This window comes from Cucumis melo, chromosome 1 (assembly GCF_025177605.1).
Source record: "Cucumis melo cultivar AY chromosome 1, USDA_Cmelo_AY_1.0, whole genome shotgun sequence".
NCBI classification, from domain to species: domain Eukaryota; kingdom Viridiplantae; phylum Streptophyta; class Magnoliopsida; order Cucurbitales; family Cucurbitaceae; genus Cucumis; species Cucumis melo.
The window spans coordinates 23,569,245-23,641,333 of NC_066857.1; the positions used below are offsets into that span (position 1 = coordinate 23,569,245).

Genomic DNA, 72,089 nt, shown 5'->3' on the forward strand with positions numbered 1-72,089 from the left:
CCTTAAATAGAGATTTTGTTGATGCGGCGGCGGGAGGTGCACTTAGTGATAAAACCCCAACTGAGGCTAGAGCATTAATTGCTAAAATAGCAAAAAATACTCAAACCTTTGAGAGTAGGATCGGGAGCTCAAATTCTTCCTCTGGTGAGATATGTGAGCTTAAAAATCAAATGATACTTTAATGATCAATGCCCACAAGTAAAAGTTGTCAACCTAACTAATGAGAGATATGAACCACCAAGTTCCAACTTTTACAATCCTTCATGGAAGGATCACCAAAACTTTAAGTGGAGATTTCAAGAACCTAGACAAACATATCCATCACATCCTTCTTCCTCAACTAGCATGAACTTAGAGGACATTTTAACCAAAATGGTTAACAACAATTTGACATTTCAACAAACAATGCAAGATTTTCAAAAAGATACCTTAGCTTTTCAACAAGAAAAAATGGCTAGAACTTCTAGTTCAACTAGCCAAATGTCTCAACTTGCTTCAACGGTGAGTAAACTTGAGTCTAAGGGTAAGCTTCCTTCACAATCCGAAGTTGCAAATGTAAGTGCCTTTACTCCTTGTACTGGTAAAGTTGTAGACACTCCTAGTTCAAACACTACTTTGCATAAGTTTAGCAACCCCTTTCTTGTTAAAAAGGATAAGGTAGATCTACACTTGGTTGCCATAAAGGTCTTGAAGTGCTTCATTCAGACTTTTTTAACTTTTCGGTAAGTCGTGAGTTGCGAACTTACACTGAAGTTTTGTCAAGTTGCTTTCAGATTTAAAGTGATACTTACACACGTTTTCAACACTATTTAAGTTGGTGTGAGACTAAGTTTGTTGAACTTACACACTCGATTACCATTTTGAGTTTTAAAGTGCTTTTTTCACACTTTTTTGAACTTTTCGTAGTTAGGAGTTACGAATTTACGCTTAAGCATTGTTAGGTCGTTTTGAAAGTTCAAGTGATATTTAAAGAGGTTTTCAACACTTCTTAGGTTTGTTTGAAACAAAGTTAATTGCCTTTACACACTTGGTTGCCATTTTGGATCTTAAAGTGCCTTTTTTCTCCATTTTTGTACTTTTTGGTAGGTTATGAGTTATGAACTTATACTTAAGCATTGTTAGATCATTTTGATAGTTTAGACACCTTTTGAAATGCTTTTATGTTTTTTTGAAACTATGTTTGTTGCACATACACACTTGGGGTCCATTTTAGGTCCTTTTGAAATCCTTAGATAATGCTTGCACCTCGTTGTAGGTGTATTCTTGGTGTGCTTGTTCGTGGCCACACAAGAGATCTTGCGATTGCTTCTTACTTGGTAGAAGGTTTTAGTTGGAATTGACGATATGTCGGGCCCCTGCGTCGAATGAAGAGTGAGAGTAGGACGTCGAGTTGATTTACTCGGATGGGCTTGCTTGGATAATACTTGTACCTCGTTGTGGGCGTAATCTGGGCGTGCTTGTCCTTGGCGATACGAGATGTCTTACGATTGCTTCTTGCTTAGTAGAAGGGTTTGGTCAGTACCCCTCCGACCCCTACATCGGGCACGGATAGAGAGCAGGATGTGCAGTCGAGGTAAGGGATGGGCTTGTTTGGATAATGCTTGCACCTCATTGCAGGCTTGTTCCCAGTGCGCTTGCCTCTGTCAAGACTGGACGTGCTGCGATTGATCCCCATTTGGTGGAAGGGCTCGCCCCATTAACAATAAAGGTGTTTCAATTGATATGTTCACGTGGGTTACATAATGCTCAGATCGAGCGTGCACAACACTCTTTACTTTGCCTCACGCGGCGACTCTGCAGCCCTGCTTGCCTTGATGCAGCGTAGGGGCACAAACAGCCAAGCATTGCACGAGCTTGATGCATAAGGCACATGAGAGGTGATTCGGTAATTTGGATTGGTAGGCTCATTGCTCGGGAATCGAACTGTCACCTCGGTTCCTCCACATTGATGTGTCCCGAACGAAGTTTGAGTTTGAGTGGTCGCAATTGATCGATTCTTGCATCGGTACCTCATGCGATGGAAGCGCTGCGTCTCGTTGGCCCCTTTCTATCAGCATCCATCTTCGGGTGGACGACGAACCCCATAGCCCGCGTTGCTTTCCACCTCAACATCTTCGGTTGTTGTTGCAACCCACGTCGTCGGCGCCCACTCTCTCAGATGCAATGCATTCGGTGGCATGATATGCTCGAGAAGTCCCTCGAAATTTGTTGCCTAATTTGCTCATTGCTTGAATGAATGACGCTTGCTTCATGCATTGCTCCAATGTCATAAGGTGTTGGCATGCATGTGGGTTGTGACATCGTGTAGGAATGTTACCTAGTTGGTCCTGCCAGTAGTCATATGCTTGTCTCAAAGATTAAGTCATGCTCATGTAAGACTGTGAAACTGCGAATGGCTCATTAATCAGTTATAGTTTGTTTGATGGTATTTGCTATACCGATAATTGTAGTAATTCTAGAGCTAATACGTGAAACAAATCCCGACTTCTGAAAGGGATGCATTTATTAGATAAAAGGTCGATGCGGAATTTGCCCCTTGCTTTAATGATTCACGACTCGACGAATTGTATGACCATCGTACCGACGATGCATCATTCAAATTTCTGCCCTATCAACTTTCGATGGTAGGATAGTGACCTACTATGGTGGTGACGGGTGACGAAGAATTAGGGTTTTATTTCGGAGAGAGAGTCTAAGAAACAACTACCACATCTAAGGAAGGCAGCAGGTGCACAAATTACCCAATCCTGACACAGAGAGGTAATGACAATAAATAACAATATTGGGCTCTTCGAGTCTGGTAATTGGAATAAGTACAATTTAAATCCCTTAACGAGGATCAATTGGAGGGCAAGTCCGGTGCCAGCAGCCGCGGTAATTCCAGCTCCAATAGCGTATATTTAAGTGTTATAGTTAAAGCTCGTAGTTGGACCTTGGGTTGGGTCGATCGATTCGCCTATGGTGAGCACCAGTCGGCTCGTCCCTTCTGCTGGCGATGCGCTCCTGGCCTTAACTGGCGGGGTTGTGCCTTTGGCGCTATTACTTTGAAGAAATTAGAATGCTCAAAGCAAGCCTATGCTTTGTATATATTAGCATGGGATCACATCATAGGATTTCGATCCTATCCTGTTGGCTTTCGAGATAAGATTAATGATTAACAGAGACAATTGGGGGCATTCGTATTTAATAGTTAGACGTGAAATTCTTGGATTTATGAAAGACGAACATCAAACGACCTAAACATGAATCTGGGAAGGATCATTGTCGATGCCTAAACATCAATGACCCGCAAACACATTTGAAAACAAACTATTCGCGTCAGGGGTGGGGGAGCATGCTCTTTACTTGCCTCCTTCCCTCCTGACTCGTCTAAATAAAACCCCAGCATGAATTCAAAATGAATTTTCCTGCCCCATGCCTTGGCCTTGGCATGAGGGGGCGGAGCATTCTAGTCGTATTACTCACAATGACTCTTGGTAACAAATATCTAAGCTCTTGCATCGATGAAGAACGTAATTAAATACGATACTTGGTGCGAATTGTAGGATCCCGCAAACCAACGAGTCTTTAAACACAAGTTGCACCCAGAGCGTTTTGGCCGAGGGCACGTTTGCCTGGGCGTCACGCATCTTTGCCCCTACCACACAACTCTCCCCATACGGGATCGTTGTGAAGGTAGGGGGCGCACATTGGCCTCTCATACGCATCGTCGTGCGGATGGCTTAAATTGGAGTCCTCAACGCTCTTTGTCGTGACACTACGGTGGTTGATCCAACCTCGATGATGCGTCTTGACCTTGACGTCGCTTACATGAACTCTTACACGACCCTCCAAACGCTGCCCCAAAAAGATGACGCTTTGGACGCGACCCCAGTTCAAGTAGCACTACCCCCTAAGTTTAAGCATATCATTAAGCAAAGGAAAAGAAACTTACAATGTCACACCCCCTCCCGGACATCTGCTAGCTTAGACCGAAAGACGGCATGAAGCTGACGGACATGCTTTTATTTTCCTGTATCTGTCAACTCTGCTTAAATCTTTAATGTTATAAACTTGCCAATCTAGTATATAAACTATTATACATGCAACAAAACACAGCAGATCCTAGGCTAGTCATACACATACATGAAGTGTATCTCGGAAATAACTGATTTCACGAGTAAACCTAAAAACACCTTAACCAAAATATAACCAATAAAGGTTTACACAACCGCAGCTCCTAAAACTTGCATAAACTGTGGAGTATCTATTTCATACAAAGATGTATATGCATCATAACACAATAGACTCTATGCACAACTCTAGTCACGTACTGGCAATCGATATCGAAGCTTCAGCAGACTAAGGCAGTTTATCAGGCACCGGGAACTCGATCTCTACCTGAAAAAGTATGTAAAACATTTTGGAAGGATAAGCTATAAAGCTCAGTGAGTGACTTAGTTTAAAACTAGAAATTTAAAAGTAAGAGCACGTGAAAGCTTACACTTATAGATTTGTTGATACAAGTCGTAAACATAGACATATAATAATAAGAATAACTCCCTTAAATTACTTAGTATATACGTTATTGAAATCTAGCAAGGCATATTAAGTATATCAAAATATTTTAACTATCATGACAAATCTACATTATGTAGGGAAAACCCAGTACACAAACGTTTACAAGCTCTACGATGTAGTAGAGCCCGCCCAGCACTCCCATCGCCTTTGTCGTAGTGGGGCCTGCCCAGCACTCATGACAGCATCGTTGTTACGGAGTACACTCAACGTCAACAATGGAACCTAACAAGTGTGCACACGATACCATATAGCCTTGAGCTCAACACCTCAGTCATGTAGTTAATGGAAATATCAGAAAAATCATACGAAAACATTTAAAACATGCCAGCTATCTTATCTTTCGTAAAGCTCAAGCTTAATTAGATTATTCGTGAAAAGCTGTAGTTCTTAAAACAAAACTTGTTAGCCCACGCTTTTTTTGAAACATAGTGGTTCAAATAATTTCCAGACATTCGATAATCACGTACTAACATAAATTTTCATTAGTAAATCTAGTCTCGAAACTCATACTTGAAAATAATCATGGAATTCAAATGATTTTCAATGCTTTGTAAATTAACATGTAGATCAGTCAATCATAATTAATATTTAGGAGAAAGAAAATATTTTTAAAAACTGGTTTTCGTCACTTACAGTCTTAGACTAGTTTCCTGACATGTAAATTCGACCTATTTCCTCTTGGCCTATCAAAAAATCAGAACCGAGTATTAGAAACCTAAATATTATGATCTTCAAAATTTATGCTTAACATGGCTCACCAAGGAAAATGCTAAGGAAGTCTATCTTTAAAAAAAACAATAAACCAACTCTACACACTTCTCAAAATTGTCACATTATCATAACTCTTCAAATACTTAACCAAAATGAGATTTCTTTATATCAAATTCTTCATTTTGAGATTCTCTAAAACTTACCTGAAGACATGTAAATCTGATTCCCTGTGAATAAACTCAGATAACCCTCGAAACAGAACAACTTCAAGAATCACGCGCTCACGACCTCTTTAACTTGTCCCTACAATTTAACTTTATTTTAGTCGTTTTTGGTTCACGATTTCTTCATGAAAGTTCTATTAAATTGAATAAGCTTTCCAACCATACCAAATAGAGACCCTAACTCCACCGGTACACTCTGAAATACAAGAAACACCAGAGACCTCCTGATTTTGCGTGAAAACCAGCTGCCTTGTTTTCTTTCTCAAAAAGCACCCAATGAACATCATAATTTGCTCCAACTTTCTTCATAAAATTTATTTGAAAATGAGTTAAATTTTAGTAAATGTAAACCTCACCTCTTAATTCCTTTTGAAGAGTTCAAACCGAATTAAAAACCAGTGATGTGCAGAATGAATCAAGATTCAGCCATGGATACAATTTGCTTGAGTTCTCCTTCTCTTCTTCAACCTCAAAACTCTAGTAAAATTCCTCTTATTCTTCCTTCCAAGCTCTATCCTGAATTTGCTCTGTAATTTGAAGAAGGAAAAATGGAAGATGGATGAGAACTTTTGAAGAAAAAGCTTGGCGGTGGCTAACAAAACAAAATGCACAGTTTGTTGTTTTTTTTTCCTTAAACACTCTCTTCTTCTTTCTTTAATTCCACCTTCCCCTTTTATATCTTCTTTTCTCTTTTCTTTTTATAAAAATCAATACTTATATATATATATATATATATATATATATATATATATATATATACATATATGCCAAATTTTCATTTTCTTTTATACCTTTTAAAAAAAATTCAAAGAATATATCAGGTTTACATACAAGGATTCTCCTAGTAACGGCAAGCGAATTGGGAAGAGCCCAGCTTGAGAATCGGGCATCGTCGACGTCTGAATTGTAGTCTGGAGAAGCGTCCTCATCAGTAGACTGGGCACAAGTCCCCTGGATGGGGGCACCAGAGAGGGTGAAATCCTTGTTGCACTCAGACCCTATCATACCACGAGGCACTGTCAACGAGTCAGGTTTTTTTGGAATCCAACCCCAATTAGGCGATAAATTCTGTCAAAGGCTAAATATGGGCAAGAACCGATAGCAAACAAGTATCGTAAGGGAAAGATGAAAAGGACTTTGAAAAGAGAGTTAAATAGTGCTTGAAATTGTGGGAAGGAAAGCGGATAGGGGCTGGCGATGTGCCACAGTTGGATGTGGAATGGTGACGAGTTGGTTTGCCAATCGACTTAGGGCATGGACCAATGTAGATTGAGATGACGGCCTACGCCCAGGCCTTTGTTACGCCTGTGGAGACATCATTCTCTTGATCGTGATTGGTAGCGTGCGCCTTCTAGCGAGCTTCAGCATTTGTGCGTTCCTGGCATCAGCATGTGGGCTCTCCATTTGACCCGTCCTGAAACACGGACCAAGGAGTTTGACATGTGTGCGAGTTAACGGGCGAGTAAACCGTAAGGTGCAAGGAAGCTAACTAGTGAGATCCCCTAGTGGGTTGCACCACCGATTGACCTTGAGCATATCTGTCATTACTCGAAAGATGGTGAACTATGCCTGCACGTGGCAAAGCCAAAGTAAACTCTGGTGGAGGCCCGTAGTGATACTGATGTGGGTATAGGGGTGAAAGACTAATCGAATCGTCTAGTAGCTGGTTCCCTCATAATTTTCCTTCACGATAGCTAAAGCCCATGATCGAGTTTTATCGAGTAAAGTCAATTATTAGAGGCATCGAGGGCGCAACGCCCTTGACCTATTCTTAAACTCAAAATAGGTAGGATGATGCGACTACTTTGTTGAGCCTACCACATAATCGAGAGCTCTAAGTGGGCCATTTTTGGTACGCAGAATTGGCGATGCGAGATGAACTGAAAGTCGAGTTACGGTGCCTAACTGCATGCTAACCAAGATCCCATAAAAGGTGTTGGTCGATTAACATAACAAGATGGTGGTCATGGAAGTTGAAATCCGTTAAGGAGTGTGTAACAACTCACCTGTCAAATCAACTAGCTCCTAAAATGGATGGCACTGATGCGTACAACCTATACCCGACCGTCGGAGTAAGAGCCAGGCCTCGATGAGTAGGAAGGCATGGTGGTCACTTTAAAACCTTGGGCATGAGCCCAGGCAGAGCAACCGTCGGTGCAGATCTTGGTGGTAGTAGCAAACATTCAAATGAGAACTTTAAAGGTCGAAGAGGGGAAAGGTTCCATGTGAACGACACTTGCACATGGGTTAGTCGATTCTAAGAGACGGGAGAAACCTATTTGATAGCACGCGCACACTTCAAAAGGGAATTGGGTTAAAATTCTTAAACTAAGATGTGGTGGCTAATGGCAACGTAAGGGATTTTGAAGACGTCGACGAGGGCCTTAAGAAGAGTTATCTTTTCTCTTTAACAGCCTATCCACCTTGGAAACAGGTCAACTAGAGGTAGGGTCCAATGGCTGGAAGAGCACTGCACGTTGCATGGTGTCTGGTGCACCTCAGACGACCCTTGAAAATCCAGAGGACCGAGTGCCTTTCACGCCTAGTCGTACTCATAACCGGATCTGGTCTCTAAGGTGAACAACCTCTAGTCAATGGAATAGTGTAGGCTAGGGAAGTGGCAAAATGGATCCATAACCTTGAGAAAAGGATTGGCTTTTAGGGCTGGGCACGGAGGTTTCAATCCTGAACCCATCGGTTGTCGGTGGATTGCTCGAGCTGCTTCCGTAGAGAGAGCGGATCACCGAGTGCCAACTGGTGGATGGACTAGGAATAGCTCCTTTTGGAGGCCTTCCCAAGGCATTGAATAATCAACTCACAATTGGTACGGACAAAAGGAATCCAACTATTTAATTAAAACAAAGCATTGTGATGGTCTCTATGGATGCTAACACAATGTGATTTCTGCCAGTGCTCTGAATGTCAAAGTTAAGAAATTTTCATCTAAGTTTCTTTCTCTTCTCTCTCTTCTTAATCTTTGTTCTATTAATCCAATGTCTTTAAAGGTTTCTATGTTATTTAGAGGAGAAGACATGCATCAAAAAGCAAGAAGAGTAAAGATCATGCATATACTATAAGCAAGAAGAGGAAAAGAGAGCATGCAAAGTAATTTCCCAAAGGACATGCAATCACAAACCCAAGCTCCATGCTCAAGGGTTGGGTAGACATGCTTTTCTAAGCTAGAAAGCAAAGTAGACATGGTATTTATTCTAAGAATAGAGCATTTATTAAAATATGGGCATTTTTGGCAAAATAAAAATTTCCCAAAGGACATGGAATATGCAAGGCTATAACCCCACCTCGACGTAAAAATTTACTTTGTCCTCAAAGCTCTTAAAGTAAGATTCTAAGGATGGAAAAGAAAGAGAAGGGAAACAAAAAACCTCCCCTTATAATCTTCATGGAAGCTTGCTTGCAAAGGTTCCAAGTTTGGTTATACTTCATTTTTCGTTATTCCTACAAAAAGAAAACAAAAATTTCTATCAAATTTTATTAAAGAGGTTAACCAAAAAACTTAAAAAAATGTGCAGAATTTAAAAGAAAACAGTAAATTTTTGCATTGTTTAAGGTCGGTTGCACCTACGTACTCTCCCTAATTCAACCCAAATCAATGACCAAGGGTGTAACGCCCCAAAAATTAAGATAATTTATTGGGCGTTATTTTGAATCCATTTAATGAGAATTATTTGATTTAGGTGGGAATTGAAATTAATTAAATATTTCTTGGATGAATATTTAATTAATTAGAGGTTTTAGCATGTGGTGTTTGTTAAGTGTTCGTTTAAATGGTAGGTTAAGAGGATTAAGTAAAGTTGTGGATTTTTAGTGTTGTTGAAGTTGAATTTAATTAAATAATTATGGATGTTATTTAATTAAATTGTGGGGTGGAAAGTTTGTTGGAGATTGAATAATTATATGTATATGTGGAAATATATATATAATTATTATGTTAAAGGAAACGATAATTATATTTGTTGAAATATACTTATTTAAGGAAAAGATAGTTGTGTTTTGGAGAAAAGATATTTATTAAAGGAGAAAAAGTAAAATAATTATATTTTAGAAAAATATAATTATTTGTAAAAGGATAATTAATTACTTTGGAGAAAGATAAACAATAATTAATTATTTGAAAAAGGATAATTACTTTGGAGAAAGATAAACAATAATTAATTATTTGTAAAAGGATAATTACTTTGGAGAAAGATAAACAATAATTAATTATTGTGTAAGATAATTAATTATTTTGGAGAAAGATAAATAATAATAAATTATTATAGAAGATAATTAATTATTTTGGAGAAAGATAAATAATAATTAATTATTGTAGAAGATAATTAATTATTTTGGAGAAAAATAAATAATAATTAATTATTTTTAGAAATAATTAATTATTCTGCAGAAAGATAAATCTTGATTATGGAGTGGAGTTGCTATGGTTGGGTTAAGATAATTCATGTTGGAAGTTATAAGTGATTTATTGGAAAAGATTTGATTGATTAAAAGAATTGAGGACTTAAGTTAATTTGAGATTTTGGAGGGAAAAGTTGGTTTTGGTGGGATTGGATTTAATTGAGTATATATATATGGATATATATATATATATATATATATATATATATATATATATATATATATATATATATATTTAATTAATTATTTGGAAAAGTGAAGTTAATTATATGATGGAATATAATTATATTTGTTTGGAAAATAAGATAATCCATGAGGAGAGAGATGGTTGATTTGATTGGACGAAAAAGATATATATTTATTTATAAGAGAGAATAATGGTTTAAATAAATATATATTTATTGTAGATTTTGGTGAGAGAAAAATAATAATAATAATAAAGAAGTATTATTATTATTATTAATGTTTATAAATGCCTAAGATTAAGGCATTTATTTAGGAAAGATAATGGGAATAAAGATATATGTATATTTTTTGGTATTATATATATATATATATATCCTAAAAGGAAAAGGAAAAGGAAATAATAATAATAAATATTATTGTTATTATTTGGGTCTATAAATAGCATTGGAATGCTTAAGTTAGAAAGTAAAAGAAAAAAAAAAGTTCTTCATCTTCTTCCTAAGATAACCCTCCGTTGTCGCAGCCGCCTCATTAGTTGAAGTTAAGACTGGTCTCTTTGGAAGCTTGAGGATTTAAAGTGATGAATTTTTCATCAAGGATAAGAGGATTTTCCAACCTTCATCTGAGTAACCTTGGTAAGCCAATAAAAATTAAATTAATATTTTATTAATTTAATTTTGGATCTATTTGAGTTTTCTGTAAAAGGTTCAATTGGCTAAACTTTTTAAGATCTAAATCTTGGATTTTTCCCAATCAAGGTTGAATTGGTTTCAACCCCAATTTTTAGAAATTTAATTAATTTGGGAGGATTTTTGGATGTTAGCCAATTGCTAATTTCATTAATTAAGATACTAAGTGTTCCTTTTATGATTAGGATCAAGTTAATTGGAGAATTTTACTGTCAACTAGGGAGTACCTTTGTTTGGCTAAAATCTCCAGGTAAGAGATTCTCCTACTAGACCTTCGAATGAATTTAAGAGACCGCATGTAATTATGATTATGCATTGATGGTAGCTAAAATGCATAACTTGATACTATTGATAATGACTGTCATTGTATTGATGTTGATGATGATAACTGAGATTATTATGTTGATGATTGATGATGATGACTGATGTTATGTTAATGACCGGTAGTATGTTGTTGATGATTGTTGATGATTGTTAATGCATGATATATTAATCACATGATTAAGGACATTAAGATTAATACTCATGCCATGTTATGATGTTATGTTATGCTACATGCTATGGATAGGGTGTTCTGTTAACTTTGTCTATTAGAGTCGTACCTGCATGGGTGTCTTTCGGGATCACCACCTATTTAGGACTGTGTGGTCCGACAGGACGTCAGTCTAGCATGGATATAGATATGATTCGAGTGATTCGACGGGGTCCTCGCATCCCGATTGTCTTAGTGTTACCCCCGGGTTCACTACAGACCAGCATATCCTAGGTGCTCCCCCGGGACACCGAAGACCAGATTTTCGTTCCTACGGGAGCGCATGTTGCACGTGTTCGGGAACGTGCCAGAGATTGGGTACCATTTTCAGGACTCTAATGGGAAGTTACCAGACACCTAGCGGGACTAGTAGTAGGTCCCTTACTGAGTATATGTTTATACTCACTCTTTCTATGTTTAACATTTCAGGCGAAGGTAAAGGTAGAGGAAAGCTGGCGAGCGACAAAGAAGGATCCGCGACATGCCATATGGGGACTCAGTTTTGCTTCCGCGTTTATGTTTCAGTGTTTTAATATTCCGTTTTTAATGAAAAATTTATTCTTCCCTCGTTTCAAAAAGTGTCCTTGTCATTGTTTCTTTTTAGTAACGATCTCAGCCTAGTATAAAGAGTTGGGTCGTTACAAAGGGTTTCTTTCCTCTTCATGTGATTCTTGAAGACCTTCCAAGCTTTGGTTGACTGTTGATGGAGGACCTTCCAAGCTAGGAGTTGATGGAAAAGAAAGAGGAAAGCAAGAAATGTTAGATGGAAAAGTTTTATTCCTTGCATATTTTTACTGTAGAAAGATGTAGTTGATAACAAGCTTAAAGTTTGAAGCCTCAATGCAATAATCAAAGTCAAAGAAATCATTTTGTTCTAAGCTTAAATTTTTCTCTAAGCTTGCATTGTCATCTTCCAACTCATACTCATTATCCACTTTTTCTAAGTAGTTAAGCTCATACACACTATTGGGAGAAGAATGACCAAAAGTTTCTACAATGTAGTCATTAACATTAACACAATCATCAAGTAGGTTCTTGAAAGAATCAACATTATTATCCAAACTTTCTAACTCTAAATTTTTCACATGCAAAGTTTCAACAATAGAAAGTTTGTCACAAATCACATTTTTCAACTCATTAACATGGGTGGAAGCATCATGAGAGAGATGTTAATGATCAAAATATTCTAAAGAATCATGTTCAATGTTATCACCCATCAAGCAATCGTTTTAAAAAAAAGGAGTCATTTTCAACTATCATGCAAACATGCTCTAAAGGGTAATTATTTTCAACATCCAATTCAACATGCATGCTTTGTTCCAAAGAAGTCTCTTTTTTAGCAAACAAATAAGAATCTAGAACATGGTCAACCTCTTTATCAATGTTCAAAGAATTATGACTACGTGCACATAAAGGTTCTAGAGCTAGTCTTAGATTCTTTTTAAAATCCACTTGGATAAATTTATCAAGGTACATAAGACTATCTAAAAGTGAGTTCTCATCTTCTCCTAAAGCTAGCTCATAGTCAAGTCCAATCAAGGATTCTTCTAAAACATGGTTTTCTTCAAAAGAAACATTTCCTTCATTAACACATGCATGGTCATATTCACAAAAAGGAATTCTTAGAATAAGCATATTCATCATAAAAATGATTCTCGAAAGACTCAAATTCAATAGCATGGTTCTCAAGATGGTTTCCAAACAAGCTATCATGTGCCATGGGAACAAATTTGAAAGAATCAAGGTAGTCGAGAGAAAAGTTCTCCATAGGATATTTCATAGACTCATTAATGTTAAATGATATCCTATCTCCACCAAATTTTACCGATAAGCTACTCTTATCGACATCAATTATGACCTTGGCAATTTTCATGAATGGACTACCTAACAAGATATTAGGTGTTCTAGGTTTGCATGTCTTATGGGTATCTTGGATGTAAAATCAGCGGAAAAAATAAGTTCTTCTACCTTAATAAGTATATCCTTAACTATGCCTAAGGGGCTAACATAGGACCTATCCATTAATTGGATGCTTACGTTGGTCTTTGTGGCATACTTTGGAATTTGTTTCACCAACACTAAGTAAAGGAAGGTTTATCTCCACCTTCTTGAAGATTTCAAGAAGTTCTTCATCTTTGGCTTTGTCCTTCTTTGGTGGATTTAACCTGGATGGAAAAGGAGCATTAGCAACATTGTTCAAAGTTTTTTAGGAAGAAGAAGTTGAATTTGAATCTACCTTATCCTTTTTAACAAGAAAGGGGTTGCTAGACTTTTGCAAAGTAGTGTCTGAACTAGGAGTGTCTACAACTTTACCAATACAAAGAGTAAGGGCACTCACATTTGCAACATCGGGCTGTGAAGGAAGCTTACCCTTAGACTCACATTTACTCACCATTGAAGCAAGTTGAGACATTTGGCTAGTTATGCTAGAAATTCCAGCCCTTATTTCATCTTGAAAAGATAGGGTATCTTTTTTAAAATCTTGTATAGTTTGTTCAAAAATAAAATTGTTGTTTCCCATTTTGGTTAAAATGTCCTTTAAGTTCATGCTAGTTGAGGAAGAAGGATTTGATGGGTATGTTTGTCTAGGTTCTTGAGATCCCCACATAAGGTTTGGGTGATCCTTCCACGAAGGATTGTAAAAGTTGGAACTTGGTGGTTCACATCTCCTAAACCCATTATCTAGGTTGACATCTTTTACTTGTGGGCATATATCATTAAAGTGTCCGATTTTCCCGCATACCCAACAAATCATCAATTGATGGGTGTCTCCTTTAACCATGCTTATAAGGTAGATCATTTGATTTTTAAGCTCACTTATCTCACTAGAGGAAGAATTTGAGCTCTCAGTTCTACCCCCAAAGGTTTGAGTATTTTCCCTTATTTTAGCAATAAATGCCCTAGCCTCAATTGGGGTTTTATCACTAAGTGCACCTCTCGCCGCCACATCAACATGATTTCTCTGTAAAGGGGTTAGGCCACTATAGAAGTATTGTACTAAGGCTTGGTCATTAGTTTGGTAGTATGGGTAACTAGAACAAAGCTCATTAAACCGTTCTCAATATTCATGCAAAGTTTCCCCATTGGCTTTTTAAATTCCTTAGATTTCTATCATGATTGAGTTAGCCTTGGTTATGGCAAAATATTTCTCTAGGAATTTCTTTTTTATTTAGGACCAAGTTGTAATAGAGTCAGGTTCTTGGTAATAATCCAACGTTTTACACCATCAGTGAGGGAAAATGGGAAGGCTCTCAAATTCAATTGTTCTTTCGTCACATTATGTGGTCTCATCGACTCACATACCATGAAGAAGTCTTTGAGATGTTTATTTGGATCCTCCCCTCTACATCCTCTAAAGATTGGAAAATGACTAAGGATATTGGTTTTAACTCAAAAGGATGGATGGTAGGTAGAACTACAATGCTAGATAGTTTTTTATTAATATCGGACTCAAAGAGTTCTCTTAAAGTTTTATCTCTAGCTTCCTCCCCCATTCTAGGTTGTTCTAAGTTTTTCTTAAAGTGTGGTTTTAAGGTTGGATCTTCTTGAAGATTGTTTGGCCCTGAAGTATCTTCTTCTAAGTTTCTTTCTCTTCTCTCTCTTCTTAATCTTTGTTGTATTAATCCTATGTCTTCAAAAGGTTTCTATGTTATTCTATGTTATTTAGAGGAGAAAACATGCATCAAAAAGCAAGAAGAGTAAAGATCATGCATATACTATAAGCAAGAAGAGGAAAAGAGAGCATGCAATCTTTTTATATTTTCTATCCTATATGGTACTACTTAAGAAAAGATGAATTCAAGAGACAAGAATATGCAAAACTTTTTATTATATATATACACACACACACATATATATACATAGATATATATATACATATATATGTTGGAATTTGTGTCCTAAAACTTATACTTTGTTATTTGATTCAATAAAATTTATTATTGAATGCTATAATCTTAAAACCAATAAAATAAGGTCCCAAGACTATTTTACTGAGTTTGTCAAATACACTTGAACTTTATGTATAGACATAAACAGGGATTAAGTTCAAGTTAATAGCCCAAATAGTCTATAGTGTATGAATAAGGTTGGGCTCCTTATTCTGGATAAACACTATGGATGCGGCCCGCTCCGTAATTAGTACAAACGATGTAATCCTGAATCGTTCATGTAGAGACATGGGAGTGGGGGTGTCCTATGCAAATAGTTTGCATAAGACTGGAACCATGAAGTAGTCACTTTTAGTTATAACACCGTAAACTATAAACTAACTATTTCAATTATGATGATCTAGGTAACTTGATCTTAATCCTGAGCTAGCTATGAAATTTTGTTCATTCGGTAGTATCCTTAGATCTGCATAGGTGAGGGCAACTCAACATCGTTGGCCCAATAAGCCTCTCATTTCAGGTGTAAGATGGAATTCACTCCTACCCACTTCTGAGATAGTAGATAGGTTGTTCCCTGAAGGACTGAATCTAAGTCTTGAACAAAGGGTCTCGCCTTCTCGTTGGACCGAGAAGGATTCTGGTTTATAGGTTGGACCTTAAACCAATTGTTCAATAGTGGATTAGTGAGTCTTAAGGAGCAAGATGTAATCTTGGGGGTAAAACAGTATTTTGACCCAGCCCAGATTACGAACAACCTGTGAAGGATCAACTTACTCATCATGGTTATATCAGGTGGACAGAAATATATCTATAGTGAAGGGAGTGCAATTAAAAGTCTTTAGTGGAATGACTCTTTAGTTAACGAATGTTGATTATCCTTGGTCTAAAAGAGTTTAGCTAATTAATCTTAAATTGTTGGAGCCCATGATCCATAGGTCCATTAGGTTCCCCTACTAGTTCATATGGATTCAACTAAGAACAAGTATGTTTAAGTAATTTGAATTGTTCGAATAAAGATAAGAGAGAGAAACCGACAAATATATAAGATATAAGTCGGTAGAAATAAACTTTAAGTTTTGTGTTTAAATATGATTTAAATAAATTTGAATATAGATTCATATTTAAAAGCTTAAAAAGTTTAGAAACGGTCAAAGTTCTAAAAGTCAACATGTTGACTTTTAACTTTGAACTTTGATCGGATTTATATTCAAATATGATTTAAATTTTAGAGAAATGAAAATGGATTCATACTCGGGAGGTTAGAATTAGTCAAGACGGGAAAATTAGTAAAAAGTCAAAAAGTTGACTTCTGACTAAGAAAAGTCAAAGTTTAACTTTGACTTAATTGGTCAAATGACCAAAATGTCCCTTTTGATAATTACTTTATTAATTAACGGTTAATGGAAAATGTGGCAGATTATTGTGAATTTGAAGCCACTAATTTCATTAAAGAGTTGATGATTTGATTAGGTGTTGATTATATATGAAATAATTTATATGCAAATTGCATGTATATTTCATATAAAACTTCTCATTACCGAATGAGAAAAGGGATGGTTTTTTCTCTAATAAAGAACACCTAAACGATACATCGCTCCCCATCTCTCTCTATATTTCACTTCACATAATCGAGTCCCACAACTGCGTTCTTGGTCCTGAACATAGTAGGTCAACTTGGTGGTTGTCCTTGCTCGTGATCTTCAAGCGTAGAAGAAGCTTTGGATTGAAGAAGAAGCCCAGAACTATAAAAGGTAAGTTTTTCGTTTACTTTTTTGGCTTCTCGCTTAGGACCATCGCATAGCATGTGCATGTTAGCTTCTAAATCGTTTAGATGCATATAGAGTAAAGCATGATCTATATCTTCCGCTGCAGCATGCCTCTAGTGGTTTTTTCATCAATATATATATATATATACATATATTTATATATACTATTTATTTTCCTATATGCTACTATTATTGTAAAAAGGAAAATATGCTTTCAAGTGTCTAACTAACAAAAAGTTTAGCAAGGTTCAACTAAAGTTTCTAATTTTCTCATTTGGAACCCATAAATCAGTGATTTTCTCATTGAAAATATGCAACAAAGTTTGTCTAATGGATTTAAATGAATCCATAAATAAGAAATGTAGATCATACTGTGGAAGGCAACTGTTGTCCAATCTCGAGAATGAAACAATAACACTGATACTTTAGTAACTTGTCGGCATATTTCACTTCTTCCTGCAATTTTAAACAAAGATTAAATAATGTGTAACTTTTCTTTTTTGGAAACCAAATTCTTTTTAGATCTTTTCTCATTCCAATCACCTTCAAATGTGAGTTCATTGACCGGCTTTTCTATACTTTACACAAACATTTTCCTTCGAAGTTTATAAACTTCAGGTGCCCTTGATATGTTCCATTCACTGGATCCTTCTCAAAGAGGTGGACTTAATACAAAAGTTGCATGCCTTATAACTATTGTGTTCAAGTTCATGGTATCGCTTCCAATAGATCAAGTCGTTTGCATTAAAGCTCTTCTTAAGAATGCATCCAAACTTGTTACAAGAACAATGAAAATCGTGTCCTTGGAGAAATGTAGAGTACAATACAAAAAGTACTAAGCAAACTATTGTATATCATTCATGAAAAATCTAAATGAATCACGGTGTGCAGAGCTGAAATTGAGCCTTGCATGAAAAAAGTATTCTTTTCGCATACGATCTCAAGAACCAAAACCCTAGCATTACTTCTCCAACAGCAATCCTTGAACCATATATTAAGAGGTCATTTATCCTTGGAGAAAAAGAAATCAGACTAGTTTAGCAAGAGAAAACGTCCTATCCAAAATCTTTTCAAGTTGCATCTAAAATTTCAACATTCACTGTGTGAATGATTATGTTTATTGCAATGCTAATTCAAAGCATCCATCGTTCCAGTTCACCAGGAAAGCCATCTCCTATTCCTAAACTAATACCCAAATGAGAAGTATAGCATAAGGTATATGTATCATACGTCTCTTCTGTACATACTAATTTGTCAAATGCAACCTAGATGGTGGACATGAATATGTTTTTCCAAACAAGAAAAGAACTGTGTATATAATTCTTACAATCTCCTCGAATTCCAAAGCTGATAAGAGATCAATAGTGAGTTGCTTATCTAAGAGAAATTTGTACCTTTTTTTTCCGTGTGTGTGTCTGTGAAGGTATAGACTAAGCTATTTGTGTCAAGTTATTGATATTTTTCTATTTTTCCAAGAATCAAAACCATTAGTATACAGAAAGTTCTTCTACGTATATCATGTCAATGGCATCTTAGGTCTTTTAAAAAGCTAGAAAGTTACTGAAAAATATTTAGTCAGTAAAACAATAAATAGTAAAGAGTTTAGAGTCATTTGAATGTTAATAAAAAAAAAAGAGAGTAGGCAGTTGCTCAAAAAATTTGTAAACAGATATGAACAATAAAACACTAGATCAAAGATGATGCAACAAAGTTCATACTTTGAAGTTCTTAATGTACTCGTACTGAGAATATAAATCCCTGAAGTTCTACAAAGTTCTTGCTTTGTAATCCTCTAATCAAGTTTGTCACACCCCCTCCCGGACTACCTACTAGCTTAGACCGAAAGACGGCGTGAAGCCGACCGACAACGCTTTTCTCTACCTGTATCTATCGACTCTGCTGAAATCTTTAACATGATAAACTTGCTAATCTAGTATATAAACTATTGTACATGCAACATAACACAGCGGATCCTAGACTAATCATATACATACATGAAGTGTAGCCCGGAAATAACTGATTTTACGAGTAAACCTAGAAACACCTTAACCAAAACATAACCAACAAAGGTTTATACAACCGCAGCTCCTAAAGCTTACACAAACTGTGAAGTATCTATATCATACAAAGATATATACATCATAACAAAAAAGACTCTATGCACAACTCTAACCACGTACTGGCAATCGATATCAGAGCTTCAGTAGACTAAGGCAGTCTATCAGACATCTAAAACTTGATCTGTACCTAGAAAATGGGTAAAACATTTTGGAAGGGTAAGCTATAAAGCTCAGTGAGTGACTCAGTTTAAAACTAGAAATTTAAAGGTAAGAGCACGTGAAAGCTTACACATATAAATCTATTTATACAAGTCATAAACATAGACATATAATAGTTAGAATAGCTTCCTCAAATACTCAGTATATACGTCATTGAAATCTAGCAAGGCATATCAAGTATATCAAAATATTTTAACTAACATAACAAATCTATGTTGTGTAGGGTACACCCAATACAACAAACATTTACGAGCTCTACGATGTAGTGAAGTCCGTCCAGCACTCCCATCGTCTTTGTCGTAGTGAAGCCCGCCGAGTGTCACAATCGTAACTTTCAAACACGATTGTGCGAAACTTGTTCTGCTCAGTCAACAAGTCAGCCGTTTAATATTTGAAACCCGCGGACAAACTCGCAGTATGATGTAGCCTCCCTCCACGTTCTTGGGAAAATGTTTTTATAAAACGGGAGAGAGAAAGTAAATAGTTGAAAACATCATAAAGAAAGCATTGAAGACTGTCAATTGCAAAGAAAATAGCTTAGCTTGCAAAGAGTACGACAAGGCTTGGGCGGGGGTCGGACTACTCATGTACCCCTTATAGTACATATTGAGATTTTTGGCCTTGGCAGGCTTGCATATGAAAAAGCCAAAATATCACACTGTGGCTCAGCGACACGAAAATGAAAGAATTAAACCTAGACTACTTTCAAGACATAAAGATAAAGCGATTTAGGGGTTACGGCCATAGGTAAATAATACCTTGAAAAAGTATGCCCTTGACATTCTCTCCCACTTAAACGGTTGACGTCCTCGTCAAATACCAAAGCTGGAGCTCTTCGGCCTTCTGCGTCCACGCTTCACGGTCTTCGACAGGTCCTCCACTTGGTACCTCCACAAGGGGCTTCTTCCGCTTCACCATGAATTTATGTATCTCCCTCGTAGGCCTTCTACCAGTCCTTACTCTATCAGTAAGGACTTCCTTGACTTCTCTGTCTTCCTCCAGGTCCAGGTTGACAGATAATCGTACGGTGTTGTTGTATCGTTAATTGGAAGCTTGGTCATCCACTCGAACTCAATAGGGCATCGCTTTTGATCTACCCTCTCCTCGATCGGCCTTGAAGCTTCTTCTAAGCACACTCGAGCGATGTCGGCCATCTGTTTCCATTCCTCTCCAACTCTGTGGACTTGAGGACGGTCCCCTACATAAGGGCCATCAGCGAGCGGCGGCAATACCGAATGCCTCTTACCTTTAATCTCAAACGGACTTCTCTTGATCAGCGAGTCTGTCTGAAACACTATGGCCAAATTGGGCTACCTTCAGCAGCCGAACCCAATTCTTTTGTCTGCCATCAACACAATGATGCAGATATTCTTCCAACACAAAGCTGAATTGCTCGTCTTCAACTTTGGGAGTCTTGGTTGCATCGACGACCCCAAGACTTGGCCCCTCGATCATGGCTTGCTTTAAGCAATTGAAGGCGGCCTGACACTCGAGGTTCCCACTCCATTGAGTGTCTTCTTTTCTCAACAACCCACTTTGGTGGCACTCCCCCACGTGACCCAACATGTTTATCTGGTTCTGCACAAAACAACACTTTCCTTCCTTGGCATCAGTAAGACTCAGTGGCACCACGGGAAACTCGTATGCTTCATGTCCAGTGACACAAGTTGTCTCGAGTCCCTTTGCCTTTGTTGTTCTTACTCGACAGTACCTCGATCAGATGTCTGACTTTGGGAGATACTTCACCCCACATGGGGGATCCACCCGCCTCGTGAGCTTGGAGAGTGGATATTTGCACCGAACTATGAGCTTACTCTGGGTACGACGATCAATACACTGTTGTGGGCTTCTGTCCTTCTTCTTTAGAGAAAGGACATGGACTTCATACGGAGCTTGTACAGGTCTACTAAATCCTGTATTCAACAATATCTTCGATGGTTTCCGAAGTTTAGCTAACTCCGACGGTGCCATGCGATAAGCCTTCTTCGCAGACGCTTTTGCCTTTGGCAACAATTCTATTCCATGGTCGATCGTCCTTTGCATCGACACGGATTTAGGCCACTATTTGGTAGCACATCATGGCACTTCTCTAAGACACACAGAGTATCTTTCGGGATTGTCTCCCCCAGCTTTTCCAACGCCCCAAGCAGAATTGCTGCGGATGATGGCTCCTCTTGGGGGGGACTCTTGTCTAGTTGCATGACCGATATCATTTTAAACCCATTAGGCTGACGAATATCTGCTTGTACTACCATGGGGAAAGATCCGGTAATCGCTAGACATTTGGTTGAGGGCATTGGTATGACTTGATGTTCAAGGAGGAACTCCATTCCCAGTACTACATCGAAGTCGTCCATCTTTACAACCACAAAGTCTACGGGGCCTTTCCATCCTCCCAACTTTCTCGTCGTTCGCTTCACTAGTCCGACGATAGGTAGGGCAACGGAATTCACAGGCTTCATTCTTCCTAAATCCTTCTCCCAACGGAGCCTTAGACGTCTAGCTTCTGCCTCTGTTATGAAATTGTGGGTTGCATCGAAATCAATCATAGTGCTCTTAGTCTGCTTTTGGTTGATCTAGGTGTCAACATACAATAAGCCCCTTTCCACTAGTACGTTTCTCTCCCCTGACTTTTTCTGGAGAGACGACAGGTATTTTATGGCCCCTATTCGAGTCTTCTCGCCCCCATCTATCAGGCCCACTTCATCCTCAGCTTGATTTGACTTATCATCTGAATCTGCGATTAATGAGGCCTGAAATGCATGGAAGTCGACTTTATTCGGGCATTCTCTTGCCAGATGTGACTTCCTACATATGAAACAACTGAGGGGACGCTTGGGTGGGCTTCGATTATTCGGCCTTCGCCATGTGTTCTCTGTGTTTGACTGGTGAGATCTGCGGTCTTTACCAGGACATTCGTCTCCTCCGACAGCTTTGGGAGAACTCGGACGACTATTCCTATTCCTTCCAGGTGATGAACTTTGGTGACGTCTCACATCTTGAGAGTCACTTGTCAGATCGAACAACCGTTCGGCTGCTGCATACGCTGACGTGAGGTCTTGAACCCTTCGTTCATATCTTGAGAGTCACTTGGCCCTTGCCCACGTCTCACATCTTGAGAGTCACTTGGCCCTTGCCCACGGTTTCAGCCCTTCGACAAAACAGAAAACTTTGTCTTTCTCTGACATATCGCGAATGTCTAACATCAACCCTGCGAACTGTTTCACGTACTCTCGAATATTTCCAGTGTGTTTTAGATCGCGCAATTTTCGTTGAGCAAGGATTTCCACATTCTCGGGGAAGAATTGAGAGCGGAGTTCTTTCTTCAGGACGTCCCAAGTATCTATTGTGCAACGCCTTTCCTGTATGTCCATGTATCGGGACCTCCACCACAACTTGGCATCTTCACACAGATATATCGTTGTCAATGTCACTTTGGCTTCTTCGGTGACTGTGTTTGTGGCTTTGAAGTACTATTCTAGATCAAATATGAAGTTCTCTAAGGCCTTTACATCCCTCACCCCACAGAAGGGCTTGGGTTCCAGAACCTTCACCTTAGTAACGGGAACTGTTCCTCCAACCGGAACTTGGTTTACCATTGCTCGCATTGTGAGACTCAGTCTTGTGTTCATATCTGCGATTTCATTCCTAACGACATCGAGGGTAGCTCAAAAATCCTCTGACATGTCGTTTATCAACTCTAAGAGTGTCTTCTAAGAGCTAATTAGCTCACTGACACGTTCTTCCATGTGAGTAGCAAAGCCCGATGAACTGTCCCCACGCTCGTAGTTAACATTTCTTTTGACGTTTATGTTTGCTTCCAAGGTGTCGACTCTTGCCAACAACTCTTGTATCGGTAACCCTTCGACACGGCCAGCTACCGCATCGATTGTACCAGGTTTCTTAGAAATTTCTTCAAGACGGGACTCCAAGTAGTGGATGGAGTCTGGAACTTCGACTAGGTAGAGCATCTGCTCTTCTAGCTCAACTAGTCGGTCTCTCTAGGCCTTGCCCGATGGATCTGCCGACGACATACTTCAGTCTTACTGTCAATTAGCTGATTTGACTCTGATACCACTTGTCATAATCGTAACTTTCAAACACGATTGTGCGGCACTTGTTCTGCTCAATCAACAAGTCAACCGTTCAATATTCGAAACCCGCGGACAAACTCGCGGTATGATGTAGCCTCCCTCCACGTTCTTGGGAAAATGTTTTTATAAAACGGGAGAGAGAAAGTAAATAGTTGAAAACATCATAAAGAAAGCATTGAAGACTGTCAATTGCAAAAAAAATAGTTTAGCTTGCAAAGAGTGCGACAAGGCTTGGGCGGGGGTCGGACTACTCATGTACCCCTTATAGTACATATTGAGATTTTTGGCCTTGGCAGACTTGCATATGAAAAAGCCGAAATGTCAAACTGTGGCTCGGCGACACGAAAATGAAAGAATTAACCTAGACTACTTTCAAGACATAAAGATAAAGCGATTTAGGGGTATTCGGGCATACGGCCATAGGTAAATAATACCTTGGACAAGTATGCCCTTGACACCCAGCACTCACTATAGCATTGTTGTTATGGAGTACACTCCACGTCAACAACGGAATCTAATATGTGTGTACATGGTACCATATAGCCTCGAGCTCAACACCTCAGTCATGTAGTTAATGGAAACATCAGAAAAATCATCTGAAAACATTAAAACATGCCTGCTATCTTCATCTTTCGTAAAGTTCAAGCTTACTTAGATTGTTCGAGAAAAGCTGTAGTTCTTAAAACAAAACTTGGTAATTCATACATTGTTTGAAACACAGTGGTTCAAATACTTTCCAGAGATTCAATAATCATGTGCTAGCATAAATTTTCATTAAGAAATCTAATCTCGAAACTTATACTTAAAAATAATCATGGAAATTAGATTATTTCCAAAGCTTTGTAAATAAACATGTAAATCGGTCAATCATAATTAATAATTAGGAGAAAGAAAAAAAATTCAAAACTGGTTTTGGTCACTCACAGTTTAAGACTAGTTTCCCGATGTGTAAATCCGACCTATTTCCTCGTGGCCTGTCAAACAACCAGAACCGACTATTAGAAACCTAAATATTATGATCTTCAAATGTTATGCTTGACATGGCTCACTAAGGATAATGCTAAAGAAGTTTATCTTTAGAAACAATAAACCATATTCCACACATTTCTCAAAATTTTCCAGATTCGGAGCATGACATTCAAATGATCATAATTCTTCCAATACTTATCCAAAATGAGATGTCTTAATGTCAAAATCTTCATTTTGAGGTCCCTTAAAACTTACCTGAAGACATGAAATTCTGATTCCTGATAAAAAAAGCATACAAATTCAGCAGAAACAGGATCAGATAATTACTCTAATTGCAATTAATTAACAAAATAACCCTAAACTGAAAAAAAGTTAAAATTAGGGTTTTTAGGAAAAACTTACGTTTGAAGCTCCGCTTGATGCTTGAACCACCACTCGGGTTGACCTACTATCCTCTGGACTCAGAACCGGGTTGTGGGACCCGTCGGATGAAAGAAATCGGGAGAGAGAAAAAAGATGGAAAAATATGGAAATAAGTTGGGTTTGATTTTTTTTTAGAAAAATAAAGTCAGCCCAATTTTATTCTTTAGAAAATAAGCCAACCTCTATCTTGAGGCCCTAAGAGCCTAATTTATAGAGGCCTTTCATGCAAGGTTGCATGTGCATGCAAACACATGGGCCAACAACACATAACCCACGAACCATTAATGGGCTTAATGTCATTATAGTTTGCTAACACCTAGCCCACTATAGTTAGTGGGTTTATCCAACAAAATGTTGGATTTTTCCACTAACTTTAGTCAAATGGTAAAATTGTCATTTGGTCAAAGTCAAACTTTGACTTTTCAAACCAAAAAGTCAACATTTTGACTTTTTATAATTTTGTCCTTCTTGACTAATTTTGACCTTCCAAGAATGAATCCGTATTTATTTTCTCAAGATTCAAATCACATTTGAATATATTGCCGGTCAAAGTTTGATTTTTCAAAAGTCAAAAGTCAACATTTGACTTTTTACAACTTTGACTATTTTCATCTTTTTCCAGTTTCTGAGTATGAATCCACATTCATATCTTTAATATTTAAATCCTATTAAGCATAAAGCTCTATTAGTAATTTAAAATCGACGGCTATATCACATATAGTTGTGAGTTTCTCTCTCCTCTCCTATTTCAAACAACTTGACTCATTCCATTATACTGTTCTATGTTTATTCCATATAAGCTAGCAGGAGAACCTAATGGACCTATAGATCATGGGCTCCAACAAACCGAGATTAACTGGCTAAATACTTTTAGATCAAGCTAATCAACATTCGTTAACTAACGAGTCATTCCACTAAAGTCTCGTAGTTCCACTACCCTCACTATAGATATATTTTTGTTTATCTAATATAATCATGATCAGTAAGTTAATCCTTCACAAGTTGTTCGTAACCTCGGCTGAGTCAAAATATCGTTTTACCCCCAAGGCTACATCTTGTTCCTTAAGTCCCACTATCCACTATTGAACAATTGGTTTAAGGTACAACCTATAAACTGAATCCCTCTCAAGCCAATGAGAGGGTGGGGCCCCATTGTTCAAGACTTGGATTCAGTACTTAAGAGAAAACCTATCTACTAACCCTAAAGCGGGTAGGAGTGAATTCTGTCTTGCACCTTATGTTCCCAACTATCCACCCGATCTTACCCCTGAAATGGAAGGCTTATTGGGCCAACGCTAATGAGTTGCCCTCACCTATATAAATCTAAGGATAATCTCGTATGAATAGGAGTTCACAGTTAGCTTAGGATTAAGATTAAGTTACCTAGGTCATCAGTAATCGAGATAGTCAGTTTTAAACAGTAAATGGCGTTACAACGTAAAAGTGACTATTTCATGGTTCTATCTTATGTGAACCTTTTACATAGGATGTCCCCAGTTTTATGTCTCTACATGAACGATTCAGAATTACATCGTTTGTATAAACTACAGAGCGGGTCGTATCCATAGTATCTCTTAATAAGGTGCCCAACCTTTATTTATATACTATAGACTATTTAGGCTATTTACTCGAACTTAATCCATTTTTATGTCTCTACATAAAGCTCAAGTTTACTCAAAATAGCCTTGGGATCTTAGTTTATTGGATTTAAGATTATAGTATTCAATTTCTGAATAACGACTTTATTGAATAGAATATGATTACAAACTACGAGTTTTAGGACATAAATTCCAACACACTCCCACTTTGACTAAAACTCCTAGTGGGATGAAAATGTTTGAATTTAACCATAAGAGGGAACAATGCATATGAGTACAATAAACATATGAAAATAATAAACTAGGGCACATGCCCAATAAGTCTCCCACTTGTCCTAGTTTACAAACATCGTAGACCTAAATTCTGTAGGTGGCCCTCAAATACTTTAGTCGTGAGGGCTTTTGTAAAAGAAATAACAATGTTTTGCTCGGAAGAAATCTGGGTCACTACAATGTCACCACGATGTACAATTTCCCTGATAAGATGGTACTTGCGTTTGATATGCTTTCCTCGTTTATGGCTTCTAGGTTCTCGTGAATTTGCAACTGCACCATTGTTGTTACAGTATAAAGTGATTAGCAGATGCATATTTGGAACAATTTCCAGATCTGTCAAGAATTTTCTTAGCCATACTACTTCCTTTGCTGCTTCGCAAGTTGCTACATATTCAGCTTCCATTGTGGAGTTGGCTATACAAGTTTGTTTTACACTTCTCCATACTACTACTCCTCCGTTTAGAGTGAGTACTGATCCTGATGTAGACTTTCTAGCATCTTTATCTGTTTGGAAATCAGAATCAGTGTACCCTGCAAGGATTAGATCCTTAGTACCATATATGAGCATGTGGTCTTTTGTTCTTCTAAGATATTTTAGAATATTTTTAAAGGATGTCTAGTGATCACGTCCAGGATTGGACTGATACCTACTGATCATCCTTACTTAAAAGCAAATGTCGGATCTAGTACATAACATTGCGTACATCAAACTTCCAACAACGGAAGCATAGGGAATTTTTCTCATATCCTCAACTTCTTGAGGTGTCTTAAGACATTGTTCCTTTGATAAATGAATTCCATATCTGTACGGCAGCAGTCCCTTTTTAGAATTCTGCATTTTAAATCTAGACAACATTTATAAGATGCTTGAGACATGGCTAGTGTTCTATTTTTACGGTTTCGAACAATTTGGATTCCAAGAACATATTGTGCATCTTCCAAATCTTTCATTTGAAATTTCGTAGCTAGCCATTTCTTGATATCAGTAAGATAACCTACGTCATTTCCAATGAGTAGAATATCATCTACATATAATACTAAGAATGCTACAATGGAATTGCTGACCTTTTTGTAAACACAAGGTTTGTCAACATTTTGTTCAAAGTCATAAGACTTGATTGCAGTATCAAATCTTATATTTCAGGATCTAGATGCTTGCTTCAAACCATAAATGGATTTCTGAAGCTTACAAACATTTTGTTCTTGACCATTATTTTATAAACCCCTCCGGTTGAGCCATATAGATACTCTCCTCAAGATTTCCATTCAAAAAAGCTATCTTGACATCCATCTACCAAATTTCATAATAGTAAAAAGTGGCGATGGATAAAAGTATTCTAATCGGCTTAAGCATGGCAATAGGAGAGAATGTTTCTCATAGTCCACTCCTTCTCTTTGGGTATAACCCTTTGCCATAAGTCGAGTCTTAAAAGTCTGTACTTTACCAGTTTGGTCTCGTTTTCTCTTATAGATCCATTTACAACCAATGCATTTTACATCATTTGGTTGATCTACTAGAGTCCAAACAGAATTAAAGAACATAGACTCCATAATTTGAGAATAAAGGTTGGAATATGACCAATCCGTAATTTGAGAAAAGTTTAAGGTTTTATCCTCAACTTACTTTGATTCAAGGATAAAATTTTAAATTTGGTGATGACTTTTTTTTTTATAAAATTTGAAACCATATTTTAATTTTAAGATAAATACAAGATCTCAATCTTGGAATAAAGTTAGATTTATCACTCCAATTTAAATTTGAGATGAAAATGGAGGTAAAATCTAAATTTTGAAATATTTAAATATGCTTAATTATCTCAAAAAGTGGAATTCGAGATTTTATTTTATTTTAAAATATGTTTGAATATCTCAAATGTGAAATCCGGGATTTTATTAAAAAATAACATAAGATAATTGAACTTTAATTTTATTTTATTATTTTAAAATTTTAAAATCATTCCAAATCCTATTAGGAATTGGACACAAGCCTTATAAATAGACTCATACCTTGATTATTCTTTTCTCATCAAACAAAATAAAGGTATAAGAGAAAAAAAACTTCTCTTTTCCCTATTTTTTCTTTTTTTTTCCTTTCTTTCCTAATAATTTTTTTAACTCTCTGTCCCCTTTTTTTTAGGAACTAAAGTTGTCGTGCCTCTTTTTGCTTCCAAATGCATCTTCAAAAGGTTAGGATTTTTTCTTCTTTCCTAGTTTTTTATTATTCTTTTTTTTAATCATTTAGAGAGGTGACTCCACCGTCAGCGATCAACTTCTACTGGGGGACGATCGAGCTTTTGCCGTCAGGTCCACCACCCTAGTAGGAGCAATTGGGTGCCTACGTTGTTTGGAGAGGTGACTCAGCCGTCACATTGTTGAAGACGATAATCGTCTAAGTCGTCGCATTCTTGAAGATGATGATCGTATGCATAACCGCATTCTTGAAGATGATGATCGTATGCGCCACTACATTCTTGAAGATGATGATCGCCTGCATCGCCACATTCTTGAAGATGATGATCGTCTCTACTGCACCGCATTGAATATGAAGATGATGATCATCTCTACTGCACTACATTGAATATGAAGATGATGATCATCTCTGCTGTGCTGCATTGAAGATGAAAATGATGATCATCTCTGCTGCGCCACATTGAAGATGAAGATGATGATCATCTTTGCTGCACCGCTTTTGAAGATGAAGTGATGATTGTCTTTGCTGCGTCGCATTGAATATGAAGATGATGATCATCTTTATTACGCTGCATTAAAGATGGATAATGATCGTCTGCTCCGCGCTGTATTGAAGATGATGATCACGTACGCCATATTGAAGATGAAGATGATGATCCATGAAGATGATGATCATTTCTACTACGCTGCATTAAAGATGAAGATGATGATCGTCTCCACTATGTTGCCTTAAAGATGAAGATGATGATCATCTCGGTTGCGCCACCTTGAAGATGATGATCGCCTGCGCCACATGAAGATGAAGATGATGATCGCCTCGGTTGTAACACATGTGAGAAGATAAAGATGATGATCCTCTAAGCTGTAACATATTTAAGACGATGATCTTCTCAGCTACGACATATTTAAGACAACAATCTTCTCGGCTGCAACATATTTAAGACGACGATCTTTTCGACCATAACATATGTAAGAACAAAGATCTTCTCGATCGCAACATATTTGAGATGACTGCCTTCTCAACTGCAACATATTTGAGATGACGATCTGCTCGACTACAACATATTTGAGACGACGACATTCTGGACTACAACATATTTGAGACGACGGCATTCTTGACTGTAACATATTTGAGACGATGACTTTCTCGACTGCAACATATTTGAGATGATGACATTCTCGGCTGTAACATATTTGAGACGACAACTTTCTCGACTGCAACACATGTGAGAAGATAAAAAATGTGGATCCTCTTTACCGCAACACATGTGAGAAGATGAAGATGATGATCCTCTCGGCTGCAACACATGTGAGAAGATGAAGATGAAGATGATGATCGTCTCGACTGCACCACATTTGAGATGACGACCTTCTCGATTGCATCATATTTGAGAAGATGAAGATGAAGATCCTCTTGGCTGAAACGCATGTGAGAAGATGAAGATGTAGATCCTCCCGACCGTAACACCAGTGAGAAGATGAAGATAAAGTTCCTCTGGGCTGCAACATATTTGAGGCGACGATCTTCTCGACTGCAACATATTTAAGACCACGATCTTCTTGACTGCAATACATTTGAGATGATGACCTTCTCGGTTGCATCATATTTGAGAAGATGAAGATGAAAATCCTCTCAGCTGAAACGCATGTGAGAAGATGAAGATGAAAATCCTCTCGGCTGAAACGCATGTGAGAAGATGAAGATGAAGGTCCTCTGAACCAAAACACATGTGAGAAGATGAAGATGTAGATCCTCCCGACCGCAACACTTGTGAGAAGATGAAGATAAAGATGATGATCCTCTCGGTTGCAACACATGGAAAGATCCTCGTCTGCAACATATTGGAGAGAAGTAGAGTTCGCTGGTCAACTTTTGGAGAAGAGGCGAAGCCGCACCTTAAGAAGGTAGACAATTAAACATCTCTGTTGTCACCAAAGAAGCCATTGAGGCCCTAGCTACGGTTCATAAGAGTCTGGACGTTGCACGTGAAGAATTTAAGAACTTCAAGTGGAAGCTTTAACTTTGCCCCCTTTGCCCACATTCTTTTTTTTTTCTTTAGCTGTATTCTTGTAAATGCAAGAATTTCTTGAATGGTAATGAGAATGTTCTTATTCTGGTGTGACTGCTCCTGAATTTCATTTTGTACTTTTTATGCATCCTTTATTCTGGTGTGACTGCTCCTTAAAAGAATAGTATTTTTTTACGTGCGACTGAACTTAAAGTGAACTTTAAGCTGCCTACGTACCCTTTTTATAACATAGGGATCAAGTCATAACGTAGTTCAACTTTTTTTTTTTTTTTTTTTTTTTGCTATTCTCCTTTTATTCTCTTGTGGGCTATGGAGCACCATGCAGTTTAGGCTCTTGCGATAAGGAGCGTGCATATTTAGCAGTTGCTATCTTCCTCAAGGATTTGTTCGTCTCCCTTGTTTGTAGGATTAGTAAATATAATAAGTCTTGGCTTCACTGTCAAGGAACCTTCTGTACTTATGTCAACAAATAGTTTTCTCTTCATGCGTGATGGGACACGATTGTGGATCTTACCGTCATCATTGTTTTCTTCAAGAAATAGTTTTGCCTTAAAAGTTTTCATCTCTCTTTGTTGTTGAACGTTTGTTATCTTTAGACGATCAAAAGCAGATGTCGAAGGTCGATCTTTCTTCGATGTGGAGATACTTAGCCTTTTAAAAGCAAAAGTTTGAGTGGAAATAGATGTTGGACATTGGTTTTCTTCTTCTTTCATGGCCATACTCAATCTTTGAAAGACTGAAGATCGAGTAGTTGAAGGCTTGATACGATCAAAGACAGAAGTCCTTTCCTTAATTTCATTTGAATTGTCGACTTCTTCAGAAGATCCATAATTATTGTCGACTTCTACTATGCTGATAGTATGACATGCCGTGACTTCTAATATTTCTTTTGGATGATCCTCAAGGAAGCTTCTTGGAAAGAATTCTGTCAAATTTATTGATCGTCGAGCTTGGAGGAAGTCTTCGTCTTTTCCTTTGATAGGTCTAGGCTTCGACATCTTCTTGTTTCTTTTCCCCTTCTTTTTATGAGAGATGTTTCCTTTTGAATGCTTTTGATGGAAGTGCGACTTCGTTTAAATGGAACTTGTTTGTCTCTCTTTTTGATGAGCCACAACTATCCATTCTTCGCCCTCATCCTCAATAGGCTCTTCTTTGTTTTAAGAGTTCGACATCATGATCTTTTGTTGGAATCGAACAAGTATAGGTTCGAAAGTCCCAAATTGAATCAAAATTTCCCTTTGATCATAAAGCAATATTGATGGTGGAACACTTGAATTCATATTGACTACAACATGATTTGTTTGAGCTACTTCATCAATATCCAGCTCAATCTTATTTTCACGAGCCAACTTTAGAATAAGCTCCTTCAACACGAAGCACTTTTCAACAGGGTGACTAATGACCCAATGATACTTGTAGTAGTTAGGATCATCTACTTTTTCTGTTGCTCTGGTCGTTTACATTCTGGCAACTAAATAAGTTGTTTCTCTATTAATTGCTCCAACATGTCTACAACATCAGAGTCAGGAAAGGGATAAACTTTTTTCCGTCTTTCTCTAAGAGTTAGGCGTCGCTTTTCATCGCCATCATGATTTCTTTCATGTTTTGTTTCTTTTCTTTTAGAGAAAGATTTCAATGGAGTCTCTTGAACAACCATAGACTCGTTTAGGACACTATTTGTAATCTTTTTAGTGTCATTGATTTCATTCTTGCCACTCCTCGTTCTTTGAACCAAGAAATCTTTTTCTCCTCTGTTGGTTATGCTCAACTCCATATCATGGGCGTGAGTTGTCAATTTTCAAACGTGCGAGGTTTTATTTCCTGTAAAATATAGAGAAGTTCCCAATGCATACCTTGAGTGCAAATCTCTACTGTAGACAGTTCTGTGAGCTTGTCTTTGCAATCCAGGCTTAGAGATCTCCATCGATTTATGTCGTCGATGACTGGCTCTCCCTTCCGCTGTTTGGTATTTGTTAACTCCATCATATTGACGATACGTCTAGTGCTATAGAAACGATTAAGAAACTCCTTTTCTAACTGTTCCCAGCTGTCAATGACTTCTGGCTCCAGATCGGTGTACCACTCAAAGCCATTTCCTTTCAAGCTTCGAACGAATTGCCTGACAAGTTAGTCTCCTCTTGATCCTGCATTCTCACATGTTTTGACGAAGTGGGCGATATACTGCTTTGGGTTGCCCTTTCCATCGAATTACTGGAATTTTGGAGGTTAGTACCCAAGTGGCATTCTCAAGTTATCGATTATCTTGGTGTACAACTTAGAGTACATGAAAGAAGTTTGCGTCGATCCTTCATACTGAGCTCTAATGGAATTTGCGATCATTTCCTGTAGCCGTTGAATTGAAAGAGAAGCAACAGAAACTGATTGTTGTTGTGGTTGGTTTTCTTGCACCACATTCTTCCCTTTATCAGTAGCTTTGACAACAGGAGTTTGACTTGACTCCGCAGTTTCACGAGTCCGCATCTACTCTCTTAAAGTTGTGATTTCATGATCTCATTCCTCCACAACCTTCATCAGGAAGTTAACTTTCCTCTCCATCTCTACCATGGCAGCCTCGGCCTTTATATCAGCCATCATGACAGACATCACGTTAGGGTGTGCTTCTTTCTTTAACTTGCTAGAGGCAGAATCAGAATTATCATACAAAGGATTTTCTTTAAGGACAATCCTAGCTTTAGGAGACTCCATCAATTGCTTGAGAATGCTCTGAGCGACGTTAGAACCTTAATCTTGCTCTTTAGTGATTCCCTTAGAACGACTGTAGGTGATGGGTCATGTGTAAGCGTCGCTTGCAACAAAAGATTTGGTTGCAGCATTCTTTGATGCCATTGATTTTCTTGTAGATTTGAACGACGAGAGAGAGATGAGAGGTAGAGAGGTTCCACTGGACGTGCCAATTTGTTCACACGAGATTTCTGAAGAAATTTGATTCGTGGAGTTGAACCTGTGTTGATGTTGTATTTACGTTAATTTGATGCGATGTGGTTCGATCTCTAGAATTTGATCCTTTGATTCTCTCTTGGCTGTATGCTTATGCTTGATTTGAGGAAGCGAAGCACGTGATGTTCTTGAAGTTGAAGTCTTGGAAGAAAGCTTGTATCTTCAAAGGAGTTTCAATCTTCAAGGGTGTTCTTGAAGTTGGAGACTTGGAAGAAAGCTTATATCTTCAAAGGAGCTTCAATCTTCGAGGGTGTTCTTGAAGTTGGAGACTTGGAAGAAAGCTTGTATCTTCAAAAGAGCTTCAATCTTCGAGGGTGTTCTTGAAATTGGAGTCTTGAAAAAAAGCTTGTATCTTCAAAGGAGCTTCAATCTTCGATGGTGTTCTTGAAGTTGAAGTCTTAGAAGAAAGCTCGTATCTTCAAAGGAGCTTCAATCTTCGAAGGTTTTCGGAGCTTCCATCTTCGAGGGTGGTCGACTTCAAGAGTTGAGGAGTCTTCTATCTCTTAGGAGAATTCTCTCTAGATCTTCTGGAGTCAAAAAAATTCTGCTCACAAATGAAGAGAACTCCTCTATTTATAGAGTTCCCTAGTGGCCTTTTATGGACTTGAGACTGGTCTGGTATATGGACTAATACCCATTAACTCAATCATATGGATTTGGGTCATATTTAATTTTGGGCTAAATTAAACTTATTTTTGGGCTCAATTGAATTTTAGCCCAAGTAAATAATATTTAATTGAACCAAAATAATTAATTTGATCCAATTGTCATAATAAAGACATGCGACACCATATTAGAATTGTCCAATTTGTCTTTAAATTTAATTTGTGACACATGCAAACTTTTAGTTAGTACCAAATACAATAGTAAATGACGTGGCAATTTATAATTGGTTCCAAAATTTCTTATTCAACAGCCATCATCAAGTATGACAACTTGAGTTTCACTTAAACCTAAATAACGATCAGGCTGATGAACAACCCCCCCATTACGTCGAGGCTCTCTCAACTCTTGAGAAGGATGTGTTTGACCAGATATCTTAGTTTTATCAACTACTTTAGTGGATGAACTAGGTTTATCTGTAGCACTTTTGGAAATCTCATTTAATACTAATTTACTTCGAGGTTGATGATTCCTGATGTGGTCTTCCTCTAAGAATGTGGCATTTATTTATACAAATCCTTTATTTTCTTGAGGATCGTAAAATAGACTACCTCTAGATTCCTTTGGATATCCTACGAATAGGCATAATTTTAAACGATGTTCCATTTTTTAGGATTTTGCACCAACACGTGTGTTGGACATCTCCAAATTCTAAAGTGACGTGAACTTGCCCTTTCCATAGCTCATAAGGTGTTTTTGAAACACTTTTAGAGGGAACTTTATTCAAAATATAGACAGCTGTTTCTAAAGCATATCCCCAAAAAGAATCTGGCAATTGAGCAGAGCTCATCATAGAACGAACCATGTCTAACAAGGTTCGGTTTCTTCTTTCAGATACACCGTTCTGCTAAGGCGTACTGGGTGCAGAGAGTTGTGACTGGATTCCATGTTTTATCAAATAGTCTTGGAATCGTAAGTCCAAATATTCTCCACCTCGATCTGATCGAAGTATTTTTATTGTTTTACCTAATTCATTCTCAACTTTAGTCTTATATTCTTTGAATTTTTCAAAAGAATCAGACTTATGATAAATTAGATAAACATGATCGTACATCGAATAATCATCAATAAAACTAATGAAATACTCATACCCTCCCCAAGCTTTGACGTTCATTGATCCACAGAGGTCCGAATGTACGAGCTCTAAAGGCATTTTGACCCTGAGACCTTTTCCAGTAAAAGATCTCTTGGTCATTTTTCCTTCGAGACAAGATTCACAAGGAGATAAAGAGTTATCTTCTAACTTACTTAAAAGTCCACTTTTAACTAATCTCCCAATCCTATTGAGATTTATGTGACCAAGTCTCAAGTGCCATAGATAGGTATTAGAAGAAACTTTTTGTCTTTTATTCTGAGTTTCGGCTGTTCTAAACATTTCAGTATTTAAGACATAATTTGCTCGTGTTGATCTTAACTTATATAAGTTATTTTTATGTATAGCAAAACACATTTGGATACCTTTATAGAAAATAAACGCTTCATTAATTTCAAAAGATATCTTATACATGTGTTTCAAAATACAAGAAATAGATATTAAATTTCTTTTCATTTGTGGTACATATAAGACATTCTAAAGTATGATATATCTATTTCCAAAATACAACTTTAAATCTTCCGCTGCTTCAGCTGAGACCATCTCTCCTGTTCCAACCATGAGAGAGATCTCGCCTTCTGAAAGCCTTTTCCAAGAACTATTTCCTAAAATGAGAAGAAAATATGGTCAGTGGCTCATGAATCTAATATACAGGTTGAATTTTTATATTCCACTAAACATGTTTCAATAACTAGTAAATCATATTTACCTTGCGTTTTCTTCTCTACCTTTTTCTCTACAAGGTACTTTGGACAGTTTCTCAACTAGTGCCCGTCCTGGCCACAATGGTAACACTTACCTTTTTTTGCAGCTTTCTTTCCCTTTTTCTGTTTGGGAGTCTTCTCCTTTCCCTTCTTTTTTATTTGAGGTTTAGGATTTGAGGGTCCAGCTTTGGTTATAGAGGATGATCCTCTTGAAAATTTTCTTTTTGTGGTAGCAACATTTGCTTCTACTTGCTTTCCTTTACCCATGGTAAGGGTCTGGAATCACTAGAGCTCGTTTAGAAGGATTGCCAGATTAAACTCTATCTTGTTTAGGGACGCATTTGTTTGAAATGGTATGAAGCTCTTCGGAAGAGACTCTAAGATAAAACTAACCTGATTAACCTCATCGATGGCACCACCATTTACTTCGGCGATGTTGAAGTGCTATCATCATGTCCAGGACATGTTCTCTAACAGAGGTCCCCTCCTTCATACGGTTAATGTAAATGTATTTGATTGCCTCGTGTCTTAGGGACCATTATGGTTGTCCAAACATTGCCCTTAATGCATCCATAATTTCTTTAGTTGTGGCTAAGGATTCATGTTTCTTTACCAGACCATCTGTCATGCTGGCAAGAATATAGACACAGGCTTTTTCATTAGCTTTTTCCCATCGATCATATGCTTCCCGACTAGTTTGGTTAGCATTAGAGCTAAGGGTTTGAGGACATTCCTCAGTTAAGACAAATCTCAAATCGTCAACTACTAATATCATATTAATATTTGATTTTCATGCCATATAATTATCACCATTAAGTTTTTCGGAAGCTAACAGTTGAACTATTTCGCTATTCATGCTGGAAAAAAAAACATATTCTTTTTAAAAATAAAACTATAATCCTTTATAAACCAATCTAATTTAGCAAATACTAATAATGTATCATTCATTAATATGTTTTGCAACGATATTTCAAAGATTTAGATAACCTCTACCGAAGGATAGTCGATTATTCCTCCGTTGAACCAAGACAATCTTGTCTAGATGCTAACTCTAGAATAGCATTTAGTTATCGCTTCTTTGGTAGAGAATGTACTAACAACTTAGTAATTCTTGTAAGTGTAACCCGCCATTTTTGGATCTCAGAGATCATAATCAATATGCTCCTGAAAGTGGAAAAACAATATGAAAACTGATCTAAGAAAAACTATCAATCTTTGAAGTCCGTGGTGTTCTGAATCCTATAATACAACCCTCCGAAGGGAACGTCGCTCCAAAGCAGACAAGTAGGCGCATTATAGGAATCTCACGGTGCGACCTAATGGAAGAGACCATGGGATGTGTCATCACATATCCCTTATCCACTTACTATGAACTACTTCCCCTATTCACCTTGATCTTGATTCATGCAAACACTCTCCGAAGGGAGTCCGCTCTTATATACGGCGCAAAGCCTTGCATGGATCTCACGGTGTGAACTCTTAGGGACGCTAGAGCTAAAAGTACATTACTTCTCTCTAGCTAAAGTGTTCTACAATGATTTTAAGGGTATTTAAAACTTTAGGATTATATTTAGGTTAACGTAAACAAAGCCTAAGTCTAGGTGTAACATCCAAGCATAACTTATTTATATTAGATTTTAACGTATGATGTCTAGGTGATAAACCAATTTTATTACCTCACACCTCTCACGCATGCTCATAAAACTAGGTTAACTAGGCTCAAGAATTGATTACGATCTCTAGGTAGGAGGTGTTCCGTAAACCGTCAACTTAAGAACCTCCAACTGTAGCCATCTTATCTAACTTGTTGACAAGATCGAATCAGGTGAGTCTCTTGCAACCAATTTTTACAAGATATCGACCTAATTCTATGAAAAAATGAAGATATGATTTTAACCTATGTGAGCATGCATTTTATCTTTGTTATAGATTTTAAACATCTAATTCTTTTTATAACACTTAAAAAATACTTAGACAAACCTATAACATATATCAAACAATATATAACCATTATATAAAGAATTTAATTAATATGGATTTAGTTTTCAATTAAATCATATTTAATTAAATTAAATAAATTACCAATAAATTAATTAATTAATTTTATTAAATCATATTTAATCAAAATTAATTTAATTAATTAAACAATTAATTAATTATATTAATTAATATCCATATTAATTAATTAACATGCATACTATACATTATAACTATTATAACATACTTTCAATGCATGAACATGTTAACCTATGGTGGGATTTTAAATCTATATGACATACATTATGCACATACATTATGCACATACAATTTAAGCTTTAATTAAACATACATCACATGCATAATTAATTAAATACCCTAAAATAGATTGGTTCTAGCTCTTAAATTAAGCTAAAAACTAAATTATTGCAGGAATAATTTGGTGGAGTACATAAACCGCTCCCGAAAGCTTCGAACCGGCTAGAAAACCACCCAAAACAGCTTGAACCGGCCCAAAACCCCTTAAACCGGCCCAAGAACCAACAGTTGGGCTTGAACCGGCCTAAGCCAACAAGGCAGGCGCACGGGCCGAAAGAACCGGGTTATACCCGGGTCGGCTACGAGCGGCCGGATGCGTGCAGCATGTCAAACTCATGGGCCGAATCGAGTTGGGCCTCCAGGCGAAATGGGCTGCTCGCACTAAACCAAGGCAAGACACGGATGGCGGGCCGGGTCGGGACGCGGGCGCGCAGGTCGTCAGGTGGATCAGAAGCGTAGCGCGGACAAGGGCCGGGCGCGCGCTGGGCCGATGGGCCGCATGCGAAACGGGCCTGGGGCAGCGAGAGGTTTGGGCAGAAGAAGAGAGGGCAGGCCAGACGCGGGTCGGAGCGGGCGCGCAGGTTCCGGGTCGGCTGCCGGGTCTGGACTCCTTCAACGATCTCTGAGGGGTAAACGACGGCTGCGGGCGGGTTTTGGGTCGTCCCGACGGGTGCAAATGCGGGTTTCCGGGTCTGGAGAGGAATTCCGGTTCTGTCCTCCAATTTTCTTCAAAATTTTAACTTTTCTCTCTCCCGGTTGAAGAAATTACAGCCTAATTTCAAATCTAATGACTCCAATAAATTTACATAATCTTTACAAAAGAAAATAAGCCATTAACAAGGCTAATTACAATTAATTAAAACAATAAAACACTTAATTTATGGCCAAAATCACTAATCCATTTTAGTTCTTCACACAACACAATTTATCAAATAAATTGGAACACCCACCATATGCAATTGAGTGCATGCTCTGATATCACATGGTAGAAAAGCATACAAATTCAGCGGAAACAGGATCAGATAATTACTCTAATTGCAATTAATTAACAAAATAACCCTAAACTTAAAAAATTTAAAATGAAGGTTTTTAGGAAAAACTTACGTTCGAAGCTCAGATTGATACTAACCACCACTAGGGTTGACCTACTATCATCTGGACTCAGAACCGGGTTGTGGGACTCGTCGGATGAAGAAAATCGGGAGAGAGAAAAAAGATGAAAAAATATGGAAATGGGTTGGGTTTGATTTTTTTTTTTTTTTTTTGAAAAATAAAGCCAACACAATTTTGTTCTTTAGAAAATAAGCCAACCTCTACCTTGAGACCCTAAGAGTCCTATTTATAGAGGTCTTTCATGCAAGGTTGCATGTGCATGCAAACACATGGACCAACAATACATAACCCACGAACCATTAGTGGGCTTAATGTCATTATAGTTTGCTAACACCTAGCCCACTATAGTTAGTAGGTTTATCCAACAAAATGTTGGATTTTTCCACGTCAAATGGTAAAATTGTCATTTGGTCAAAGTCAAACTTTGACTTTTCAAATGAAAAAGTCAACATTTTGACTTTTCAAACGAAAAAGTCAACATTTTGACTTTTTACAATTTTTTCCTTCTTGACTAATTTTGACCTTCCGAACATGAATCCGCATTTATTTTCTCAAGATTCAAATCACATTTGAATATATTGTCGGTCAAAGTTTGACTTTTCAAAAGTCAAAAGTCAACATTTTGACTTTTTACAACTTTGACTATTTCCATCTTTTTCGAGCTTCCGAGTATGAATCCACATTCATATCTTTAATATTTAAATCCTATTAAGCATAAAGCTCTATTAGTAATTAACACCGACGACTATATCATATATACTTGTCGGTTTTTCTCTCCTTTCTTGTTTCAAACAATTGACTCATTCCATCATACTGTTCTAAGTTTATTCCATATGAGCTAGCAGGGGAACCTAATGGACCTATAGATCATGAGCTCCAACGAATCGAGATTAACTGGCTAAACACTTTTAGACCAAGTTAATTAACATTCGTTAACTAACGAGTCATTCCACTAAAGTCTCGTAGTTGCACTCCCCTCACTATAGATATATTTTTGTCCATCTGATATAATCATGGTCAGTAAATTAATTCTTTACAACGTAAAAGTGACTATTTCATGGTTCTGTCTTATGTAAACCTTTTACATAAGATGCCCCCACTTTCATGTCTGTCATGAACGATTCAAGAATACATCGTTTGTATTAACTACAAAACGGGTCGTATCCATAGTATCTCTGAATTAGGTGTCCAACCTTTATTTATATACTATAGACTATTTAGGCTATTTAATCGAACTTAATCCATATTTATGTTTTTACATAAAGTTCAAGTTTACTCAAAATAGCCTTGTGATCTTAGTTTATTGGATTTAAGATTATAGTATTCAATTTTTGAATAACGACTTTATTGAATAGAATATGATTACAAACTAAGAGTTTTAGGACATAAATTCCAACAATTCCCTGTGTATAATCTCAGATATCCCTCGAAACAGAACCACTCCAACAATCGCATACACCACGACCCATTTAACTTGTCCCTACAATTTAACTGATTTTTTAGTTGTTGTTGGTTCACGATTTCTTCATAAGAGTTGTAGTAAATTGAATAAGCTTTCCAACCATACCAAATAGGGATCCTAACTCGACTGGTACACCGTAAAATACAAAAAAAAAAAAAAAACCAGAGATCTCCTGATTTCGCGTGAAAACCACCTGCCTTGTTTTCTTTGTTAAAATTCACCCAATGAACATCAGAGTTTGCTCAAGCTTTCTTCATAAATTTTGTTTGAAAATGAATTATATTTTAGTAAATTTAAACCTCACCTCTTAATTCTGTTTGTGTAGCTCGGAATCAATAAAAAACTAGAGATGTGCTTAGTGAACTATAGAGAAGTTGATCTTGCAAACTACTTGTCTTAACAAACACTTCTTGAACTTCTTCTTCTTCCTTTCTCCGTCTTCTTCCCTTTGAAGTCCCTCTGAAATTTGGTGCAGAAATGGTGAAGAAATGGATGAGGGAAACTTGGCGGTGGAGGGAAAGAGAAGAAGAAACACTTGTCTTCTTCTTCAACAAACACTTTTTGAACCTATTCTTCTTCCTTTCTCAGCCTTCTTCCCTTTGAAGTCCCTCTGAAATTTGGTGCAGAAATGGTGAAGAAAATGGTGAAGAAATGGATAGGGAAACTTGGCGGTGGAGGAAAAGAGAAGAAGAAAAGAAAAATGGAAAATTTCTTCTTTTTTTCTTTCCTTCCTTTTTATCCTTTCTTTTCTTTTCCTTTTTTCTTTTTTCCTTTTTCGTTTTATAGAAAAAAAACCATTTATTATATAATTAATTTCCAATTTCTTTTATTCCTTTCATATTAAAAAAAAAATCAAAGAAAAATATCGGGTTTACAAAGTTTACCTCATTGAAGAATTCATCTGCATCTGCCCACAATCCACTAACTTCATCAACACATCAAACCAAAAGGTAGCTCTATTGTGAGCATTTCATACATGAACACTATCTTTCTATGATCTTATTAATGTGCATTAAAGCAAAGTTAAACAAGACATAATCAGAGGCTTGGTGAAAGGAAGTGTTGACAACTGATATAGGGAAAGACAAGTAGATCTCAATCTCATCTTTATTTCTTCATTGATACCTTCATGAAGCCTAAACAAGAACCAAGGAAGAGAAAGAAGGAGATTCTGGCACCGTTAGGGCTAGGAGAAGACAAAGGTAGTGGATCGGCGAGATGGGTATCTCGCAACTCGCAAGATAGAAAGAGTGAAGATTCTGAGGAAGACGAAGAAGACGAAAGAGCGAGAGAGAAGGGAGAAGAGGAGAGGGGGAGAGAACGTAGAGAGAGAGAGTTGGCCATTAGAGAAGGATGGGAAAGAAATTTGAAACGTGAGAATAATCCTTATTGATCATAACTTTGTCATATTTTCAATCAATTAAAATGCATTATCAATTAAAAAGCTCATGTAATCCTTAATTAACGTAATAATAATTTATGATAGGATGATATTTAATAGCAATCAATACAGTTTAAATAATTAATTATTACAATTAAAATAATTAATCAATATGATATTTAACTATAATCTAAAAAAAATTTGAATGTTAAAATATGTTTAATAGATTTTAAAATTTTCCATATCTGATTGAAGTTTTTATATGTATCAAGTAGACGTTGCAAATATAGTAATCAGGTCATTTTAAAAATTGTACCACATAAAAAATTAAAGATTTATTTGGAACAAAAAATAAAAAACGTTAAAAATTTATTAAACTCGTTTAAAGTTTAAAATTTTATTATCAATGGAAATAAAAAATTTGCCTGCTTTAATAATTTAAATTGGATATATTTTATTAGTTTCAATAACGAGATTTGACAAACTAATAAGAATAAGACGAAGGAAAATTGTTTTAGATAACAAAATTGAAAATATTTATAAACATTGGAAAATTTTAAATGGTAGATTGCAATAAATTTAGATTGAAATCTATAATGTAAAAAGTAAATTCTTTTATTATATATGTAAATAAGATAACTCATTTCACTATATTTTAAAACATCCAGAATAATAATAATAATTCAAACCTAATTATCATTGATACCATCTTAACGTGTCAACTACATTCTCAAATTGATTAAAAGTTCATCCACCGTATAAATTTATGAGGTGTTGCAAGAGTCCATAATTAACTGTATATTAATTGCAGCTTAATATGGTTCTGTACACCAAAAAAATTAATTTTGCATCTTATATTGGTTGTCATAGTTTCAAATTTTTTACCTCTTACTCAATAGTTGTGGTGAACCATATAGTAGAATTCAAAAAAGCCAAACTAAAAACATGTTATAGAAGCAAAAAGAAAAAGAAAAAAAATCTTACTCTAAGAATTTAGTAATTCAAGATAACTTAATTTGTTAAAGTATATATCTACAATTAAAAAAAATGTAGAAGTTGAACTAAAACAAAATTTACTCTAATTGAACATATATTTTTATGCTAAAACGAGTATAAATCGTGTTGCATTGTGAGTTTGCCACAACTCTTCCCATAGGGTTTAATGTTATATTCACTTATTTATTACCTCTTTAAGTTGGTTTTAAATTCTATACTCTTAGTTTCATAATATCAAAAAATGGGGTTTCAAATTTTTATAAGCCATTGAATTTGGAAGGTCTTTTGCAAAAGATATATAAAAAATAATTGTTTATATTATTTTGATATAACTTTATTAATCTTTTCAAATTCGATAAAAAGGAAAACTATTGAAATATTCAACTTAATCTTCCCTATAAATAGTCTCATGCATTGTTAATCAATTTATAAAAAAAGTGTTTAAGGAAAAAATTATTCTTCTTTCTTTTGTGTCAAGATGTTTGATGAGATTGATTTTAATTTTAACTTTTACCTTTATTTTTTCTTTACATTTTATTTTGAGAAACTGTATTTTGATTTTTTTTTAGACTACAAGTTAGATTTATAATTATTTGTTTAAGTTTCAATTCAAACTACAAGCTAAGATTTATAATTATTTGTTTAAGTTTCAATTCAAACTACTCTTAGACTCTTGGTAATACATTGATACAAAATCTTGAACATATTAGAAATATGCTCGTACATGTTTTGAAACTTTCTTAAAATAATTAAAGTTTTCCAAATATACGAACTCTTTGAAGTACAAAGACAAACATCCAAGTCTCTGATTATCAAATCTTTTAAACAACTATAATAATTATAATTTATTAACTGTTTTATTTTTTATTTCTAGAGAATTATTTTTTCTAACACGTACATAAATCAATAATATTGAATATGTATGATGATCTTGAAGTGAGAGGTTCAATCTCCACATCCCACATATTATCAAAAAAAAAAAAATGAATTTTCAATTTCGTTGAATGAATAAAAAATTTGTAGTTGATGATACAATAAATTTCATTATAAATATATTTGATAGTTTAAAACATTTGTCTTTTTACAAAATATATTTATTTGAAATACTTGGAATCTTTGATAATTTTGTTGTGTTTAGATTAAAAGAATAAAACGAATTTTCTTTCTAAAAAAGTCAAAAGTTTGATCCTCATCTTTGAAATTATTATACTAAGAAGCTTATAATAACATTGTCACACGTGCAATGCACGTCGATATTTTCTAAATCAAAAATCATTTATATCAAAATAGTTTTTCAACTACGTCCCAAGTCGAATGAAAAATGCTTACTAAACCTTGAACATAATCCGTCACATTCTCTTGATGATTTGTATATTAGTAGTTTTGTAGGGTGTATTTGAACCATGAAGTTAGAAGTAGTGTATGAAAGTAGAAGTTGTAAACTCCAATTCTCATGGAGAGAGGGTGAAGGACTTGAATTAGATTTTCTCGTGGATTTGGAAACTTGGAATTGCAAAAGAACCCCTCTCGCATTTGACTCCAAATGATATAAATATTTCTACTCCCATTCTCAAGTGTTTATTTTTTATCTTTTAAAAAGGTAATTCATTTATTTAGACATGACTCAAAATATTTGCTTTACTTTATAGTTGATTTTATGAAATCAATTATTTTGAAAACTACTACAACTTCAAATCTAGCTTAAACCTAACACGAAAATTATCGAAGAAATTAGGATGAACCAACAAAACCTATTTCACCTCCTATAGCATAAACTCAACCCAACAAAATTTTCTTAGTCTAAACCATACGTCAATTGGGCTTTAGTTTTGATGCCAAGGCCCACTCCATTCTAATGTACGACGGAGTCCGCCACCGAATGTGATGGTTAGCCGCTTATCAAAAGAGACAAAAATTAGTGGGCTATCTAAAAAAAAAAAAGAAAAACAAATTCCTTTTGATCTGTCACCCTCCAATAAACTTTTCCCAACCAAGCTTATTCCTACGCCCCTTTTGATTTAATAATAAATATAAAAATCCCATATGATCCTAATGGAAATTCTCTTATCTATACTATACTGATTCTACCAATGTCATATCATCACTTATGTCATCTTAAAGTATGATTTTTCAGATTAATTAATTTAAACCAACATTAGTGTAACAAATCTACCTTAAATTAATTAATATATATTTTTAATTAGACTAAAACGTTGGACCATAATTCACCACCCAACTAACTAAATAAACCCTAATCTTATTTCATCTCTATTTTATTTTATTTTATAAAATAAAATAAAATAAAATAATCTTCAAAGTTTTGTCCTTCTCCTCTTGACACCTCCCATCACTCTCATTATGACTCTTAGTTTTATAATTGAAGGAAGGCCAAAAATATATTTTTTATTCAAATTGAGATTTCTTTCTCTGTCATTTTTAAAATTTTATAAAATATATTCTTAATTTTGAAAATTGATTTTAAATACTAATAGATGTTAATTCATTAATTTTCAATATGTTAATTCAATCATACTAAATCGATCTCATGTTAACTAGCCAATTGAAACGATCTAGATTTTTTCTTTCAAAATAGGAGGTTAAAGAATTAGGGGTCGTTTCAAAAATACAAAAAAGCTGCAAAATATTTACACTCTATAGAACAATTCCAAAAACAGAAAAAGCCCAGAGGCCAACCGTGTAAAATACCAAAAATGCCACATCAACCACGCCATCAATAACGCGCGCGTAATATATTTGCGATTGTTTAAATTTGATTATTGTTTGATACGCGATCGTTTAAATATGGCTACAATTTATACGTGATCGTTTAGATATAGTTCAATATATACGCGATTGTTTAGATATTGCTATAATTTATACGCGATCCTTTAGATATGACTATAATTTATACGCGATCGTTTTTTAGATATGGCTACAACACGATCGTTTAGATATGACTACAATTTATACGCGATCGTTTAGATATGACTACAATTTATCTTTTCAATTCCTCGTTTAATTTTGTTACACGATCGTTTAGATTTGGGGACCCAAATCTAAATGATTTTTTTTTAAAAATTTGGTACACGATTTTTTAATTATTTTGATACACGATCGTTTAGATTTCTTTACACGATCATTTATATTTATTTACACGATCATTTACATTTGGCTACTCCAATCCAATTGATTTTTTTTCAAGATTTTTTATACATCATCTTTTATTTTTTTTACACAATCGTTTACATTTGGCTACTCCAATCTAAATGATTTTTTTTCAAGATTCTTTATACACAATCTTTTATTTTTTTTACACGATCGTTTACATTTGACTACTCCAATCTAAATGATTTTTTTTCAAGATTCTTTATACACGATCTTTTAAATTTTGCTATTTTTTTGTACTCAGTCTTATACACAGCCGTTTAGATTTGGTTACCCAAATTTAAACGCGTAAAAAAAGAAAAGAAAATAAAAAAGATGATGGAAAGAAATTGCAGTGAAAAAAGAAGAGGAAAAGTAGAAAGACGATGGAAATAAATCGAAGCGAAAAAAACGAAGAGGAAAAGAAGAAAAACGATGGAAATATTAAACAGCATAAATAAAGAATTGAAAAATAAGAAAGATGATGGAAAGAAATGGCAGAAAAGAAAAAGAGAAAAAAAGAAAGACGAAATCGCAGGGGAAGACAGGAAAGACGAAATAATAGGAGGAAGACGAATTGAGAGGAAGAAAAGAAAAATGGAAGGACAAACCTAAAATATTTAAAAAATGGCTAACCTTATGGGATTTGTTACACGGGCAGTAAATAGTTTACAGTTTTGTTAGATTTATGTAAGTTTTTTCAAAGAATTATTTAATAAAAAAAGGTTTTTGAAAAGTAAGCTTATAAACGACTAATGCACTGGTAAATTGTTTGCTTAGTCATCACATGTTTTAAAAAACAAAGTCAAATTTGGTAAAAGAAAATACTTAAAAAGTTGTCTTGTGTTTTTAGGACGTGACTAAAAATTCTATAAGAAATTGAAAAAAATAAATTTAATTTGCAAATGTTAAAAAATAAAATAAAATAAACTTTTAGTTTTAAAAATTGATTTGATTTTTGAAGGCACCGACATGAAATAAATAATAAATCAACAAATTCATGAAATAGAATAGGTGTTTTTAGTACTTGAAAACAAAAAGAAAAATACACTTTCCATGAAAATGTATCTACAAACAAAAAAACAAAATTATTATATTAAAACATTATAAATTAAAATAAATAGAGATTAATCTAAAAATTTCAAGTTTAAAAGTGTATTTTTGCAAATAAATAAATAAATAAAATAAGATGAGAAAAAAGGACTTAATGACCCGAAATGGCAACCAAGTGTCCAAGTGCAACAACTATATATAGTGCCAAACCAACCTAAGTAGCGTTTGAAATGTGCCTAAGCTGTAAAGGCAACCAAAGAATGCTTAAGTGTGAGCTTTCCCGACTAATAATCTACCAAAAAGAGAGAAAAATGACTTAACGACAAAAAATGGCAACCAAGTGCCCAAGTGCAACAACTATAATGCCAAACCAACCTAAGTAGCGTCAAAGAGGTGCCTAAGCTGTAAAAACTATTGGAATTTATATTCTCTCAATAAAGTGGTTATTAAAGACTTATTATTTAAAATAAAATAAAATAAACTAAGGTCCTGAGGCTATCTAGTAGACTTGAACTTTATGTAGAGACATAAACATGGATCAAGTTCGAGTATATAGCCCAAACGATCTATAGTGGATTAATAAGGTTGGACGTCTTATTTTGGGAACACTATGGATGTGGCATGTTCTGTAGTTAGTACAAAAAATGTGTTCCTAAATCGTTCATGTAAAGACATGGGAGTGAGAACATTCTATGTAAAGAGTTTACATAAGACTGGAACTATGAAATAATCACTTTTAAGTTATAACGCCGTTGACTATATAAAACTGACTATTTCGGTTATTGATGATCTAGGTAACTTAATCTTAATCTTGAGCTAACTATGAATTTCTGTTCAAATGGTATTATCCTTAGATTTGTATAGGTGAGGGCAACTCATCAGCGCTGACCCAATAAGCCTCCAATTTCAGGGGTAAGACCGGATGGATGGCTAGGGGCATAGGGTGCAAGACAAAATTCACTCCTACCCGACTTAGGGTTACTAGATAGGTTGTTCCCTTGGGACATTTATATTAGATTTTCTGCGAAATAATCTGTTTGATACATATTAAGTTGGTTTAAGCATACAATATTGTTAATTTTGGGTTATTTTCTTTCATTCTTTCTTCTTCTCTCTCTCTCTCTTCTCTTACATTGACATCAATAGAAACCATGATTTAATAAAAAAAAATCCATGAAATTGTCAAAACTTAAGTGTTTGTTGTTGAAAGCTCACCTATTTCTCACCAACCAAAGAGTCCAAAAGAAAGTTTTGTTATCCATTTCTTTTTGGTGTTTTCTATCGAAGATCTTGGGTGATTTTTCAATTCAACATATTTCTCAGTGTGGGGGAGCTTTCATTTTCCCTTTTTAATGTTATGTTACCTATTTCTTTTGTTGGGATATTTTGCTTTTTATTTTTTCTTTGTAGTAAGATTTCTAATTTGGTCAGATCGTTTACTACTTTCTATTGTATTTTAAGCATTAATCTCTTTTCATATCTTAATGACAAAAATGGGTTATCTGGTGCGATTAGATTACAAGCGTGCATAAGCTGCTCAAGCACTTGTAGATATATATAAAAAAAAAGTTACATAAGAATTTCAGGCTGCCCCAAATGACTGAAATATAGTGCCTTTTAGTTATGACGGGGAAACTAAAGGTTTGTTGCTCTCACTGTCTTGGCCTTAGTTTTAACTTTTTGGGGCTTGCCATCTTTAATATCTATATATGTGCTTGTGTTCTGCTATCTATTATGAAGTTAACGTTATTGCTGAAGAATAAGAAAAACAATTGGTTGAAATTTTCAGTCACTAATTTTCTGTGGTGATAATTTCCCATTGCTTTTGTTCAATATATAATGTTGGAAATTAAAATTATTGTCTTAAATGTTCGTTTACAATCTAAATTAATTATGGATATTGCTTTTTCAGGCAGTTTTTTTTTTCAGTTACCTTGGGAATCTACCAGAAGCCCTCGAACATTTCATTGAATGTAGAAATTGGCATAAAGCTCATACTATTTTTACAACTTTAGTTGCTCATAAATTATTTCTTTCAGGTAATTGTTCACATTGCTTTTTCAGTGACTTGAAGTGCAGGCTTTCATTACATAGCTTGGATTTTTACATGTGAAAAGCGTAAGATGGTTTCAGATCTGCCATTGTTGTATCTATTTAATGTGACATGAATGTAAAATTCAGATTTGTTGGTTTAGAACCAATTGTAGTTTCTAATTTTTTATGTTATATTTAAATTTCATCTATAAGTTATGTGATACGACGTCCTTTTTGCTAATGATGGAAAAAGTGGTTGACATTAAAATCTGTTGATTTTTGTTTCCAATGATGTAGCTGAGTACTAAGGTGTATGGAAGTTTGCTACTTCAATGGAGATGCACAAGTCTGAAATAGAAAATTGGGAATTCAATGCTGGAATTTATATATCATTCTACTCTCTGAGGAGTTCTTTGAAGGAAAACACTGAAGGGAGCAAATTGGTATACGCACCTAAGCTTTTATTTTCTAGTATTCTAACTCTGCTGATGAGTTTTAGATCCAAAATTTTGGGTCATTAGAATTCACTCCAAGACCTCATACGTCTTTCTTTTTTTATTATAATTCCTGATTAAGGTATAATTATATTGTAGGATTCACTTGAGAGCAAAAATGTTGCTTGTGGGAAATTTCTAGGTTGACTTAATGAATCATTGGCAGTTTAGGGTGACAGATTACCAGTTGAGGCAAGGTGTGTAGAATCCTAGACTATGAAATTTAAATCTTGAAATATGATCTTTTATTTGATTCGGTTGTATTCCTGGCTTGTCTAAAATAAAATGCTTAATCTCTTAATTTTTTATTTGGTTGTATTGATTCCATCAAACTCATATCCTTCAAGCCATTTATGCACTTTGACTACTCGAAAAGTCCTACAACCTTGCACAACGTTATTAGACAAAATGAAAATACAAACCTGATTTGGATTCTTTAATATTTAGAATTATGCATTTAAAGGTATCATATATACACACATATTATTTGTATAAACTTAAAATAGGAGCTAGAAGTGTGGACATAAACATGACATGGATACAGATATGACATGACACGACGATGCGTCAATTTCAAAAAAATTAGGACACACATGTTGGGGATTCCTCTTTTCTATCATTATTTTAGGATATATATAACATAAAATACTTCATGCACCCCACTGTAGAAGCATAAAAAGTCAAGTTAATTAACAATTATAAGAGATGAAACAATTAGATTTCTAACTTCAATTTTTTTTTTTTTATCTTTGGTAAAAAAGGATTTCCTTTTGTTATTTATTTATTTTATTTTTTAACATATAATTGATTTGAACTTTAAATTTCTGTCCAACATAAAAGCTTTGGACCATTTTCTCTAAAAAAAAAACTTCCAAGATGAGTCCAATAAGTGTCTCAAACATGTTTCCTCATGTAGCCATCATGAGTTGACCTAGTGGTAAAAAAAAAAAAAAAAGACATGGTCTCAATAACCAATTAAGAGGTCATTGGTTCAATCTATGGTGACCACCTACCTACGAATTAATTTAGCTGAGGTGCATGTAAGTTTCCTTGACGCCTAAATGTTGTGGGGTCAAGTGGGTCGTCTCGTGAGATTAGTTGAGATACATGTAAGCTAACCCAAATACTCATATATTAAAAAAAAACGTCTCCACATCTCTAAAATTAAGAATAAACACGAAAAGAGCTTGTTCATTTTTGACATGGACACCCAACCTAAAATGGAGTGTATGTGCTTCATAGGTTGGGAGAATAGTGAATTGAGCTTTTATCCAATTAGATGAGAGATAGACATATAGGGATTGCTAAGCGTTTCCTTGTGGTATTTACATACTTTCTAAAGTAAATAAGAAAAATTAATTATAAATTTGAATGTATTTATTTTTTGTGAAGGTTGACATTTTCACTAGGAAATTTTCATATGAAATTCGGAGGTATTTCAAGCTTTATACAGCAGTATATATAATACAAAGATTTTAAGAAGTTTGTTTATATTGTGTGTGTATCATATATCTTTGTTTATGAACTGCAATTAGACAAGAGTTTCTCTCTTTACTTCGTGTGTGCGATTTTTTTTTGTTACTTTAGTTATTTTTATAGCAACGTAACATCAAGGGATTAGTATTGAGTAATCTATTAATATGTACAAAGTTGTTTACTCCAAGATGGCCGAGGAGATAAGTAGATTACCTCTATAAGATATTGAGGAGGGTTCTACTTGTGATGCTTAATTGAGTTGCTGACACTGTATTTTCCATCCCAATACGAGAGAATTTTTGCTCAAGTCACTTGTAGGATGCAGTTTCTCTTTTTACTTGTTACCTGTCAGAAATCACATCATAGTCTTCACCTCTTTGAACACTTTTTCGAAGCTTTGATTTTTAACCGAAGGTTCGTGTTTTTTCATATAGTCATTGCCTCTATCCTTTGATGCATTTAAACAAGTAGAGGCAGAAGTGAAATTTTGCAAGCCCCCCATGGCCCGCCGAACTTCCTCGAGAAAAGGTTTGTGATTCCTGAGGTTTCAATATTAGCAATCAATGTAAAAGCAAAGTTGAAAGGAACGAATTAAGTTGTTCTTATAAGCCAAATTGGTATTTGATAGAACTATACCTTCTCTTCGAGTGGTCAGTACATCTCAAATTTTAAAAGTTATGGTAGCCTTGTATTTCGCATGAACAATTTATTGGATTTCACACAAATTTTTACTAATTATCCCTTGCAGTATAGTGGCTTACACTTACACGTCTTATTATCAGCTTTTGTAATAAAAAATATCTATGATTCAAACTATATCAAATTCAGATGTTGAATGTGTGAATTTTGCTATTACTTTGCTACCGCTGAATAGAATTTACTTGACAGCTCCATTTTTGAAATATCAGGTCAGGAAACTTGTAGTTAATATATTGCTTGTATGTTAAACACTAGATGCCATATTTGTTTGAGATTTGCAGACTTTTGAATTTTTATTGCTTGATAGATGTGACCTTTCCCATTCCTCTATTGAAACATACCTAGAGATTTATGATTTGACATGTAAGGTATTTCCACAAAGCAGTTGATACTCGTGATTATAGTCTCCAATGAAGAATGCCTTGTATGTTTATCTCTCTTATTGCTGCTCTTTGCAAGCACAATTTCCAATCAAATGCCTATGTTTTTGTTATGTGGTTATAAGGATTTCATTTGCAATACTTTTGACTTATGCATTGATCTCCTCTAATCTTCTTCTTGACTTCTATTTTTCTAAAGGGAGAAGCTTCTTTGAAGCTTTTAGTTGGAGTATTTGTCAAGAATTTAGGAACTTTTTAAGATATGGAGCTCTCTTTTGTTAGATCTTTTTAACGATGTAATCCTTTTGACTATAATTCTCTTTTATTCATTTGGATGAGGGATTTGACTGAAAAGAGAAAGAAAAGATTAGATCAAGTTGTGTTATTGTGAGTCATTGTTTCAAATTACAATAAATTTGATTGTATATAGGTATTTTGAAAATGAAAATAACTCACTTAATCTGCTCACCCATTTACTTAAATATCATAGTTCATTAAAAAATTTAGAAGATGAGTGAAATATGTTGTACTTTTTAAAATTAAAGTTTTTTATTTTTTTTGAAACTTTCTGCTTCCATCATATGTGAAATTACCAAGATCCTAATCTGCTCTCACTATCCTCCTTTCCATTGAGTCGTGAAAATATCAATTGAGTCAACCAACCTATGTTGTGCGTGAACAACATACACAGTTAATGGTCTAACGACCTCTTAGATTTCTTTTTTACGAGTCCATGACCTCTAAGATGAACCTATAGCAACAACTAATATAAGAGGACTAAAAGATTAAGTGTATTTTGGTAAAAGTTAGGCTAAAGATGATGTCGGAAGAATATGCTACACGATAAGCTATAACTATATAATTTAGTGAGATGCATAAATGTAACGAAATTATATCTTATATTTTTTTCCTTTAAAAAAATATCAAAAGAAACAAAATCTTTCTCCTCTCCCAATTCCATCCCTCCCCTCTCTATTGGAATTTACATTACATTCTAAAAATTAAAATTTAGAAGTAAATAATCACAACCATAGTTTAACTTATGGGCACTGTCTTCAAATTATATAAAAAAAGAACATGAAAAAAATATTTGCATGTAAAAAAGGAAAATTATTTAAATTACAAAACTCTTAAAAATATCAAAAATAAAAAAATATCAGTCTATATGTTATAGATTAGAGCATATCAATGTGATCCAACGGTGATATTTAAAACATAGTAAAAGAAATTGTATTTATAGGAATCGGTATGAAATGGAATGATTAGTACCGTCATCCTAAGCTTTTTCAATTCTCAAGTTCTAGGAACCACAGAGGATGATGGAAGGGATGGTTCTGAAGCTCCCATCCTTCCATTCCCAATTTCTTCCAATTCATGAACCCTAATCGTTGCATTTCTTGTTTCTCTTCCACCCTTCGTGCTTCCTCTTCTCCTCCTCTCCGCTTTCATAATCCCAGATTTTCCTTTCCCTTCTCAATTTCTGCTTTTGCTTCCACTGCCAAGGAAACCGACAACTTGCATTTCAACTCTCTTTTGCTTGGCCACACAACTCGCCCTGATTTTCCCATCCTCCATCAAGTTCTTGTTTCACATTTTGTTCTCTACTAATTTGGCCGATTTTTATGTTATCCCATTTTTCGTCTGTTTCGTTGTTATCAACACTTCATGTGGTGGTGTTAATGGTTGTATTGCTATCTGCAAGAAGTAAATGGCTCCAAGCTTGTCTACTTAGACAACGCTGCCACTTCTCAGAAACCAATTTCTGTGTTGAATGCTTTGCAGAATTATTATGAGGCTTCCAACTCAAATGTGCATCATGGCATACACTCTTCGAGGTAGATTATTTAGACTTTGGTATGAAATGTGAATGAAAACGATGTCTATCTGATTTGAAACCGTTTGTAAATGTAGTGCGAAAGCAACTGATGAGTATGAGCGGGCAAGGAAGAAAGTTGCGTCCTTTATCAATGCTGGAGATGCTAAAGAGATCGATTTTACCAGGAATGCAACTGAAGCTATCAATCTAGTGGCTTATTCTTGGGGCTTAGTGAATTTGAAATCGGAAGATGAGGTGCGTAGTGTGTTAGGCTTCTACATCGATCTTAGTAGTTTAGCGCAAGTGATTTTCTTCTATATATGTACTATTTAATGCACGTATAAGCATTGACTCTGTGAGACGTGATATTCTCCACGTGGGGTTACATTGAAAATTTAATTCCTCTGGTTGGAAGAAAGTTAGAATTTAGTCCTATGATTAGGGCTACATATGAAATTTTTATGAAATCATAGGGACTACTAATAAAGTTTTATCAAACCATCAAGACTATTAGTTGTCTCTCTCATTTCTAATATGTAAATTTCAATGGGTTTACATTTTGTACTTGTTTGCATTCTTGTTGATTGTCTAAGGTGTAGGCTTTAGTGTTCTCTTTGGGAAGATTCTGATGTCAGATTTAAGTTAATGAAAGTGTTTTACATTCCAACATCATGAAGTTTCATCCATTATCTTTTTAAATAAGTATAGCCACATACTGCTTTAACTTTAAGTTTAAACTGTAACAATCTTTTCTTTCAATGCAGATCATACTTATGGTTGTTGAACTTCATAGTGCCATTATTCCTTGGCAACCTGTAGCTAAAAGGACTGGTGTTGTTCAGAAGTTTGTAAGTTTAGGTGAACATGATGTCCCAAACTTACTAAATTTATCTTTTGGATTATTGTAAAATCTTTACCGATAATGTAAGTTATATTTTTTATTATCAATATAAATATCTTTCCAAACATATGTGGATAATGCTGAAATTTAGTATTTGATTATTTTTTAAGAAGAAATATATGAAATAAAAATATGTGTTGCGAAAATGAAGAATAATGACACCAAACATGTGTCGACATATAAGCCTTTATTAAACAAAAACAGTGTCGTTAAAGCACATTTCTTGACAACAATTTTGTGTAACGAAATATTTACAACGACAATATATTAGTGTCGAGTTATGTTGAAAGGTGACACATTTAAAGCGTCATTATAAGAGTATTAATGACAATATATTGGTGTCGAGTGATAGATAACGGTGACACATTTAAATTGTCAATGTAATAGTATTAATGACAATATATTTGTGTCGAGTGACAGATTACGGTGACACATTTAAAGTGTCAATGTAAGGGTATTAATGACAATATATTTGTGTCAAGGTATAGATAACGGTGACATATTTAAAGCGTCAATATAAGGTTATTAATGACAATAAATTCGTGTCGAGTAATAGATAATAGTGATACATTTAAAACGTCAATCTAAGAGTATTAATGACAATATATTAGTGTCAAGGTATAGATAACGGTGACACATGATTTGCCTCAATATAAGGGTATTGATGACAATATATTGGTGTCGAGTCATAGATAACGATGACATATTTATTGCGTCAAGGTAAAGGTATTAATGACACAATTTTGGTGTCATCTAAGCATATTTAATGACACGTTTTTCAAAGTGTCGTTAAATAGTCTTTCTTGACAGTGGCTTTAATGACGCGAAAATTGTGTCGTTGAAAGTCTTTATGACATAAAACTTGCGTCGTTAAAACCCATATTTGTAGTAGTGCTAGAGTTAAAGGAAATGTTTTCAACAAAAACAAAAAGCTTGTGGTTACCCATCATGTCTCAAATGTACCAGGTACACCATTCTATTTGATATTTAACATTTTTATAATCTATTTCCTTTTTGTGCCATTCAATTTATAAACATTACTCAAATAAAACAAGTAATAGGTGAATATTTCAAATTGAAGTGTTATCATATTACTTCAGTTATCACACTTCTAGTTGGAAGGTGTGCAGCTGAATAAAAATAATAAAGTCCAATGAAAGAAGAACGGAAAGAATTGTTGGACATTTTTCCTTCTTTTGATCTGTGTTCGGTTACTCTTGAAATCTTATAATAATAACTCTATGCACACAGTGGAATTCAGTATGATTTGATTTTTTTCTGCAGCTTCTATTCTTCCAATTGAAGAAATAGTTGGCTTGGCACATCATTTTGAGGCAAAAGTGCTTGTAGATGCGTGCCAGAGTGTTTCACATATGGTTGTTGACGGCCAAGCACTTGATGCTAACTTTCTTGTTGCTTCTTCTCACAAGGTTAGGCTATTTTCTCATTAATTGAATGGGAAGCCTTACATTTGTGCATATGAAGTTAAGGAATAAACATGCTTCAGATGTGTGGGCCTACAGGCATTGGATTCTTGTAAGGAAAGATTGATCTGCTGTCTGCAATGCCTCCATTCTTAGGTATGTCCTTTGAGAAGATAAGTTATGAAAATAAAATTGCATCAATTTGTTTTTAGGAAGTAAGTATCTAATTTTTCATATTTGGTCCTACATGGCTCTAAGTGGTGGAAAGATGATCTCATATGTATTTCTTGACCATTCCACATTTGCACAACCTCCTTCCAGGTTATTAGACTGCATGGGTGCAATTTTGTCCTTTTCTTTTTACTTTAAAATGAAAAATTTTTCAATGTATTTATTTTATATGATGTGGAAAAATTAGAATGTTCAATATATAGGGCTCGAGAATCGCAAGAGAGCTAAATAACTGTCGTTTATTTAATATTATTTGTTTGCTCATTTTTTCTCATAGTAATTGACACTTGATAAATCATCTCTTTGGAGTCATTATGAGATCTAAATAGATGACTTTTTGAATGATGCTAGCATTTTGTGATGTCTATTTTATTCGAACTATTCATTAATTGATGCCCTTTTACATATCATTTTGTCTCTTCTATGTAATCTCTTCCCGTCCAGATGCCTTTTGATATTTGGATTAAAAAATCATTTTGGTGGACAATTTTTTGTCCTTAATTCTACTAATTACTCATTTCCCCCTTCGACAATTGGAGAGGCAATTGGTTTGGGAGCTGCTATTGATTATTTATCTGGGATCGAAATGCAAAAAAATCATAGTTATGAAGTGAGTTAACTGAAATTTGGTATATAATAACCCTTTGTTTGAGAATTTTTGGGCGGTGAAAAAGTTAAAAATGTGTGAAGCAACTAAATCAGGGTATCAATTAAATACCTTCACAATAAGTTAATAATAGAATTTTTTCTTTAATCAAGGAATTTAGGTATTAGTTTTCTATCAACTAGGTTATCTAGAACACTGAAAATTCAGAATGAGATGATAAATATGTTTACTAGTTTTGAGACTTTAGTCTAATGACGAGGAGGTGTTGTCCGCTAACAGGAAGAATTGGCAGATTATCTATATGAAAATTTTTATGTAGTCCCTAATATTCAGATATATGGCCCAGCTCCCACAACACATGTTCAACGTGTTCCACTGTGTTCTTTCAATATTGGAGACATTCATCCAACAAACATTGCAACATTTCTCGATCAACAGGTATGTCCAGGAATTGGTCCCTATGAAATACTTTTGATGTAAGGTTCCAATCCTTGAACAAAATCCTTAAGAGCCAAAGAACCAAAATCAAATAATGATGAAAGTTTAGAACTAAAGTAGAATTTAATTTAATTCCTTTCATTAACCCTTTTCAGTCTTAAGGACTTGGGCTAATATCATTACTGACTTTATAAGTAGAGTGAATCGTTTATTTTCTATAGATTGGATTCTTAAAATATTTTAATGCAGCATGGTGTAGCCATCAAATCAGGACCACTATGCGTAGCCCCTCCATCGAGCTCCCGGTGTCAACTCAAGTGCTTGAGTTAGCCTTTACTTCTACAACAAAAAAGAGGATGTGAACTATTTTATCCAGGCTCTAAACGACACTGTAAGTTTCTTCGGCTATTTCAAGTAGAGAGATCTAGTAATACTGAACTCCTTTGTTTGACAGTTCACAACTTGAAATTAACCTTCTAGACTGAAGGATTATGATATGTTTCTCGCTTTGAAGAAGATCATCTTTGTGTTATCTTCAACATCACATTTACTACTAGATCCGTGTGCACATAGTTTTCTTGTAAGACCATAGATTTCTCATAGATTTTTAGACTTTAGTGTACTTATAAATTATTTGATTAAGCAATGGTTTCATGGACTACATTTTCTCTCCATAATTATCGATGTATATATCGTTGAAATTTACCTGCCTTCGTTTTGTTTCAATATAAAAGTCTCAAATTCCCTGGGATCAAAACTATAGTGACTTGTTGAACTAGTATATGAGATTTTAATTATTGCTTAATTGGCAATGTTGTTTGGAAATTGCTAAGAGACATCCATAAGCATAAGCAATATGTTACGGTTGCACACATATGTTAGGTAGATGAAGTATTCATATATAAAATCATGTAGCTATAAATTTTATTATTGTTATTTATTGGTTGGTTTAATAGTGTTAACATTAATGTAAGTGATAATTTTCTTTATATAAAGTAAAATTTGTCATTAAATATTTTGAAAAAAATGTGAAAAAAAACCTAAACTAATAGGCTACCTTATTATATAGGGGTGCATTCACAGCTTGGTTTGTAGCTTGTGTTTTCTGGAATTGAACTGTGGTTTGGTAACTTATGTTTTTTTATATATATTTTTAAAATTTTTGAGAGATGTGGATATGAGAGAGTGAGAGGGGCGTGGTGGTAACAGTAAGAGTGAGAGATGTTGGGAGTGGAGACAACCAGATTTGAGAGACTGAAAGTGGTGTGACCGTTGGTCGGAGGTGAGGCATGAGGTGAGAGTCATAGATGGAGCGTTGGCTGGTGGTGTGAAGCCGTGAATGTGAGTTTAAGAGTGAAAGATTATGGGAGAGATGGATTGTGATTCAATGTGAGTTTACGTGAAAGATTATGAGAGATGGATTGTGATTTGTGATTAGTTGATCAGGTTAGATTCAATGTAAGAAAAGAGAAAAAACGCTAATCCTTATTGTTGAATAAGAAATTTTGGAATCAATCACAAATTGCCACATCATTTACTAAAATAATTGTATTTGGTGATTAATTAAAAATTGGTATGTGTCCCAAATTAAATTTAAAGACAAATTGGACAATTCTAATGATGTCACGTGTCTTTATTATGACAATTAGATCAAACTAATTATTTTGGTTCAATTAAATATTATTTACTTAGGCTAAAATTCAATTGAGCCCAAAAATAAGCTTAATTTAGCCCAAAATTAAATATGACTCAAATCCATGTGTTTGAGTCCATGGGTATGGTTTATGGACCAGACTAGATCCAAGTCCATAAAAGCCCACTAGGGAACTCTATAAATAGAGGAGTTCTCTTCATTTCTGGGTAGAAATTTTTTTGACTCCAGAAGATCTAGAGAGAATTCTCTTAAGAGATAGAAGACTCCTCAATTCCTCAAGTCGACCACCCTCGAAGATCGAAGCTTCTTTGAAGATACAAGCTTTCTTCCAAGACTCCAACTCCAAGAATATCATGTGTTTTGCTTCCTCAAATCAAGCGTAAGCATCCAGCCGAGAAAGAATCAGAGGATCAAATTCTAGAGATCGAACCACATCGCATCGAATCAACATAAATACAACATCAACACAAGTTCAACTCCACGAATTAAATTTCTTCAGAAATCTCGTGTCAAAAATTGGCATGCTTGGTAGGACCTCTCTACCTCTCATCTCTCTCTCGTCATTTAAATCTACAAGAAAATCCATGGCATCAAAGAAGGCTGCATCCAAATCTTATGTTGCAAGCGACGCTTACACAGGACCTATCACCTGCAGTCGTTCTAAGGGAATCACTCAAAAGCAGGATCAAGGTTCTAACGTCGCTCAGAGCATTCTCAAGCAATTGATGGAGTCTTCTAAAGCTGGGATTATCCTCAAAGAAAATCCTTTGTATGATAATTCTGATTCTGCCTCTAGCAAGTCAAAGAAAGAAGCATACCCTGATGTGATGTCTATCATGATGGCTGATATAACGGTCGAGGTCTCCTTGACAAAGATGGAGAGAAAAGTTAACTTCTTGATGAAGGTTGTGGAGGAACGAGATCATGACATCATAGCTTTGAGAGAGCAGATGCAGACTCGTGAAACTGCTGAGTCAAGTCAAACTCCTATTGTCAAAGCTACTGATAAAGGGAAGAATGTGGTGCAGGAAAACAAACCACAACAACAATCAGTTTCTATTGCTTCTCTCTCATTTTAGAAGCTATAGGATATGATTGCGAATTCCATTAGAGCTCAGTATGGAGGACCGCCGCAAACTTCTTTCGTGTACTCTAAGCCGTACACCAAGTGAATTGACAACTTGAGAATGCCACTTGGGTACCAACCTTCAAAATTCCAGCAATTCGATGGAAAGGGAAACCCAAAGCAACATATCGCCCACTTCGTCGAAACATGTGAGAATGCGAATCAAGAGGAGACCAGCTTGTCAGGCAATTCGTTTGAAGCTTGAAAGGAAATGCTTTCAAGTGGTACATCGATTTGGAGCCAGAAGTCATTGACAGTTGGCAACAGTTAGAAAAGAAGTTCCTCAACTGTTTCTATTGCACCAGACGTACTGTGAGCATGATGGAGCTTACAAACACCAAACAGCGAATGGGAGAGCCAGTCATCAGTTACATAAACCGATGGAGAGCTCTAAGTCTTGACTGCAAAGATCGACTCATCGAACTATCAGTTGTAGAAATGTGCACTCATGGCATGCATTGAGGACTCCTCTACATTCTACAAGGAACAAAGCCACGCACATTTGAAGAGTTAGCAACTCGCGCTCATGATATGGAATTGAGCATCGCTAGGAGAGGAACTAAGGATTTTTCTATTCCTGAAGTAAGAAAGGATAAGAAGGAGACGAAGAGTGCTGAAAAGGTAGTGAAGAGCACTATGAAGGAATCTATGGTCGTAAACACGGCCCCACTAAAGTTCTCTAAAAGAAAAGAAGGGAGACCTAAAAAGAAGGATGATGGAAGTGAGAGATGACGCCTGACTTTAAAAGAAAGACAGGAAAAAGTTTACCCATTTCCTGATTCAAATATTGCTAACATGCTAGAGCAACTACTAGAGAAGTAGCTGATCCAACTACCGCAATATAAGCGACCTGAGAAAGCAGGAAAGGTGGACGATCCCAACTACTGCAAGTATCATCGGGTTATCAGTCACCCAGTAGAGAAATTTTTTGTGTTGAAAGAGCTAATTCTAAGGTTAGCTCGTGAGAAAAAGATCGAGCTAGACCTGGAGGAGGTAGCTCAAACAAACCATGTTGCAGTAACGATAATGTTAGAGGCTCTTTCGCCAAGATTGGTTTTTGAGCAAAGTGAAAGCTTGGTCCAGTTCGGAACCTTCGAGCCTGAGTGGTCCAATTCCATCAGGAAGTTGCACACGGGGATTCTCAAGAAAAAGAAAGATCGATCGAAGAAGACGATGAAGGGTGGATCCTTGTGACCTGCCGAAAGAAAAGAAAGTCAACTCCGATCCAAAAAGAGTCTCGCTTCTACAGAAATTATAGAAGAGGGAATAAGACTCAAAAGAATAAGAAAAAGAAGAAGACTCGAAGCTTAAGCTCGTGCACGAGGAAGATAAGGATTTCCCTCGACCTTAGCGCTTAGTAACCTTGGTAGACTTCTTTTCAACAAGATTTCTTTATGATCATCAGGATGAAAACCCAGGAGTTGTTGCATGTCATGTTATTAATGCAACGGAGGAAGAAAGCATCCCGCTAAGATCATTAGAGGAGGAAGGAGTGTCAAAAGACTTATCGAGGTTCAATGTCGATGATTTGTTATCACTTTCTCAAGAAACCAAAATCATCCTTATTAATGCATTGTTGAATTCAGCAGCATCAAGTTCGAGTGCTCCAACTGCGACATACGAGAGTACTTATTGCATGTCTATGGACTTCTTAGATGAGGATTTACTGTTGGGATCTAAACTTCATAATAGACCCTTGTATGTTTTTGGATATGTTCGAGAACAAAGAGTCGATTGAATTCTCATCGGTAATGGATCAGCTGTCAACATAATGTCAAAGTCGACTATGAGGCAATTAGGCATCTTAATGGATGGACACTCAAATAGTAAATTGGTAATTCAAGGTTTCAACCAGAGCAGCCAAAGAGTAATAGGTATGATACGCTTAGAACTCATAATTGGTGACCTGAAGGCTAGTGCATTGTTTCATGTCATAGATTCGAGGACCACTTATAAGTTGTTACTCGATCATCCTTGGATTCATGGAAATGGAGTAGTAACTTCGATACTGCTTCAGTGTTTTAAATTTTATCAAGACGGTGTAAAGAAGGTTGAGGTTGACTCTAACCCGTTCTCAGATGTTGAGTCTCACTTTATAGATGTAAAGTTTTATTTGAAGAATGAAAATAGCCCAGAAGTCGTGCCTGTAGAAATTCCTCTTGTAAAAAGATAAGATAATTTACAGCTGAAACATTAGAAGAAATATAGGCTTTAATGTCGGTTGGGAAAAATGTAAAATGAACATTAATGTTTGTTTTCAAAAGGTGGATGTTTAATGTTGGTGGAAAATCGACATTAAAGAGTAAGCTTTAATGTCGGTTTAAAACTGACATTAAAGGTCCTCCTTTTTGAATACCGACATTAAAGGTCCATTTTAATTTTAATAATTTTATTTTGTAAAAAAATATCAAATTATCTTTCATACTTTACTCTTTCGATCTTCTCCTCAGTCAATACTTTGTGGCGCAAACCCTTTCTTCTCCAAATGGGATCCGTCTATTTCTTCTCCGATGCCCGTTTCTTCTCCGAATAACCATCGCTGCCACTATTGTGCTCGCTGCCACCAATTTTCTTGCCGCCACCATTTTCGTTCTGCTCGCCCACCCTTCTAAACAAATTCGCCCGCATTTCCCTCATTCTAAACAAACTCGTCCGCGTCTCCCTCTCACATTCTCACCCCCAGACTATTAATGTCGCGCCTACCTTTAACACTCACAGCTTCTGCATCCACCTTCTAAACAAAATTGCTCGCGTCTCCCTCTCACATTCTAAACGTTGTTGTTGGTGACATCATAGTTGCTGGGGCCTTCACTGTGCTATTCAAGCTATAAGTGCATTCGACGATGGTGTCCCTACTCGATACTAACATCTAACTCCAGCGGTGGCGGCGGAAGCTTCACAGCAACGGTAATTTCCATCTTCTTTCAAGTGGTCACGATTTTTTTAATTTAGGGTTTAAGCTGCAATGTTTTTTGACTTCGATTTAGATATGCACACTGCTTGCACTACTTGTTTCTCTTTTTCTAAAAGGAACTTTGATTTCACGTTTCTTTGAATAATTGTACATGGAGAAAGCCTGTCTGATTATACTTTCTTTAGCTAACATGATACTTAAGAAAGAAAGCTAAAATTCGCTTGTTTTTCCGTAATGGTATGCCCTTGCTTCCATTTCTTATCGACTTGTTAAAAGATAAGGTGTTGAAAAAGCAAACCATAAATGTTCTTATTAGATATTTTTTTTTATCTCTGACAGAGTATTGGCTTCAATTTGAGGGAACGATGTATTTAGCCACTTCAGAACCTCGACTACCTTCAAGTAGATTGTACATTGTAGGTAAATCATTGTAAGGTATCCATCAACAGTATTCCTCTCTGAACATGGAATCCTCAACAAAATTTCTGCACATATCATACTTAGGTTGTATAAAGCTATAGAATTTGTATGATTTTAAACTGAGTCCGGGTTAGAATTTGTATGCACATATCATACATGGAATCCTGTGCAGAATTTCTGCACATACCATTCAGAAGTTTTAGTTTTCTTATCGTAAACATATTAAGTTGCATATCTATATTTGTGCTTATTATTTTGTATGATCTTAAACGTCCAAATCCAATATCTGAAGTCTGATTAAATGATGAAAATGTGATTCAGCCATCTGATGTATGATCACAGAGAATTGGGAAGCATCCAATGGAAATGGAGCACGTTAGACAACAAAGGTATATATCTTAGAACATGTAATGTAAGCTGGGGTAGGTTGGTTTAAAACTTAATCATGAGCCCATTCAAATTAAATGAAAAGTAAGGCATAATCTTTGTTGTTTTATCAAGACAAGATATGCTCATAATCATGCATAAATATTGAAAGTGACAATCCCATTAACTCCTTGGTTAAAGCTTATAAGTTACATAAACAATAGCAAAATTATTAATTAAGGGAAGTCCATAGGGACATCATCATTACCAAATGCCAACTATATTACAACTTAACTGGGAGTTAGCTTTTTTTAATATTAAATTAATGTTTTGTGGAACTGTTTGTTTTGTATATTTCAATAATGTAAAATGCTCGCGCGTGTATGGAGCGTGCAAATTTTACTATTATTTTCCCTCCCTTCTACCTTTTTCTCTGCTCTAAAGTACCATCCTCGAAGTATGTTGTATGATGCGATTTTTCAATAATACATGATATAATTTATATGTGGCAAGCAAAATATTTGAGGTCCTACTTATTTATGGTTTTGTGAATAATTTATTGATATTATTTTGTATAGCACATTAACATGTACCTGAGAGAATACATATGTAGGGCTGATCTTTTACTTATGAATGTTGTTGGTGCTATTTTCCTGTTTTGCATCCAAAGGTTTCTTCCTATTTTAGATTTGCTTATTGTAAATGGTTTTTTTTTTGGGGTTATCCATTTGTTGGGTGTTTTGTTGAGCTCTTTGTTCAATTTGAAGTTTTGATGATTTGGGTGTAGATTAATCTAGTTTTTGGACTGTGATTCACTATTTCTTGTTATTTTTTGGACGTGGGTATACATATTGATTATTGAAGTGTTGGGTATCCTTATCATAAATCTCCTTAGACGTATAAAACAAAGACTTTCATTTAAGAGGTCCCTCATTGAATGAAAAGGAAAATTACGACCTACATGTATGAACTAAATGCATTGTCTGAACTTGTTAATTTCATTGTAACTCAAAGATAATTATAGGTGGGAAATAGAAGAAATGTGTAAAAAATATTAGGAGAACGAATAATGGTGTCAATGCATAACAGTGGTAATTGTGCAAACATTAAGTTTCAACCTCTTTTTGGTACCTTGTTCTGTTGTACCTCATTGCTTTCTTGTTCAAACATATATGATAATGGAGCAAGCTTTTTGTGGGTACCTTTGATTTCTCACATTAATCCTTCTATTTTGGTAGACTTCTGGCATACTTTAGTTCGTTGCTTGAACATATATATGATGGAGTAAGTTGTCTTGCGTAGGGCGCATTGGTTTTGTGCACTTTGGAATATTTGGTTGTGAAATAATAGGAAAGAACATCAGGTCTAAATAGGATTTGCTTTGTGAGAAGAGATTTGAAATTTTATGTATTTTAGCATGGTTCTCTCTTTGGGTGCATTATTCGAAAATTCCTTTTGAAAATTATGTTATTTCTTTTTGCAATGAATTACAAAGATTCGGAGTTTATATGTGGTGAAATGAATTTAATTCATAATCTTTACTTGGATTTGAAATTACAAATAGTTTAGACATTAATGATGGTATAAAATACAACTTAAACTTGCTGAAACAGGTAGGCATTAGTTTTTATGATTCGATATTCATTATTCTTCTTTGTGTGATTATTATTTGGGTGTAGACTTATCTAGATTTTGGATTGTGATTCACTGTTTCTTGTTTTTTTTTTTTTGACGCGGGGATACATCTTGATTATTGAAGTGTTGAGTATCCTTTTCATAAATCTCTTTAGACACCTAGAACTGTATCAACTTCTGTAATTTCAATTGGCTTTCCTCCTTCATTTAAGGGTTGTGATATACTCTTGCAACCATGGAACCTAAAACTAGTTAGAATGCTAGAGCTTCGTTATCAGGGTCCTTTGAATTAATTCTTTGCATCATGTTGAAAATTTTGGAAGCAAAATTAATGAGGAAAAACTAATACACCTCGAGTTATTATATTGTTATACTACCATCAGATTAGTTGGTAAACAAAAATGATAATTTATTGAATAAAACTTCCAAAAAACTCATTGTCTTATCTAATTCTATTTAAGAAGCTAGGCAGGAGAGAACATGTATCGACCCAACTCCTTATACTAAGTCGAAGCCATTACTAAAGGTAAATAACACAATAAAGTTATAAAGTTTGGCTAAAACGAACAAAACCTCAAAATTTTATTTATTTAAAAACCAAATCAAAAGTAATGTGCGAAATGTAAACAAATATTAAAATCCTAACTCGGGCCCTATCTAATTTTAAAGAAACGAAATGACCAATAAAGAATAATTAAAATTCAAACACTCAAGGTTTAAACTCGGATGTAAAGCGGAAATAGAGATCCCTATGACTCGCCATGGTCACTTCTGGTCGCTCGCCAGCTTGCCCTTACCTCTGCCCCTACCTGAAAAATTTGAAATGGAAAGAGTGAGTATAAAATACTCAGTAAGGGCCCCACTACTAGTCCCGCTAGGTGTCTGTTAACTTCCTATTAGAGTCCTGAAAAATAGTACCCAATAACTGGCACGTTCCCGAACACGTGCAACATGTGCTCCCGTAAGAACAAAATCTGGTCTTCGGTGTCCCGAGGGAGCACCTAGGATAAATTGGTCTGTAGCGTACCCGAAGGAAACACTAAGACAATCGGGCTGCGAGGATCCTGTCGAATCACTCGAATCATATCTATATCCATGCCAGACAGGCGGTCCTGTCGGACTACGCAGTCCTAAATAGGTGGTGATCCCGAAGGACACCCATGCAGGTACGACTCTAATAGGCTAAGCTAACATGCACCCTAACCATAGCATACACATAGCATCATCACGTCATCATGTCACATCCTCATGTCGAAACATAATATCATATCAAACAACAACATCATGTCATATCATGTCATCACATTAAATGACATGTCATTATGCAGTCTAGTCATCAATGTGCATAACCAAGAATGTATGCAATCTATTATTTCTACTCGTAGAGCTAGTAGTAGAATCTCTTACCTGGAGATTAGTTCAGTCGAAACTACAACAAAACCACGCTTCTCAAGTGACAAGATCCTAATAATTAGAAAGACACCAATTTGAATAACCTAACCATCAAACGACTAGAAACCCAAGAATTCAGTCAAAACTACTTACCCAAGTTCGAGGTCGCAGCAAGTTAGCCCTTAACTGAAGGAATTCCACACTCCAACTTCAGCTGGTTCCAATGGTCCTTTAGGAGAAACAATTCAATTTAACCCGAAGTTAAATTATTTAAGATCCAAAAAATTAACCTTAATTGGGTATTCCAAAACCTAATCAACTTACCAAACAGGTGCAAAAGATCCAAAAGTAGGCTGGAGGTTCAAAGACAGGCGAAACAGCTAGGCAGCTCGACTAGAAAGTAGAAAACGACTTGGATAGGCAGCTCGCACGTGCAGGACGGCTCGGAAGGCGCGGCGTGCGTGCAGCTCAGAAGGCGCGGTGTGCGTGCGGCTCGGCTACAGAGTAAGTGCCGATGCAGCTTGTGATCGGCTCACGAAGAAGGGCACGGGTCAGGTCGGCTTCACGCGAAGAAGGAAACGCGGGCGCGCGGATCAAGTTCCGGGTCGAAGGCGTGGCGCGGCTGTTCGGGTCGGGTACGCAGATCGACTGCGATTGTGGGTCAGCGTGCATTTCACTCGAGACTACTCGGCTGGGGTAGGATGCACTGCTCGGCTGTGCGACGGAAGCAGTGGCGAGCGGCTGGGCGGCGCGGGCTTCGCAGACCTCGACTCAAACGTGACGGCTGGCGTGGGGACAGAAGCGCTTGGGCGAACGACGGACCGGCGGGGTTCTACGTGAACGACTTGGAGACGCGGCTGAGATCTGCGCGTGACGGCTTGAGCTCGGCGGTGCGGCGGGCTGCGGTCAACGGTGGTGGCGGCGATTAGGCGGCGGCGTCTAGGGTTTTCAAAAGAAGGGAGGGTTTTTTTTGGTTTCCTTTATGCATGGTTCCCAAGGCCTACTTAAACACCAAAAAAAACCAATATTAAATTCCCCTTTTCTTTTCCTTAATTTAATTCAAACAACAAATCTTCTCTCTCTTCAATTAAAACTCCCAATCTCCTTAAATTTCAAAGTCAACCAATCACCACACTCCCTTTTATAAATATATATATATTTTTTCAAATAAAATATCACATTCTCTTAAACCAAAATAATTCAATTTTTCTCTCCCCTCAACTCAAATATCTTCAACAAATAATCTTACCAAATTTAATTCTCTAATTAAAGAAATTATTTTATCCTCAACCTCAATTAATTACACCACCAAAATTCCATCAGCCAAGCTTCCCCAAATACGTCCAGAGTTTCAATAATTACACTTAAGATAATAAAATAAAATTCCAAATTTTGGGGCGTTACAGAACGTCCCTCATTTCAAGAGCAGTTAGTTGTTCTTAAATTTTGGGTTTAAAGGGAAATTCAAAGGGAACTATGGCACTTTGATATAAACTTTTTTGAATATTTAGGTTGTGAGTTTTTGTGACATATGTTTGTTCATTATCCTTTGTTTTTTTTTTATATTTTATTAAAGAGATTGAGAGATTGTTTGAAGCGTTGAGTTGAGATAGGATGTCAGAAGTTCGTATGTATATGGAGTTCGTCATATGTTTGGGAAAATCATATGTCTGTGTTTGGGATGCAAAGTTGTTTTATTTCATTGAATTGTTTATTGGTTTGATAAGTTTTAGAAGAAGCCTTTTTTTTCTTCTTCTATTTTTATTCCTTCAGATTTTTTTGTTATGTTTTTATTTTGTTCTAATTCTTCTTAACATCATTGAATTGTTTGTTGGTTTAATTCCTTCAGATTTTTCCTCTGTTAAAGTGTGAACCGGTTTTGAGGAAGTTTTTGTTTGTCTATCAAGGAAGAAAAATCACAAGATTTTTTTTTGTGGTTTTCGTGTTGGTAGACAAAAAAAGTTAAATGTAAGTTTTTCTTTTGGTTTTGTGTAATGTTCATGTTTGTTATAAAGGTTTTTTTTTTAGTGTTTTTAGGCTTTGTTTCCTAATTCATTGGATAGAATTCATTGGTTTTGTGTAGTGTTTTTTAGTGTTTTTATGGATTTATTATCATATGTGCATGGCAAGTGGTGGGATGTGGTTCCATGAAGTTCTTATATATATTGTCTCGAACTCTATGCATTATATTGTATCGATTCCATAGTTGAGTTTTCATTCATATACTCTTTTTCTTCCCGTACTATTCTATATAAATGCATGACTTATTGCACTTTGAATAAAGTTAAATCAAAAGCTAAGCATATAAAGGAAGCAAATTTATCATTTTTCTTCCATGCAGGCTTTAATTAATAGAAGTCAAGCAGAATTTTTTTTAGTTAGAAACAAAATGAAGAAACATAATAAATAGAACAAAATCTTCAATCTAAGCCTAAACCAAGAGCCAAGATCCATCAAATTATGTAACAAAAGTATAGTAAATTTAACATTAATTACAATCTAAATCTAAATCAACAGAAATAGGTATCTCAAGAATTATACATTTAACAAATACAAAATAATTAATAAAAACAAATAGAATTTTAAAAAAGAAGAAAATGAAGAAGAAGAAGAAGGGTAAAAGCTAGCTTATGGTTATGGTGTGATATTTATAGGTAGCGAGACTCTGGTTAAAACTTTACCGCAATTTCAATGAGCAAGTTCATGATTCCGACTCACGAATTCTTCTTCATGACTCGAACTGAGCTTGTGTTTGGTCTTTGTGGATGGTTTTAATTTGAGATTTGCTTATTAGTTGATTGAGTGATACACTTGCGAGTTTTGTAGTTGTTTGAGTGTATAATATAAAACCTTTTGGTTTGGGTTATATAGAACTTGTTAGTTTTTGGAATGTGAGTAAGAGTTTAAGTTTACTTAATTTTGTAGATTAAATTGCATCTTATATAATATGGATAAGTCGTGGATAAAAAAGAATAGAATGTCAATTGAGTATGCTTTTGGGGTTGAGATGTTTATTAAAAATGGGTTGGAACATTCGAAGATGTCAAACGTCATGGCCTGTCTTTGTTTAAAGTGCGTGAATGCAAAAGTTTTAGATGTGAATACAATTAGAGATCACTTGTTTTTTAACGATATCGATCAGAGTTATCAAGAATGGATTTTTCATGGTGAATCACTACCAATGAAGAGAAACAATGAAAGTGTCTTTAGTAGTGTAAGAGAAGAAATTGGCAAGGACGATGTTGATGACACAATTGGAATGTTTGAGGCTGCACAAAATTATTTTAATGACAAGTTAGAAAATTTTGAGAAACTAGAGATGATGCCAAGAAACCATTATATCCTAATTGTACGAATTTTACCAAAATATCTACATTGATAAAGTTATATAATTTGAAAGCTAAATTTGGATGGAGCAATAAGAGTTTCACTGAGTTGTTACAATTAATTTGTGACATCTTACCTACTCCTAATGAATGCCCTACTTCTGCTGTCTGATGCAAATGTATGCCCCTCTTGTGATATGTCAAGATGGAAGATTCCTAAAAATTCAAAGGAGGTTAAGAATGTTCCAGTGAAAGTCATGTGGTATTTCTTCCCAATCCCTAGATTTGAAAGAATGCTTCGAAGCAAAGAAACATGAAGATTATTAACGTGACATGCCAGAAAAAGAGAAGTGAATGATCTATTACAACATCCAAAAGATGCATTATCATGGAAAAAAATAGACAATTTGTGGCCAGAGTTTGGGTTGGAACCTAGAAATCTATGTCTTGCTCTTTCCATAGATGGGGAAAATCTGCATGGAGATCTTAGCAGTAGATATAGTTGTTGGCCAGTTATGTTATTGACATACAACCTACCTCCATGGTTGTGCATGAAGCGAAATTTTTTAATGTTGACCGCACTAATATCTGGTCCCAAATAATCGAGAAATAAAATAAATGTTTATTTAGCTCTGTTAGTTGATGATTTGAAAACACTTTGGCATGATGGGGTGGAATGTTACGATGCATATCAAGATCAATGTTTCAGGCTAAAAGCTATTTTATTATGGACCATTAATGATTTTCCTGCGTATGGCAACCTGTGTGGTTGTACGGTTAAAGGATATCATGCATGTCCAATTTGTGGGGAGAAAATTTTATTCATTTATTTTCCAAAAGGAAGGAAGATGACATATATTGGACATCGCAAGTTTCTACCATATCATCATCCATATAGGAAACAGAAGAAAGTTTTCAATGGTGCACAAGAATTAGAATTGACTCCAGAACAATTGAGTGGGGAAGAAATTATTGTACAAACAAGTAAGTACGAACACTCATTTGGTAGAAGAACTATCAACGAAAAGAACAGTGAAATGAGTTCTTCAGAACTTATTGGAAGA

At 35.5% G+C, this 72,089-nt stretch overlaps 2 long non-coding RNA genes and 2 pseudogenes across 2 annotated transcripts; all 4 read left to right on the forward strand.

Moving 5' to 3' along the window:
• The first annotated feature begins 3,468 nt into the window (after positions 1 to 3,468).
• Positions 3,469 to 3,624, forward strand: LOC127144316 (5.8S ribosomal RNA; annotated as a pseudogene).
• Positions 3,625 to 10,738: 7,114 nt separating this feature from the next.
• LOC127148129 (uncharacterized) lies at positions 10,739 to 12,211 on the forward strand. Its single transcript, XR_007818819.1, has 2 exons — positions 10,739 to 11,633; positions 11,745 to 12,211. It is a non-coding gene; the product is annotated as an uncharacterized LOC127148129 (long non-coding RNA).
• Positions 12,212 to 15,261: 3,050 nt separating this feature from the next.
• Positions 15,262 to 39,379, forward strand: LOC127149945 (uncharacterized). Its single transcript, XR_007821824.1, has 3 exons — positions 15,262 to 16,956; positions 28,748 to 28,796; positions 38,658 to 39,379. It is a non-coding gene; the product is annotated as an uncharacterized LOC127149945 (long non-coding RNA).
• Positions 39,380 to 54,057: 14,678 nt separating this feature from the next.
• LOC103489791 (cysteine desulfurase 1, chloroplastic-like) lies at positions 54,058 to 58,610 on the forward strand (annotated as a pseudogene).
• Positions 58,611 to 72,089: the final 13,479 nt, after the last annotated feature.